This window comes from Neltuma alba, unplaced genomic scaffold, assembly GCF_004799145.2.
Source record: "Neltuma alba isolate B1F8T4 unplaced genomic scaffold, ASM479914v2 tig00005298_pilon, whole genome shotgun sequence".
NCBI classification, from domain to species: Eukaryota; Viridiplantae; Streptophyta; class Magnoliopsida; order Fabales; family Fabaceae; genus Neltuma; species Neltuma alba.
This window is the reverse complement of record NW_021634053.1, coordinates 1-64,661: the sequence shown is the minus strand read 5'-3', so window position 1 is coordinate 64,661 and position 64,661 is coordinate 1. Positions and strand designations below refer to the sequence as shown.

The 64,661-nt window shown below is 32.3% G+C and overlaps 7 protein-coding genes across 10 annotated transcripts; 3 read left to right on the top strand and 4 right to left on the bottom strand.

Annotated features, from left to right (window-relative positions):
* Nucleotides 1-918: 918 nt before the first annotated feature.
* LOC114747396 (zinc finger BED domain-containing protein RICESLEEPER 2-like) lies at nucleotides 919-2,531 on the top strand. 2 transcript variants are annotated; one of them, XM_028935717.1, is made up of 2 exons: nucleotides 919-1,803; nucleotides 2,092-2,531. In XM_028935717.1, exon 1 carries the CDS (start codon nucleotides 1,081-1,083, stop codon nucleotides 1,738-1,740), a length of 660 nt encoding a protein of 219 aa, XP_028791550.1. In that variant the 5' UTR covers nucleotides 919-1,080; the 3' UTR covers nucleotides 1,741-1,803; nucleotides 2,092-2,531. The 2 variants fall into 2 exon arrangements, with proteins under 2 accessions (XP_028791550.1, XP_028791551.1); XM_028935718.1 differs by having other exon boundaries at nucleotides 2,051-2,531.
* A 680-nt stretch (nucleotides 2,532-3,211) lies between these two features.
* Nucleotides 3,212-8,952, bottom strand: LOC114747402 (probable galacturonosyltransferase 15). 2 transcript variants are annotated; one of them, XM_028935725.1, is made up of 6 exons: nucleotides 8,348-8,952; nucleotides 7,418-7,461; nucleotides 6,436-6,585; nucleotides 5,499-6,080; nucleotides 4,749-5,057; nucleotides 3,212-3,992 (listed from the first exon to the last, which is right to left on the bottom strand). In XM_028935725.1, exons 1-6 carry the CDS (start codon nucleotides 8,571-8,573, stop codon nucleotides 3,702-3,704), a joined length of 1,602 nt encoding a protein of 533 aa, XP_028791558.1. In that variant the 5' UTR covers nucleotides 8,574-8,952; the 3' UTR covers nucleotides 3,212-3,701. The 2 variants fall into 2 exon arrangements, with proteins under 2 accessions (XP_028791558.1, XP_028791559.1); XM_028935726.1 differs by lacking the exon at nucleotides 8,348-8,952 and having other exon boundaries at nucleotides 6,436-6,577; nucleotides 7,418-7,445.
* An 18,304-nt stretch (nucleotides 8,953-27,256) lies between these two features.
* LOC114747397 (trifunctional UDP-glucose 4,6-dehydratase/UDP-4-keto-6-deoxy-D-glucose 3,5-epimerase/UDP-4-keto-L-rhamnose-reductase RHM1-like) lies at nucleotides 27,257-37,148 on the bottom strand. 2 transcript variants are annotated; one of them, XM_028935720.1, is made up of 3 exons: nucleotides 37,140-37,148; nucleotides 28,027-28,498; nucleotides 27,257-27,942 (listed from the first exon to the last, which is right to left on the bottom strand). In XM_028935720.1, exons 2-3 carry the CDS (start codon nucleotides 28,495-28,497, stop codon nucleotides 27,490-27,492), a joined length of 924 nt encoding a protein of 307 aa, XP_028791553.1. In that variant the 5' UTR covers nucleotide 28,498; nucleotides 37,140-37,148; the 3' UTR covers nucleotides 27,257-27,489. The 2 variants fall into 2 exon arrangements, with proteins under 2 accessions (XP_028791553.1, XP_028791552.1); XM_028935719.1 differs by lacking the exon at nucleotides 37,140-37,148 and adding an exon at nucleotides 30,097-30,180 and having other exon boundaries at nucleotides 28,027-29,530.
* A 2,724-nt stretch (nucleotides 37,149-39,872) lies between these two features.
* On the bottom strand, nucleotides 39,873-41,899 carry LOC114747401 (leucine-rich repeat extensin-like protein 5). Its single transcript, XM_028935724.1, has 3 exons — nucleotides 41,674-41,899; nucleotides 40,508-41,531; nucleotides 39,873-40,406 (listed from the first exon to the last, which is right to left on the bottom strand). Exons 1-3 carry the CDS (start codon nucleotides 41,846-41,848, stop codon nucleotides 40,076-40,078), a joined length of 1,530 nt encoding a protein of 509 aa, XP_028791557.1. The 5' UTR covers nucleotides 41,849-41,899; the 3' UTR covers nucleotides 39,873-40,075.
* A 7,053-nt stretch (nucleotides 41,900-48,952) lies between these two features.
* Nucleotides 48,953-51,453, top strand: LOC114747400 (taxadiene 5-alpha hydroxylase-like). The gene is made up of 3 exons (XM_028935723.1): nucleotides 48,953-49,886; nucleotides 49,991-50,178; nucleotides 51,124-51,453. Exons 1-3 carry the CDS (start codon nucleotides 48,953-48,955, stop codon nucleotides 51,451-51,453), a joined length of 1,452 nt encoding a protein of 483 aa, XP_028791556.1.
* A 462-nt stretch (nucleotides 51,454-51,915) lies between these two features.
* LOC114747399 (xyloglucan endotransglucosylase/hydrolase 2-like) lies at nucleotides 51,916-56,051 on the top strand. The gene is made up of 4 exons (XM_028935722.1): nucleotides 51,916-51,949; nucleotides 54,409-54,638; nucleotides 54,800-54,993; nucleotides 55,658-56,051. The coding sequence occupies exons 1-4, from the start codon at nucleotides 51,916-51,918 to the stop codon at nucleotides 56,049-56,051; spliced, it is 852 nt and encodes a 283-aa protein (XP_028791555.1).
* A 1,015-nt stretch (nucleotides 56,052-57,066) lies between these two features.
* LOC114747398 (putative receptor-like protein kinase At4g00960) lies at nucleotides 57,067-60,972 on the bottom strand. Its single transcript, XM_028935721.1, has 7 exons — nucleotides 60,156-60,972; nucleotides 59,250-59,375; nucleotides 58,615-58,733; nucleotides 58,169-58,379; nucleotides 57,744-57,984; nucleotides 57,502-57,652; nucleotides 57,067-57,396 (listed from the first exon to the last, which is right to left on the bottom strand). Exons 1-7 carry the CDS (start codon nucleotides 60,970-60,972, stop codon nucleotides 57,067-57,069), a joined length of 1,995 nt encoding a protein of 664 aa, XP_028791554.1.
* Between the last annotated feature and the right edge of the window lie 3,689 nt (nucleotides 60,973-64,661).

Below are 64,661 nucleotides of genomic sequence, written 5' to 3'. Positions count from 1 at the left end.
CTTGCAATATCAAATATCAGTTTTGATCAAGATCAGAAAAAGGATGATGACCTTAGCCTTGTGAACATTAAATTTGAGCAGAGCAGTTGTGAAAGATGACATTTTCAGCAATGGAAACAAGAACTTTGATCAAAGACGGAGTCAATTGGATCTTGCTCGCATGATTATCTTGCATGGATATCCATTGACTATGGTCGAGCATGTTGGTTTTAAAGTATTTGTGAAAAATCTTCAGCCACTGTTTGACCTTGTGACAGTGAATAGCATTGAGGCTGACTGCATTGAGCTCTATGAGAAAGAGAAACAGAAGATGAATGAAATGTTGGATAAATTACCTGGTAAAATCAGCCTTAGTGCTGATGTGTGGATGGCTATGGGTGATACTGAGTATCTGTGTTTGACAGCAAATTACATAGATGAATCATGGCAGTTGAGAAAGAGAATCCTAAATTTTATCATGATCGATCCTTCTCATACTGAAGACATGCTTTTGGAGGCTATTACGACGTGTCTGATGGACTGGGATATTGACCGTAAGTTATTTTCCATGACATTGGATACTTGTTCCACCAATGATAACATCGCCAAGAGAATTGGTGAGCGTCTTTCACAGAATAGGTTCCTTTATTGTAATGGTCAACTTATTTGATATACGCTGTGCTGCAAATGTTATTAATATAATGGTTCAGGATGCTCTGGGAGCAGTAAGTGACATAGTCAATAAGGTTCGAGAAAGTATTCGTTATATTAGAAGTTCACACTCTGTATTGGAAAAGTTCAATGACTTGGTTAAAGAAGTTGGGATCCAGAGTAAAAAATATTTATTTCTTGATAATCAAATGCAATGGAATTCCACCTATTCAATGCTTGAGACTGCCTTGGAATTCAGGGATGTACTTACTCTTCTACAAGAAATGACAATGCGTACAGAATCAGTCTTTCCAATGTAGAGTGGGAGAGAGCCACTGCAGTCACTAGTTACTTGAAATATTTTGCTGATGTTACAAATGTTCTCACAAGGAGCAAGTATCCAACGGCAAACATTACTTCCCTGAGCTTTGTGATGTAAAGTTGCAGTTGATGGAATGGTGCAAAACCTCAGATGAATGTATTAATGGTTTGACGTTAAAGATGAGAAGCAAGTTTGATGAATATTGGGAGAAATGCAGTTTAGGCTTGGCAGTTGCAGCAATGTTAGATCCTCGATTCAAGATGAAATTGGTAGAGTATTACTACCCACAAATCTATGGTAGCACTTCTGCTGGTCGCATTGATGAGGTCTTTGATGGTGTGAAGGCCCTGTATAATGAGCTCTCAATCTGCTCCCCATTAGCTTCTTCTCATGATCAGGGATTAGCCTGGCAGGTTGGGAATGGGACGCTTTGTTTACCTGGTAAGGATTCGAGGGATAGATTGATGGGGTTTGACAAATTCCTCCATGAAACTTCTCAGGGTGAAGATGTGAAATCGGATTTAGAAAAATACTTAGAAGAACCTCTCTTTCCACGAAATGTTGATTTCAGCATATTAAACTGGTGGAAAGTACACACTCCGAGGTATCCTGTCTTGTCCATGATGGCAAGAAACGTATTAGGGGTTCCAATGTCAAAGGTTTCACCAGAGTTGGCCTATAGTAATAATGGAAGAGAACTTGATCGTGATTGGAGTTCACTTAACCCTGCCACTGTTCAAGCCTTGGTGTGTTCACAAGATTGGATACAGGGTGAACTGGAAAGTTAAAGAACTGCTTTTCTCCTGCCTTTTGACTTGCATATGTTGATTCTTCTCTTAAGAAATTCCTTTGTAAGTTATATCTCCTAACGTTACAAGTCAGTTATCCTTAAAATTATGTCATATTCTAGTTTTATCCATCCTTGTGCATTTAAACAAGTTGATTTCTTAAGTCTTATTTTTGGCATCTGTTGTTCTTTTTTCAATTGTTTTTGGCGATCACTTGCATCTTATGAAGTCTTCCCTTCACCTTTAGAAACAAAATCTGCGTTTGCCTAGGGATATCCTGGTGTTTATTTATCCCAATCACCCTGCACAGAAATATTAACTGAACCACACTGCTGGATTGCTTGCTTGAAGATCTCAGCATCCTTGGTCATCCACGATCCACTTAGCCTTGGAGCATCACTCTGGTCATTGGTGTGCCTATGCCCTTGGAACTCCCTGGGGTTTTTGAGCTTCATAGATGTTTGAAGATCAGAAAAAAGACCTCCTTCCATATGGATTCAAAATTTGAGCATGGATCTCCATCTGGTGACAACTGCAATTACTTTTCCTTGTTGAGACCCCCCATAACAAAATCAGGATTTTGTCTCCCCTGCATATCTATATAATAGATGCACTGCATCCCCTTTGCTTCACGAGCCTACGAAGACATTGTCGTGAACATCCGGTCTCGGCCAAGAAAATGGTGTTTGGTTAGGTGGCCTTTAGTCAGCTGCTCAAGTCATAAAATTATCGAGGGGCAGCTTAGGCCCAAAGCCTTGGTATTTTTCACGAGAAAATGATTCCCCTTAACCCCCCCCCCCAAAAAAAAGTGTCTTCTGTTTGTCTATCGTTGTAATTATGCTTAACAGTTTTTTTTTTTAGACATTTTCAGTGCTTTTCAAAAAATATGAGCATGTTCATCGGTAAAGTTTTTTTTTTAAATTATTTTTATTCAATTCATTTATATTTTTTGCGCATCAAAACAGTTTGTAGTTGTCTACAGTGTCTGATGCAGATATTTTCCGGCTAGTTTTGAATATCTTCAACTATGCGGAAAGCAGGAAATAACTTCCTCTTTCATGTGATCTTCAGCCCTATTCTTTTGTGGTTCCCACCGGCCTTAATTGTGCTCTTGTCCCAATTGTGTTGATTGTTGATATCACATCATCAGGTTTCTTTTTTGGGACAGAACTTACTCGGATTCCAAACTAATCAAAATGAGCCAAACTTGGGACGCTTCTCAGTGTAGAGACCAACCCATTAGTTGCATTCCTTTTCTCCCCTTTTTGTTGGTCATCCCGATCAGTTGCATTCGACAACAATACTTTTTCTTGCACATTGGAATACAAAGCCATTTGTCTGCAAATTTGCTGAGTTAATGATAAATAATTGTATATTTGTTAAATTTGAGATCTAATTCCAGATGAATTTATCGCGTTCGAAATGGGAATCAGCATAACCCCAAAAACCCTCTCTAGAAAAAAATATCAGATGAACTATGAAGATATATGGTGAATATTAATCCAGGGTTTCTCAAAGATTCGTCTAAGATCTGTACAACAATTAAAATTTTCAATCAAGAAAGTAAGCCAGAATGCTATACAAGTAAAATGTAGATAAGCATATCCAATGATGTAACTTACAGTAATGAGAAACCTCATATCTGTCTCATTATCGTGCCTCTAATTTCAGCGACTGCATATTGTGGCTTATCCAAATTGCTATATATGAACACGGAGTAACTTGCATCATTAGGTGTTGGACGTATAAGTCAGAGACTGAAGGACCAAACCTTCTTCCCTCTGATATATATCTTGCTCAGTCTTAAATGACCATGTTCACATCTCGGTCCTTGCAAAAGTATCGCCAATTTGAGTTTTGCCGCTGAAAATCGATGACGAAACTCAAATAGGCGATTTCTTTTCTGAACCAAAGCGAACTTAGGGTAAAATGAATATTGATAGTATAAGAACTTAGTGCCTTCACCAAGTGATTCTACATCTGCGAATAAACTTATCTGACGAATTTACGTATCTATTCCAGAAACTCCGAAATTGTGGGAATCCAATTTCAAGCCATGGCTTCGCAGGGCCATTAAAATGTATAACAGCAGCAGATTGCAGTCTCTCTATGTTGATTTCTTCTGATTGATGGCGATAGCCTAAATCTGTCACAAGCCATGCTGAATCTATGGGATGAACATGACCCTGGAAGGCAATCAAGGCCGGTGGAAGCACTCCTGGGTTCCATAATGCTAACCCAGACTTGAGGTTCTGAGAAAATAGATAACATACAGATTACGGTGTCACGAGACAACAGAACGGAGCAGCAAAAACACAAAACAGTTCTCTGTAAGAAAAGATGTGCAAACAAAGTGTAATTTATTGGTTCGCTTCATCAGTTAATTTGTTTCTAATAGTTCTGGTCATCTGGGTTTTCAAAAGATGACCTTAGTATTATTTTGTTTCTTGAATTTTTTTTTTTTTTTATATCCCTCCAGTTTTCAAAAGTCCTATTCTGATAAAATTCATCCTTTCTGAGACCCCCAAAAAAAAAAAATTACGGAAGTTTTGTAAATGGAGAATATAATGTTAGGAACAGTTTCGCCTCCTTTAATGGATTTAATTTGCTGGGTAGGACTTAGATTAGTCTGGTTTGGACGGTGCTTTTAGAGAGACTTATTATTTCAAAAACTAATGTGTGTAATGTGCCTTGTATGGTGTCTAAGAATTAAGTTATGCATCGTCGATGGCTTATAAAAGGTATTGTAGGAGCTTTTTCTTTATTTTATATATATATATATATATATAGAGAGAGAGAGAGAGAGAGAGATTTTTTAAAAAAGCAACAATATTATAAATGTTTTTACGTCGGAAGGCTTTATATCTGTTTTCAACATCTGCTGCGCATGGTTCGAAATGAGGCACCTTTTGGAGAAGAAATGCAAAGTTGACCTTTTATGTCTATGGTTCCGTCTTCAAGTATGAAAATCTCACTGGAAAAAAGAAAGTGCTATCAAGTATACTCACAAGTTTCAACCATTGAAGGTAGGTCTGAGTGATATTTGTTCTCCTCCAAGCTTGAAGATCAAATACATTGACGCCATAGAGCCAAGCACATTGATGAGGGTTAAAGTAGGATGATATAAAGGGATGAGAAAAGTTGAAGTAGTTTGTATATTTACTGTCAGGGCAACAGGTGTCTCCATCTCCACACCACGACTTGAATACTGAACCACTGACTTTGCCACTAAGATCAAGATCCCACAAAGAAGAGATGTCGTGTTGTACTACAACATCGTCATCCAACAACACTATCTTGCTGAGATCTGGAAACAACTGTGCCAAATAAAACATAATTTAGAATATGAAACCACCATCATCTAGCATTCGGACTTTGCTATTAGTGAAACAGATGCATACAAATGTGTGTATTTAATTTGATGTCTGAAAAATACGACTGCTTATAATTTATTACACCTGAGGTCACGTTGGTATAATCCTCGGGTCAATAAAATGAAAAATCATAGAGAATGGATTTACGAAAAACAAAATATAAATAATTTATAAAATATCTGCCCATTTTATCTTTATTATCGCTACTCAGTAGTAGCGTACATACAATTAACAAGCTAAGCCTATTGACTTGTAACCTGTTATAAATTTGAGAGACCAATTCGTACCGAAAAATAAATTAAAAAATTAAGATTAAAGCATAATTAAACAATAGACATCTTTCAATGACGAAATCGTGTGTTTACTAAAAAGATGATTAATTACCTGAGGGATATACATTCGAAGATGATTCATCAAGGAAAAGCTGCTTGGCCCTAAAGCTGCCACGAATTTGCTTTGCTGTCCAGTATGACCAATCTCGTTTTCTTTAAACTTCTTGTGGAATTGCTTCCCAATGTGGTGATTAACTTGCATCATCTCTTTAATACCTGCATTCACTTCTTCGGACCAATCATATTGGTGCAATCCCCTAACTTCCAAAACTGCTGGTTCAACAGTATTGGTGGCAAACCAAGCATGCATTGGAGTGTAAGTTTTCTTGTCAGTAACTATGTGGAAGACTAGTTTTTCAGGGTTGGCTACATTTTCAACTGCGGAGGCCACAACAACAGAAGCGGCAAGGACATTATCAGTTATGAGAACTAGATGGTGAAAACTTTCACTGACAAGGCGAGACACGTATTCAGGAGGAGGGAGACGAGATCGTGCCATGGCATTTACAGCATATTCTTCAGCTAACTTGAGAGAGAGACAGTGTAGGGTTTTGGGGACACCAAGTGAAGCTAAGTGCCAGAAAACGGATTCTTGCTGTCTGGCTGATTGAACCTTGTGTTCCATCTGTGATAGCTGCATATAATGAAGAGAAAGAAAGTGTGAAGTTAATGACGATATCCAATTAATATATACAATTCTAAGAAAACTTGAAAGAAATTTAGGTACTCTTTCACTTATTTATAAAATGAAATAACCTGCATATGACGTGATTTTTGTCACGTTATCGTCACTTTACTTGAAGTTTAACTTGAAATAATCACGAACTCGTAATTTATACAATATATCTACGTATCTCAAAAATTCAACTCAACCATCATTCAAAAACTAGAACAAAATGAGAGATACTAATAGAAACAAACAAGGAACGAAATTTCCGATAAAGGGGAAGTGGTTAAAAAAGCAGAATGAATCAGTAATTTTTATTTACCATGGCTTTGGTTTTGAATGCAAATGCCCTAAGGTCTTGTCCTTTTGACACCATCTCATTCACAAGCTCGTTGAATGAGTCGGCTTCCCCTTCATTAACCTTATCACCCTTTGCCTCTAGAAGCGCTCTAGTCAGCTCATCTCTGAGTTTCTTCACACATACAAGACAAGACATCACCACAGTAAAAACAAAAACTAATGGAATCACTTAAAATACTATTCATATAGTATTTATTATTTATATGGTCCTATTTATAAAACACTTTAATGTATTTTATACAGACTAAAAAAAACCTTTAATTGCATTAATTTTTTATTAAAATATAATACTTAACTTTACCCTTATTTAATATATACACCTTTAAAAAAAATATTCACACTATAATAAATAAAAGATAAAATAGTAAATTTATACTAAAATTTTAATAAAGTGATTTTTAAATAAAACTAAAAAAACTTTTTTTGTTTTTATAGGACTAGAAAGTACTATTGAGCAATATCATTTTGTTTACATAGTTATCTTCATTTTCATCTCTTGAGATTTACGTAATAAATGTTTTTAAAAAGAGTCCACAACGGCTTTTATACGTCATCTGAGAGTGACAGATGGGGCACCAATCGTAATTTTGAATTTGATGCTTTTAGGGATAAGAATAAAAGAATAAGATCCCCAAGGGTAAGGAGCGGATATATGAGTAACAGGGTGCGGGGAGACGCGTGGAAGCAGCCAAAATTGTAGTGGAGAAAGTCGTTATGCCCCCAATTATTACTAATGGCTGCGTTATTTGCCACTGCTTTCACAAAAAGGCTAATAGGATAAACATGATTGCGGTCCAACTGGACACGTGTGTTGGGAAAACCGCTAGTATCACTCAGTGCCGACACCAAAAACTTGCGCCAGTTCACAATTTCACCAAAAAGTATTCTTAAAATATTGAGGAAGGGTAATTGTGTAATTGACTAATTGGAGTCCGAACACTCACCATAGGTGCGTCACTTCCGCTGAAATATCTCCATCCTACGCAATCTGCAACGGACATTACATTATATACATTACATTTCATGCTCGCCCATGTTTTCTGAATGATATACAGCCAATCATATTTCTTGACACCAAACTTAAAAAATATTTTAAGAAATTACATACTCTATTCTAGTATTGCGTTTTCTCACACATAAATTTTCGACGGAAGGCAAGCTAAAAATTATAATTTAAATTTTAAATTAAAATATTAGATCATTACTAAAAATAATTTTAAAAAGTAAAATAAATTAATTATCTACAATAAAGTAATTATTTAAGGAATAAAAAAATTCACGTCTCGTGATTGTTATGAATTGTAATAAAATTTCTTGTATAAAGTTGAAAGTAACCTTGCGTCGTGATTTGACTTGATAGTACGTCTTGCACCGAGTACATGGTAGTTTGTAAACACTGAAGTTTGGTATATTACCTCATGCCCAATAATTGACGACCCAGGACCCCACAAGCCAACCTTGAAAACACCTCACTTCTCGCAAATTTCAGCTTATTCTTAAAATCTTTATATATCGAAACACAATATTCGAAAACAGAGCAATTTGCACTTTACGCTATCACTATGAATATGCTCATGTAATATATCTATAAGAAAATAACATTTATATGAATCGCTATATGAAATAACCAAATACTCTCCCTATTTCAGTTGAAAAATAACAATCATAATAACAAGAAAAATTTTATCAGTGCTAATTAACTTTCCAATATGACAATTAAGAATAGGTTTTAGAACTTGCAAAAAGTTCATTTCTAATCTTTTGAATAAAAAACAATCGGTTGGCAAAGGAAATAAAAAACAACTGCAAAAAGATTGAACAGACAAATACGGAAACAATTAGGACAAAGAGTGTAGCAGAAAAAGCAGAATCACCTAAAGAGGAGCATACAGAAGTGGATTCCAGGACCAAAATGGCGAATCTCAGGAAGAGGAACGGCAGTACGATCGCCAGAAGCAGCACCACAGGCAGCAATGTCCTAGCGGAAATCCGACGACCAGAGGCGCTGGCGGTGGCGGCCGTCTTGGTCGAGCCTTTACCGGCGGCGCTGTTCGATATAGTCACTCTCTTGATCCCGCTCGCCGATATATAGAACTTCATCTTCTGAATTCCATCAATCCAATCCTTCTCCAATCCTTCTTCTCCCTCGTACGTGTTGTTCGGATCGTATCAGCCAGAGATCTGAAGCTTCATTAGCTCAGCGACAAGTAATGAGTGAGTGATTCAGTGAGAGAAGTACAGAAAGCGCGCGAGCGACCGGAGAGAGAGAAACAGAGAAAAGGAGAGTAAGTTTGTTGCATCTGCAGAGCACCAATGAGTTCACGGGTTTCGAATTTTTCTTTCACAACAATATTCTTGGAAGGATCAGAGCGAAAATGAATTTTCTTTTCTTTTCCTTTTAATTTTCCGGGAGGAAAGAAATTTTCCCAGAGGGGAGAAGGAAAACGCCAAACGAAGCCGCGTTAAAGTCCGCGGGAAATTATCAGAATGGCTAAAGCTTGGAGACAGCACTTGCTATATATACACACACAACGCGATGCGTTTTATAGAGAGATTTGCGTGCTTGTCTGTTTGCCACTACTTTCGACTTTAATTACGAAAGTGACCCTTGTTCCTTCCCCTCCCTCACCGACACCTCCTTCGGGGATTTATTTTGGGTGGTGTCGGTTGCAGGCTTGCAGCATAGCCTGGCCCTGCCTGCTAGATTAACGTGTTGATTACGTTTGAAAAACGCCAAATAGGTCTTGTTAACTTTTTGGCCAAAAGATTTTTTCAAGGAATGTTTGGATATGATTAAAAGTATTTTTTAAAAATATGTTTTTATAAATTGATATAAACCCCGGAAAAAAGACAGAAAAATGCAATTTTAACTTCAAAATCCCCAAAACGTCCGTCTAATTCAAGAAATCCCATTTTGGTACCATGAGACCAAATTGAGATTATTATGAGAAAAGAAAAGACCAAATTGCCCTTCATTTTAAATATTATTTTTAAAATATCACAGCCCCTATTGGCTGGCCGGTCACAGGACCTCCGGCGGCAGCGGTCACCGGACCTCCGGCGACTGGCCAACAATTGGTCATCGGAGCTCCGCCGGTCGGAAATTTCTTTTTTGAAAATTTTTATAATTTCAATATAACGGTTAACAACTTTTGTAATGCTATTAACAACTTCAGTATAGCAATTAACAACAGCTTTTCTAGGAAATTCAACAAACTCCGGTGACCGGAAACAATTTTTTAAAAAATTTTACAACTTCAATATAACGGTAATAACTTTTGTAACGCCATTAACAACTTCAGTATAGCAATTAATAACAGCTTTTCTGGAAAATTCAACAAACTCCGGCGACCGCAAACAATTTTTTTGAAAATTTTTACAACTTTAATATAACGGTTAACAACTTTTGTAATGCTATTAACAACTTCAGTATAGTAATTAACAACAGCTTTTCTGGGAAATTCAACAAACTCTGGCGACCGGAAACAATTTTTTTGAAAATTTTTATAACTTCAATATAACGGTTAACAACTTTTGTAATGCTATTAACAATTTCAGTATAGCAATTAACAACAGCTTTTCTGGGAAATTCAACAAATTTCGGCGACCGCAAACAATTTTTTTGAAAATTTTTACAACTTCAGTATAACGGTTAACAACTTTTGTAACCCTATTAACAACTTCAGTATAGCGGTTAACAACAGGTTTTTGAGTTATATAATTTTTCAAAAAAATCTGTTGTTAACTGATATACTAAAATTGTTAATAGCGTTACAAAAGTTGTTAACCGTTATATTGAAGTTGTAAAAATTTTCAAAAAAAATTATTTCCAGTCACCGGAGCTTGTTGAATTTCCCAGAAAACTTATTGTTAATTGCTATATTGAAATTGTTAATAAAATTATAAAAGTTGTTAACCGTTATACTGAAGTTGTAAAAATTTTCAACTTTAGTATAACGTTAACAATTACGTTTTTTCGAAAAAATTTTACAACTTCAATATAACGGTTAACAACTTTGATATAGCAGTTAACAACAAGTTTTTAAATTCAAAAAGTGGCATTTTTATAACTTCAGTAATGCCTCTAACAAACTCAAAAACCTGTTGTTAACCGCTATACTGAAGTTGTTAATAGGGTTACAAAAGTTGTTAACCGTTATATTGAAGTTGTAAAAATTTTAAAAAAAATTGTTTCCGATCGCCGAAATTTGTTGAATTTCCCAGAAAACTTGTTGTTAATTGCTATATTGAAGTTGTTAATAGCATTATAAAAGTTGTTAACTGTTATAATGAAGTTGTAAAAATTTTCAACTTCAGTATAATGTTAACAATTACGTTTTTTTTTTAATTTTTACAACTCCAATATAATAGTTAACAACTTTGATATAACAGTTAACAACAAGTTTTTTGAAAAATTGAAAAAGTGGCATTTTTATAACTTCAGTAATGCCTTTAACAAACTCAAAAATCTATTGTTAACCGCTATACTGAAGTTGTTAATAGGATTACAAAAGTTGTTAACCGTTATATTGAAGTTGTAAAAATTTTTTAAAAAATTATTTCCGGTTGCCGGAGTTTGTTGAATTTCCCAGAAAAGCTGTTGTTAATTGCTATACTGAAGTTGTTAATAGCATTACAAAAGTTGTTAACCGTTATATTGAAGTTGTAAAAATTTTCAAAAAAAAAATTCCGACCGACGGAGCTCCGGTGACCAATTGTCGGCTAGTCGTCGGAGGTCCGGTGACCGGCCGGCCAGTAGGGGCTGTGATATTTTAAAAATAATATTTAAAATGAAGGGCAATTTGGTCTTTTCCTTTCACATATTTATTTTCTACTACCTCCATTTCTAATTATAAGAATTAATTGACTAATTTGAAAAGATTAAAGAAATAAGTTAAGTTCGTTATGTGTAATAAATATGTATTATTATTCCTAAAATATCCTTACTAATCAAGTGTGTTGGCTATAACTCTGGACTACCTTAAAAAAATGTATAAATATTAAAGACAAAGTGAATTAAAATCTTATATTAAAAATTGGAAATAGTATATCATAAAATCAGTTTTAAAATTGTGATTTAATTTTTATCCAGATAATACACACACATATGTATGGCGGTCTGCTAATTGGGTTTAGTACATGCACTATAATAAAGGATTTATTATATTTATGCCCGTACTTCTCGAGATGCCGGAATTGCTTTGTTCCATTTTCGTGGGTTTATATGTCTGCCTAGCTAGTTAAATAATTATTAATATTTAGTTTTTTTTTCATTTTATTATTATTTGGGTCTCAAAACCAAGTGAGGAGAGAGTCAGGATAAATTTTAGAGCTTATTAAACACATATATTTAATATATTACTCCTCCAATCCTTAATATAAAACTTATTTAACTAATTTAACTAGATTAAAAAAGTTATGTAAATTAGTTAATTATAAGAGATATGATATTTCTTCTAAAACACCATAATCATCTTCTTTAATATCCTCTTTCCCTTTTCTATGTGATTATAGTTGAGAAAATATTTATAGAAGTAATTTAGAAAAAATTGATAAATATGATAAATAGGTCTTATATTTAGGATCAAAATCAACTCAACAATTATGTCATATATTAAGAATCGGAGGAGTATTTACTAATTGGTCATATCACGTCTTCAAATACATCATTATTACATCATTTTTATTTTAAACATTTATATAAATACTTATACGTGCATATGCAATTTTTTTTTTAAAAAAAGTCATATTATCATTATTTATTAATATCCATCAAATGTGAAACTCAGTAGATAGCCAGTGGTCTCAATAGCAACGTGACCTCTTTGTTTAGTGTCAGGTTGATGATTCTGGCCCTACATTGATCAAGTGCAGCAATAACAAATCTAATTAAGCAGGGTCAACTATGTAAATCACGTCCATCATTGTATTTTACAAACTCCAGATTTCTGAATAAATTATTAATTAAAAGGTGTCATTATATTTAAGCTTTTTAAGTAGTGCTAGTTCAATAAGAGAAAGGAAAAAAAAAAAACCGGAAGTAAGTATGTCAAATTGATAAAGCAAACAAAATGATAATCTTATAATATTTCTGTGTGCCTTTTTTTCCCTTATAAATCAAAATATTCTCAAATCTTTTTGAGTTTGAGATTAATCCTAGACAGACTAAAAATGTTAAGGTAAAAACCTCTTAATAAATACTTCTTTGATTTTAAATATAAAACCCTTATATACACTAGTATAAAGGCTTTATATTTAGAATCAGAGGAGTATATTTTTTAGAATCTGAACTTATGTTCTTCTCTTATAAGATGAAATTGCTTACCATTCATCTACCTGCATTATTGAATGCAAATGGCAGTCAATTTCTGTTACCATTATTACGCAAGCCTGGAGTCTGTACTGTATGTGTAAATCTTCACCAAATCACTGTACCATCCCAGTTCCATTATGGTCAAAGTCACGGCTGCTTTTGTTAGGTTGAAGAAAAATATTCTTCGTAATGGTATGAAAATGAAATATATAATGTTTATTATAATTAACATTATACTTTTGTTACTATTAGTTTATATTAAGCATGTATGTGGAGAAAAATAATAAGTATTGAAAGTTTAAATTTTAATATAAAATGTACAATTTTAACAGAAGAAATATTATTGAATAAAAAATATTACTAATCTATATTGAAGGCCAACAACAATCTACTGCTTTTAACAAGCGGCATATGGTTAAATAATTTTAAATTCACTGAAAGTGCAAGCTGTACTTTTGGGATGAAAGAATGGGGGGAAACGCTATTGGGATGAAAGAAATATTAATGAGAAATGTCACTCTTCTTTAACGTTGAAATTATTTTGATGTCCATAGAACTAAATTAAGATAATCCACCAAATTACCTTGAGATCAATATTATTGTCGACGAAACTTGGACTTTATAAATAGAGTTTGAAAGCGAGTTATTTTGTTTATATACTACCTCCGGTCTTTAATATTAGACCTTGTTTGATTTTTATTTTGATCATAAATATAAAACCCCAGTTCATTTTGTCTCTTATATTTATACTTTTTTTCTAAGATAATTTTTTTAATAATGATAGTTCTAATAAATAAACTTGATTAGCAAGGATATCTAAGGAAAGACTACATCTATTTATTACAAATAACTAACTTAATTTTTTCCTTTAATTTTCTTAAATTAGTCAATTAGTTTTTATAATTTGGATGGTGGGTAGTATATTTTATGATTATGATGGTTATAATGAGTTAATTCACATGCATCGTTGAGGTTCACAAGCCGTAAGTGTGCTAAGAATTATTTACAACATTTTGATGCTTTTGTAGTTATTATTACTATTTCCGCCCCCCCGGGGTCTGTTTTCTTATTTCCAGTTTCAACTGTAATTTTTTGCTTTCATTGCAATCTTCGAATCTCCTTTTGTTATAACCATCATAACTTCCTGAAACGGAAATTGAGAGAGCTCTTCAACAACTGTAATTGTCCCTAACCTAATTACTAATTACTCCTGTCTTTATTATAAAAATATGTTAACTGTTACCTAGAATTGGTTGAAGTGTTGAAAACTTCTGCAAATATTTATGATTAACCTTAATATGCAATTTAATAAGGTAAAATTCTTTTCTTATCATATTTTCGCTTAAGTGAAAGGGGTGTGTTGAATAAAGTCATAAATATTTCATTAAATTTTATAAAAAAATTGATTTAAGTCATTTTTAATTATATAATTAATTGATAAGTAATTTTATATATGTGGTTTCTTCATGGTTTTTCCTCTTAATCTTCCTCCATTCTATAGTATCTAATTTATAACTCTCAAATTGAGACTGTTCAAAAATCCAAGTATTCTTATCGTTTGAATCAAAATTCCACTCTAGCTTGACTCTATCCTACTTTGTGATTCACTCATGATACAGGTCATCTGTTCAGTTCTTTAACAAAATATGATCCGGTTACTACTCTTTTATTTTTCAGCTGCTAAATTTTGACAGGTTTTCCTAGTTGCCAAGCAGTTTGCCATTAAAGATTCCAGCATGCAAGAATCATTGTTTGGTGCCGATATTTATACTATTAGCAATGCAAACTTAGCATACTAGCATGCATTATTCTTGTTGATTCTAGCATTGCTTCATATGTGTGAGACGTGGAATACTTGTATCTGAAGATTAGAAATCCAGAAACGCAAAGTTCTAAATAAAGTTGAAAAATTTGTTTGCTCTTATGTGTTCATGCATAGTACACCTCAATAGAATCCAATTGCCATAAACAGGCTGCTCGATAATATGATAAGAACTTTAATAATTTTGATCACGCGTTTACCAAGTCTATGCATAGAGACTTGTTTCTTATAACTGATGATTTAGAGCAGAGTTGTCTTGCGATGGTGTTGAAACTTGAAAACTTATTCCCCTTTATCTGCTTTAGAAGATTATTCTTGATAATAAATGCATATGGTTTCATGATAGTTTAACCAGGTTTCTTTGGTGGGGGGGGGGATGTGCTCCTTGTTGGGAGAAAACGAACCCTAGAAGTGACAGAGTTTTAGGTTGAGTCCAACATTGAGCATTACATTGTGTGCACACATGAAGAATCCTTATTTTATCATGATCTTTCAAATTTTATTTGGGATTTTTATCAATTAAATTGTGCTTAATTGCATTTATTATGATTAATTTGAATTAAAAATGGTTGCATGAAAATAGAGCTAAAAAGGCAAAAATATCATATTTTTATGATTTATTTTAATTGATTTGATTTTTTAGAATATATGGTATTATATTATCTTGAATGAAATTAACGCTAAAAGTGAAAAAGTCAATTGAGGACTAGCAAAATTGCAAAAGAGGACCAGTAATATTGCAGTTCATAACCTCTCCTTTTTTCTTCAATTCCCACTCACTTTCCTTCTCTTTCTTTTTTAACCATTGGGTTAATATTTTAATAGTTCAGATTTAAATCTTTTAAAACTATTATTAATATATTAAATTATAAACATAAATAAATAATAAATTGCAAACTATATTAAAACTTAATTCTAATAGTTTGCAAATGCGCTAAAAAATTTTAAATTTTTTTATAAATAGTTTATAAAAAATTAAAATATAAACCGTTGAAATATATTAATTTAATGACTACAAAAAGAAGACGAGGGAAGAGAATGAGAAAGAAAGATGAGAGATTCCAACTTGACACTGAAGGACTTCACAGAGTGCACTGTTTTTTTTTTTGGGGGGGGGGGGGGGGGAAGCATTAGCGTAGTTTGATATTACACCAGGGAGACCGCAAGGAGTAGAGTGGACACCCAAAGAGGAAAACCATTGACCTCCACCCTTCATCTCCTCTTCCATTCATGATCACCATTGCCACATCTCTTCCATCCTCCATCGCTGGCGACCTACTCTTTCCCCTCCGTCAATCACGATCTCCGTCCACATCCATAATCGTCAATCGTGACTCTGTACCCCCACCATCATTTTCAATCTATCACAGCCAAAGAAAGGAGGCGACCTCCGCCATTACTTTCACCAACTCTAGCGACCTTCCCCGTTCACACCATCACTGACGATGCTTTCCTGTATTCTTGCAGATATAGAGCCTCCCGACACACACAAACAAATAGCCACAAGTTTGACAAGTTGAAGAATGTGGAAGAGAAGAACTCTTACTGCAGTGATGGTTGAAGTGTTCAATCTTGGTGGAGTAATAAATCTGGCCATGAGTAGCTGAACCTGAAATCCCCTATGGGCAAAGACTGTGTCAGAGGTTGGAGCACCAATTAGGGAATTTTTAATTATATTTTATATCTCCAATTTCAGTCTTATGTTTTGATTATCTTAGTTAGATGATTAGATTGTGATTCTGGAGTTGATACATTATAGTTGTAGTGTAGATTGAGATTCGAATGTTGAGTTTGATAGTCATTATGCACTTGGACTACATTGTTTAATTCTTGACCTGCTTGTTTGACATTTGATTAAGTTAATTTAATGTTAATCTTTTGGGTTAAGTTGTTGGTTCAATCTTACCGTGTTAAGATTATTGAATTCTGATTGTGCTTAGTTATTAATCTCTTCCAATGGAGCATAATGAGGATTGTTAATTCTGTTCTGGACTCTTTTAGTTAAAGGGCTTTTGTACAGGTTAATTAATCTAAGTTTAAGTAGTTGCTTAAGCTAACTGATTGATTGGAAATTAGAATTCTATAAATCTTTTGAAGAAAGGAAGGCATGGTTTAAAGCTCTAAAAGGGAATTCATCTAAATTGTTTTAGTTTAATCTTTTTACTCCTCTTCATAAAAGAAAATCCAAAAACAAGTATTTAGAAATCTTTTCAATTTAATTGCAAAGTAGTTTTTATATTTAAAAAATCAACAAAACCCCCCATTTTAAATAGTAATTTTGATTTTAGTTCGCCTAGGATCTAACTAATTTTTTGAGAATGACTATGGTTTGCATCACTATATTGCATTCTAAATTTATTTTAATTTGACTCCCAGGGCGACATAAGGATCAAATTCGATGAATTGGTTTTCAAGTTTAATATTGTTCTAATTATGTTTTTTATTTTTTTAGTTTGGGCATTTGATACAAAGACAGAATATTGGTTACTCATGGAACCAAAGGGAGACATACCAATAGGATTTTTTGGTAGATAAACGTGCAAATGTCCTTGTGATAGAAGTTGCTTAAGCAATATTTGTTTTTTATATTATTTCTATGACTCTTTCAGTTGCATTATCAAACTCATTTATGAGAGGTTTTATAATTCTATCTGAGGCATTGCCATGTATTTGGATTCGATGCCAAGACTAATCATTACAAGGTAGTTATGATCTGAAAAACTTTATATCTTGCTTACCTTTTAGCTTAATTAACATGGTATCAGAGGCATGTTTATTCTTAAAAATGTAAGCTTCGAAAAGAGCTATTAAACCAAAGATATTATAGGTGTAAGCACACATATCTCTAATACCATGCTAATTAATCAAAAGGAAGTAAGATATAAATTATTCATAAGATCATGTTAAACTATCATTACTACAAAATTATAAATATTTGATGTAAAATATTTGATGGTTATAATAGAAATTGTAAAAAATGATGAGCCAGAAAATGGGAAAACAAAACTTGATGGTTTTTATCCAAAACTGTCAAGTATTACCGTCAAGTATTGTTAAATAATACTTGACGGTTTTGAACAAAAACCATTGAGTATTGTCATAAAAAGGAGTAATTGACAGGCTTTTCAGAAAGCCATCAGGTATTGGAAATAATCACATCAACCCGCTAATTTTAATAACAGGGTATGCGCAATAAATAAACAAAAGGAACAGTACACAAACATTAGGAAATTATAAGAATTCTGAATATATCTTGAGAAACATGCAATTGGGGCCATATCAGAACATGGTGATTCCTTAATGATTCCGCTAGACTTTAAACAAGAGATCTATAGTAGACGCTTATGTGAATACATCACAAATGAAGTATTGAAGGAAATTGCAACCCATAGATTAGCCAGCACAAATGCCTGTAACTTTTATACAAGGTCTTACCTGAAATATTGATTAAATACATAACTAATTAAACATTTATCATATTGACATGTTTGTTTAGGCATTTAGGTACTTTTAGAAGAACTTCATAATCCTGACAGCCTTAATGACAAGTTCAAGATTATCAGTCCCCACCCTTTTGCCAGCCACGACTCTGATATGAAGAGAGATTTATTGAGAGATTTGGAGGATATCAACTTGCTTAATTTTTTTATTTTCAAATATTTTCTAATTGTTCTAATTCTCTTTATTATACTTAGAAGATATTGGATATTGATTGAGGTCAATCCCTTCAAGCCAAGAATTTGGTATCTTGATTCTCTTAATGGGAATCCAAGTAATCGACTGTTTATGGTTTCATTGTTTAATAGGTAACATAAATATGTTTTATTCATATTTAATTTCACTTCTTGTTTCTACATAATTTTTCACAATTATTAATATTCAATTTTATTGTTTTCTTAGAACTTTGTGACTGTAATGCATAGATCAAGTTTTATCCTGCCCCCAGTCAAAGGCAGCCAATTTGACTCAGTGTTTATTTAAAAGAAAGTAAAGGTATTTATTACTATTATTTACTATTAAACTAAATAAAGATTATCTATATCATTGAGTAATATATTTTCTTTTCCCATTCCGCATCAGTCAGACGAAAGCTCAGGTATTGCGTGATGAAATTTGTAGTGCCCACCGTTTCTATTTTTGACTAGTTTAAAACATAGGCAGCAGGATAATTTATTAATTTACATTTACCAAAATACTACGACCTCCACATTCTATATATTCTCCTTCTTAACTGATATGAAATGCAGGCGTTGAAAATGTTTTTTATGCAGATCTGTTAAGGAAAAAACATGAAGATTAAATCTAAGTTGGCTAAAGTGAAAGGAATATAAGGATATGGTACCTGTAAGTCTCATTTACTAAATTACCTCTTCTTCCTTGTGATTTCGTATTTATCAGTTGTCACCTACAATATAATCAATGGACTTGTTGTCATTTAGCAGCTAACGAATATATGGAACAAACGTAACTTATTAATAACTCTTTTTGCATATTAATAAATAATTTGTCTTATATATTGTGTAATGTCGGTCTGCATTGTTATATTATATTTTTCTCTTACACACATACGTGAATTAAAAATTAACAATTATACTATTATAATATTATAATTATAGTCATCAATATAAATACATATATCCTCCACAGAAGGCAAATCATATATACAGGCATTGAATGCATAAGTTCAGAATGTCAAAGAATATATATCCAAAGAAGTAGAGATGTGCAATAGGGGTGGTCCTTAGTTGCGGATGCAATTCAGTTCATCTCCATCAAGCACATATCCTTATAATTATAAGGACACCATGAAAGACGTGGGTCCAAATAGGTATAGTGGCAATCAATAATGAATTACGAATCTTTATCTTTAATTATCCATCTCTTTCTATCCCCCTCATGAGTCATGACTATACGTGTCTGCCATGTTTACAAGACTTTGACTTTAACATCTCTTCGAATTAATATATCAATGCCTCCTCTATTTTTTTATAAAAAATAATTATAATTTGTAACTTTTGCTACACAACAGACATTTAGAGAATGGCTCAATTTTTTTAATTAATTTCACACTTTTTTATTTAATTACTCATTTTGACATTAATATATTCATGATCACATGGCTCCCGAATGCATTCTCTTTTTTCCATAATATTTTTTGTTAACAATTTTTTATTCCCTCCCTACATAAATAATGGTATTTTTGAGGAAAAAAGTTATAATTTTTTTTATATTTAATATTTCTAACTAATTTTAACAAAATTTTTTTATCAACATCATTAGTTTAATTTTTTTAATAAAAAAGAACCGACGAGTAATATCCTAACCAAAATTTCATAATATTACATATTTATGATTTAATTATACATTTCAAGTGGTGGTCCCTTATAAATTTTTATCGAAACTATACAGATGCTCTTTGTTTTCAAACGTACTCAATTATTCTGAAATCATGTTAATTTTTTTAGCAAAAGCATAATTTGTCTTTACCATTATTGTCAAGTTAAGTTAAGATCTCTATAGGTTTTTTTAATTAAAGAATCAATTTTTAGAATTATGGTAAACTTTGATTAAAAAAATGTTTTAAAATGTGGTGTTGATGATGTTGATATTGTACTGAAGATCTTGATAATGGTATTTGATGACAATAAAGATTGTGATCAAAGCTCACCTTACATAATTCTTAAAAACTTTTTTTAATAAAATACTGAAAATCATGTGATTTTCCTGTTCAATATCTTCAAAACATTAAATTTCTTTATTAAATATTGATGATTTTTATCCACAAGTAACAGAGTATGTGGCAAAGTTAAATGAGTGCCCTCAAAATCAGGCACGCTTGTTCGTGTTGCAGACGACAATGTATTAAATTTATTTATATGTTTCGACTGCATATATTTTTTTTAAAAGAATTTTTAATGTCCATGCATTTACTCGAATGAATTAACTTGTATAATTTTTATTAAATTTATGGAAACCATATAAATTATTTTTATTTCAAAATTCAATACAAATGTCTTATAAATTTTATTAAACTTATGTAAGTGCTTAAGAGAATTTAAGTTTTCTTTTATTTCAAAGTGGTGGTTGTGTATGCAAATTTCAAGCTACAAACGATGTATTCCAAATTTTATAGCAACTCGTATAAATTTTGATATATTTTATTTTGTGTATGTTATAATGTCTACATAAATTTTTAAAAATAAAAAATGTGTTCATATAATTTCAAAAAAAAAAAAATCTAAAACACCATATGATTTAGGTGTTCAGTATTTTTAAAACATTCAACATGTTCTGTTAAAAATCCAATATTTTATTCTCAAATAATATTGCTTATTCTATATATTTTCAATTTTTTAAAAAAACGATAAGGTATATCCTGCATATATATGTTTGTATTGTAGCCGACAATTTACGAAATTTGTCATCTCCCTCTATATCAATCTATTTTTAATATTTTGAATTCGACTTATCAATTCATATGACACTCGTTGAATTGATGGATTTCTGTTGCTGATCATGTATGTGTGTGTTTTTTTAATAAAATTTCAAAAATAGGAAAAACTAAACCCATGAAGTATAACCATGGGATCCCTTGCATCCTTTTCAGATGCGGAAAATTAAAAAAAAAAAATGTGGCACTCACTTTTTAATTTAGTGGTATGAATATTTTCTTACAACTGAGGGTTTATGATATGAGCATGTATTAATTTTGAATGTAGAGATACTGTGATATATTGGAAATAATTTTATTCGAGACATTATCCGTAAATTTAACTTACCTTTCATGGTGGAATTGAATATAGTGATATAATAGTAACATGCATTAATTTTGATTGTAGAGATATTGTGGTATATTGTCTATAGGAAATCCAATTGAAATGAAAACTATTTTTCCCTTTGTAATAATAACTTGTAATATATATATATGATAATATTAATTAATTTAAATACTAGCATCATTAGAAATAAATCTTTTAATATTTTTTGACACACGCACGGACGCACAAAACTCAAACTTTTGATATTATTTAAAAGGATTTTGAGTCCTTTATATTTGACTGTATTACTGCTGATAAATACATAATATTTTGGAAGGAAAAGAAAAAAGTATCTAGTAAAACCTAAATAACTTGTAAATGTATAATAAATTCTTTATTATCCTAGAGTTATATTATAAAAATTGATTTGATTGTGGTTTAACTGTATGAGAGTTTTGTTTCGTTTTGTTTTACTAAGTAGGAGGCTATGGATTTAAGTATACTAATTGTCAGTTGAGCAAAACGATTGGGACCTTCTTATCTGCTCTCTTCTTTTTCATTTTATTCGCATCACACAAACACTAATCAACTATTGGTTACCACAAATTTAGTGAGAAGATTTCAATAATGAGTGTCAGTTGGATATGCTTTTCTTCGTAATCCTATTCATGACGTTACATTCAATTTGATGGTTCATAAGAATGGAATAATCTAAAGAATATCTAAACTTGTTGACATAAATTAAATGGGCCTAATCTTCGAGCGATAATATAAGATTCTTATTTAAACCTTTTTCTCCAGCATCAGCTAGATACACACAAATTTTATGCTGTATTTGTTTATTGACAAATTATTCGATGACAATAGTATATATGACTAAGGTACGCTGAGCATTCTGAAATATTTTCTCAACTGCATCTAATATTCTAAAGTATTTTGTGATGCATCTAGCATCTTGAAGAATTTTTTGCACATCTTAAAGTATTTTTTTAATCTTGGTGTTAAGTGCATCAAAAAATATTTTAAGGTGTTGGACGCATTTAAAAAAAATACTTTTTGGTGTTAAATACATCAAAAAATATTTCACGATGTTGGATGCACCTAAAAAAATATTTGAGGGTATTGGATGTATTATAAAATACTTCAGGGTGCTGGATGCACATAAGAAAATACTTTGGAGTGCTGGATCCACCTAGTATATACCTATTATTATTATATAATAATATTTGTGTTTATATTTATTAATTAAGATTATGAAAAATATTGTATTTTTTTTAATCTTTTGTCTGCATTTTTTTTCGTTTTTATGTAATTAATCATATACTGAATGTGAAGAAAAATAAAAGAAATATATGGAAAATTGGTGTGGTTTGACTATCTTATCCAAGGCTTAATGGAAATGTACCTTTTCCACTCAATTTACCGACAATGCATGTGTCGTAATCAAGCAAAGTAAACCAATTATCAGTTTTTAAATTTAAATTTTGTGAATGTTCTTTATTATTAGTCCGCGTTAGTGTGATTTTTTTGAGTGACCCTATTAGTGTGATTTTAAATGTAAGAACTAATAAATAAAATTATTCTGATTGTAAATATAGGAACTTTTTGTTTGTCTTCTATGTTTATAATTTTTCTTGTAAATTATCTATATAGATGATTGCACAAGATTTCAAAAGAAAGGTATTTTAACTTTTAAGAAAACTAACGTGCATGTTTTACACGATAATAAAATGTAATCAAGTGTGAAGTAGTTACGTAGACCTTATATTTAGAAGAAAAACAATACTACCTTTGATCCTTAATATAAGACATTGTTTGACTTTTATTTTGGTCTTAAATATAAGACCCCAATTCATTTTGTCTCTCATATTTATGCATTTTTTCCCAAGATAGTCTTTCTAACAATAATAGTTCTAGTTAATACACTTGATTATTAATGATATTTTAGGAAAGATAATATCTATTTATTACAAATAACTAACTTAACTTCTTTCCTTAATCTCCTCAAATTAGTCAACTAGCTCTTATAAATAGGACCGTAGATAGTTTTATATATTAAAATAGTGGATTTTTTTTTGCCAAAAGAAATAATGGATTATTTTTACACATTGCAAAAGTTTTTTCTTTGACCTTATGCATTGAGCTCCATAAAAAGTTATCAACAGAGGAGTAACAGTTAACAAAACAATTATCATGAAAAATTTTATAGCTTCACACTCTGTTTCGTAAATATTCAAGTGTGATTTGATAATCATGGGGAAAAAAAAAGAAGCTTAATAAGAGATCAGAGAATACACACATACTTTTAAGGTATTTGATCTCAGTAAATTTTGGACAATGCTCTCTTTATTCTTAAATATAAGATTTTAATACATTTTATCTCTTAAAATCATAATTTTTTCTAAAATGTTTGCATTGATTACACATATTAAGAATTTTCTATCAAAAGAGTAGTCCCCAATGCAAATAATTAAAATGGATACTTTCAAAAAACTAATATACTTTCATTGCAAATAAATAAATAACTTAATTAATTTTTTACCTTTATAAATTAATTACATAATTTTTATATTTATTATTTAAGATCAGAGTGAGTCGTACCCCTCCAATTCCTTTTATAAGTTTCAAATAATTAAGTTACGTAAATAAAAAAACAGTTAAAACGGATTAAAAACAATAAATATATAAAAAAAGTAATTTTTTTTCTTTAAATCCTTGTTTATAGAGAGGACGCATTAGAAAAAAAAGATATGGAAGACAATAAGTGGAAAAGGAGAAGAAGAGAAAAACACATAACCAATTAGAGATAAAAATGAAAAAAAAAACACGTTAAATATTTAGTATATGCTCGTTAAAACCAATATTGATTGCCACAACTGACCGGGCAAATGGCATCATCATAGAGTTTCCTTGAAAAGCAAATGTGGCATATGCCTTTTTGGTAAATTAAAAAAAAGTAACTGCATTATTAAGGAGCGATTTTGTTTGGGCCGTATATTAAAGAGCAAATTAAAGCACGGCAAAAGGGAGAACGTGAACAAGAGAGTGTAGTCAAAAAGTTGCATTAATGAAGCAACAGAGAGGAGAGACGATGTTGCCTTGTGGAGAAAAACACTTGCACATGTCCCATAACAACCTCCACATGCCTCAGGTTGTACCTTTGCTTTGTCTTTTTTCAAGACTTGTTTAGATTGATTTATAAGTAATTTTTCAAACGTGATTTATGGAATGCGAGGTAAGTATGCAAAAAGAATTTTATTTCGGTTTATATGAATTTGCTTAAAAGTCTGTTTTACACGAAGCTCCAAACAAGCCAAACACCATCAACGTGAAAAAACCTTTATTAGGTGACTCCATTCCTATTTATAAATTAGTTGTATCATAAGCCAACAAATTCAAAAGTGTATTAAATTGATAATATTTTTTTCATATCTACCCTTAATAAAAAATATTAAAAAATGTTTATATTTTCTCTCACTTATTTACGTTATTTCTCTCTGTATTTATTAAATTAATAGGGGTAAAATTGTAAAGAAAACTCAGTTATTATCCTAAAAGCGACCTATATTTAAGAACAATTTTTTTTTCCTAACAAGTTATCTATAAATGAGAGTAGAGTGGTACCATGTGTTAAGAACAAGTTGGCTCAATGCCACCCACCACATTGAAATGATGTCTTGGCTCTTAAGCTGAAGTTTAGTGTTGGCATGTTTAAATTTTCCAATTATAAATTTAAGTCTCTTAAAATAATATTTCGTTAGGATATCATGTCAGTATATATATTTTTCAATATAAATATTCTTAACTTGAAATTATAAATTGTAGACTTTTCACCCCAGCACAAGCCCCATCCGAAGTGAGCCTTATCTTGGCCCACTATAATCAAATAGAGAGTATTTTGTTGGCCCAAAATAAGGCTAGAAACCAGAAGGGTGGGGCCCAAGAAGGCTTAGTCGAACTCGTAACCTCATGTTTAAAAAATCTTAAAGAAGTGTGTTTGGTGTCAATTGAGTTACAGGATCCTAATAAAAAATTAAGTTAATTTGATACTGAACTTCCCAAATTTCCCATCAATTTCTGCCTTTTAAAATTTGTAAAGGGCCTGATTTCATTTCAGAATGTACCATTTGTGAGCAAATTTGCAGGAAAATCAACTTTGTGACGATTGAGGAATTTGAAGATCATTCAAAGTTTTCAAGTCGATTTCATATTAAAAAAACTCAGAAAATATGGGCTTTCCCTTGTTATTCACCCAAAAAAAAAAAATTATGCAAGTATTTTTGCTTATTTGTGAAAAAATATTATCTTCTTTAAGAATCATTTAATTTAACGTTTTATGTACTATCCTGGCAAGGTTTGGATATTAAGTAACTTTTCCTTTCATGAGAAAGCCGACAAGCAGCACATGAACGCAAGCCAAAAACCATGTGAAATGTTGACGAAAGCAGTCATTTCAGCCATTTATCACACACAGCAAAAACAGAAAGAAAACCATCTTTATATTCAGAAAAATAGGTGGCAAGTTACTTTCATATGAGTATTATATATTATTTATAAATTCTGGTTATTACTTCTGGACTTTATTCTCGAACATGAACCTTAGCTTTCTTAATGAGTGCAATTATTTTTTTTATCATACTCCCTCCGTTCCTTATTATAAGAGACGAATAACCGAATTACGTTGATCAAAAAAGCAGTTAAAATTAGTTAAGAACAATCAATGTATAAAAAGTATAATTTCTTTTCCAAAAATACCCTTATTAATAAGGAGAGAGAACATGAGAGAGAACAATAGTAAATTATTAAAAGAAAGAGAAGTGGGAAGGGGAGAGAGAGTGAGTTGGAGACAATAAATATGGGTAAAATAGGAAATCAACACAAAAAAGTAGAGACAACTTTTAAATGTCTCTTATATATAGGAACATGCCATAAGCATCAAATGTCTCTTATAATAAGGAACGGAGGGAGTATCACTGTATTTTAATGGTACCAAATTAAACAAAATTAAGTGGCTGAAAATATATGACTTCCAATCATTTTTAAATAATGACTCCCTGGGAACAGAGTCTGATACACCATCTTCCTAAATAAGCAAATATAAGTAATCAAAATTAAGACTAAAATTATGATAAGTTATGGCAAAAACAACTTATTATCCTGATAGGACTATGGTCTTAATAAACACTCATTCAAATTGCTGATCTCTTTAGCAAATTTCCTTTTTGATATGGTCCATGTTAGCAGTGTTCCCTTATTATTAACCTTTATAGCAAAGTTAGTCCCTAAAATTTGGCTGGTGACATGGAATTAATAAAATGAGTTAGCATATCTAAAAAAACTAATTAAGGCTAAGAAACCATGAACGAGTACGACGATTCAGGGGAAAAAATCGATAATTGTAAATTTTTCTTGCATGTGTTAGTACAAATAATATTTTACTCTCTCTCACTCATTAAATTAATCTAACAAACTAAATATATAAATAAACAAGAGGAAAAATTATGGATAATATAAATTCCCTGTTGAAAAATTAATTAGCAAATGATTCATAGGATGGTAGATTGCATAAGGAGAGATAAGTAGTATAGAAGGAAAGTGAAGTTGCATAAAAGAAAAATGATTTGTGCAAAAAATTATTTGGACATAAGAGACTAATTTGTACATTTGGATTATGAATCGTACATAAAGAAAGTTTAGTTGCACAAAAAAAAGATATTACATAAAGGAATTAGATGGATTGCATATAAAAGAAGTCAAATTGCACATAAGGGAAGTTAAACTGTACAAATTTCTTAGTGAACATTTGCCTATTAATTACGAGGAATTTATTTATATTTTTGATAAATAAAAACCAAGCATAATTAATCCATAAACAAATAAATTTTACTAATAGTACAAATTAGATGCTCTGAAGTCATCCAGAGTTATCTTTTCATTATTTTCATAAACTCCAAAATAACACCGCATTTGGTATACTGGATTACATAACTCACAAGACATATTACAATAATGAAATTATAATTCTTCAAAGAATGAAATTCAAAACAAAAGGCTAAATTGAAATAAAAGCATAATCAACGCGATTTCACATCACGTCTCTTCAATTCAATAATATTCACTTAATTAGTGAGCAGCTTTTTTTCCTTTGGGTTCAAACACATACTTAACCAATGACTCCTTCACGGGCAAAACCTCAGGAAACTCCATTTTGAACTTGGAAACATCAATTTCAGTGCTGCTTTGAGATGGGAAATGAGCCTTGGCTTGTTCTTCTGGTGTGAAATTTACCCACTTGAAGTCAGGGTCAATATAGTCTTTGTACATCTCCAGGATCTCATTGAGAGTCACCATTCCAGGATTTGTGAAGTTCCACAAACCCTTGAGGTTTCTCTTGGCCATCTCTATGGAGATTGGAAGAAGTTCATCCAACACAGTGATGTTCTTTGCAATGTTTGCCACTTTCCCAGAATTCGCAATCTTAGTGATGAAGTTGTTTGGATTCTCCAGATCAGATGATACTGGTAGTCGCAGTTTCAGAGTGCACACATTCTCATAGTCCTTCAACAGCTCTTCAACCTAGTACCATGTTTACAAATGTCAGAGATTATGATTCAAAGATTCATAGATGAAGCAAACTCTAAGATTTAGAAAGATACGTACCATGGATTCAGTTTTGGAATAGAAAGTCTTAGGATTCGTTTTGTCTTCAAAGTTACTGGCAATAACATAATTGCTCAACATGAGGCCATGTTCCTTGCACACATCTGCCAATGTCAACACACCAACAACGTTGTTACGAGTTGTCTCTGGTTTATGAGCTTCAAGCCATTTCGCATTTATGGCACCAACAACACCAGAAGCATTAAAAACATGAGTTGGCTTAATTCTTTGAATATCCGTAGTAACTTGTGATCTCTCTTCCAAATTCCCTCTTCCAAACTCAAAGTCTATCCCTTGCTTCTCACATATCTTCCCCACAAGACCACCAATCCATCCTGATCCACCATATATCAGAAACTTGAGATCTGACGTCTTTTTATCAGATGACAGCGATGATGAATTGTTCACTGAAGAAGCATTATTATTATTATTATCGAACTTGTTCTCAACAACACCAGGCATTGTGAGCATTCTCGGATGGGGAAGCAATGCTCCAGAAACATCACCCCACCAATTAGGGTTCTTAACGTACCATTCCATAGTTCTTTGAAGCCCTTCTTCCCAACTTGTACGTTCGAACCATCCCAAACTCTTCAGCTTCTGATCGGCTAGGTAATACCTCTGATCATTGAACGGCCTGTTCTCCACAAACCTGATGTGTGTTTCTGGGTCCAAAGAGAAAAGCCTGCAGATATCTCTAGCAACATCAAGCACTCTCCTCTCCTTCTTCGTCCCAATGTTGTACACATGTCCTACTTCACCTCTGTGCAGAACAACCTCAAACGCCTCAGCAACATCTTCACAGAAGAGATAGCTTCTAACGTTTGATCCATCACCATGAATCGGAAGAATCTCTCCTTTCATGGCCAAAAGCATGAACTTTGGAATCAACTTCTCAGGAAACTGGTTGGGCCCATACACGTTGTTCCCTCTTGTGGTTATAATGGGAAGACCATAAGATCTGCCATATGCCATAACAAGCATTTCTGCAGCAGCTTTTGTTGCAGAATAAGGGTTAGTAGGAAGAAGCTGAGAAGCTTCATGGTTTCCCACCACTGCATTTTCATCTGTCTCACCGTAAACTTCATCTGTACTGACATGGATGAATCTTTTGATCTGCGGACTGGCTTGTTTACAGGCTTCGAGAAGAACGTGGGTTCCATAGATGTTGTTCTTGGTGAACTCGAAGCTGTTGCCGAAGGAGTTATCGACATGGGTTTGAGCTGCGAAGTGCATGATCGTGTCGATTGATTCAGAGAGGAGGATGAAGTTGACTAGGTCGGCACTGCTAATGTCGCCTTTAATGAACTTGAAGTTTGGAGAAGAACGACAAGGAAGCAGGTTCTTGAGGTTGGAGCAGTAATCGAGCTTGTCGAGGACTACGATGTTGTAGTCTGGGTGGTTTCGAATAAGGCGGTTACAAACATGGGACGCAATGAAGCCTGCTGCTCCAGTGATGAGAATGTTCTTTGGCTTGTAGCTTGTAGCCATGTCTACACAAATTCTAGTCAACACAAAGAAAATTTTGTGATGACAATATAATTGATGAGTATCTATAGCACTGAAACTGGTTTCAGGATTATATATGAGTACAGGCAATTAAAGCGGAAGAGAAGCTATAAATTGGGCTTCACGGTAATATAATTTGTTGAATGCGAGGGGTACAGAAGAAAAATTACATCCAAGGAATTCAATATTCTTGTAAATTTTATAACAAAAAGTGTTGATGATACATATAGGTAAATTAGTTTGAAAAAAATGGTAAATATGAAAAATAATGTGGATTGAGCTATTATATTTAGGATCAAATTTAAGACACAAGGTAGTGTTTTATATAATGTGGGGGGTTATAACTTCTTAATGTTCCGATCATTTTTGAAAGATTTCTGTAATTCATGAGAGCCTACATTGTAATTTAGAGACTATCACTGAATCAACCTACATCGCACTGATCGAAACAGAGAACTAAAAATATGAAATCAGGGAATAAACAAAGACTAGAAACTCTAAAACAATAAATGGAAACCTTAAAAAATAGAAAGAAATTAAAAGAGAGAAATAGAAACTTACTTGGAGGTGCTTTGTAGTTGCATGAAAAAGAATCAAAACTGAAAGCAAATGATGTGGAAGAGAGAGAGAGAGAGGGAACCAATATGAGAGAGAAACTGTAAGGAATGGTTTGAGTACCATGGACAACCGCTATTTATAAACAAGTATCACATCACCAAATCATTTTCGTTATTATTATTTTTGCTTATTTAATGTCTTCACATTTAATTTTTTGTTTTGTCGAATTAATAAATATATATACATAAATTATTGGAAAGTTAAGGAGGAAACGAATGTACAAGGGTCCCAATGTACATGAAGCAGGAGGAAGGGTTATAAATGAGAGATGGAGAGATGAAGTTCCACAATAGGCCTTGGTCACTCTTCAAACCTACCCCGTGGTTCTCATTCAGTGCTTATTATAGCTTATTATAATAAAGAGCACTATGTACTTATCGTTGTAGTAAAATTTGGGCAATTCAAACTCTGATCTAAGTAATGTAGATCTTAAATTTTTAATAATAAATTTATTGTTTTAAAAAAGTAATTATGAGATTGTCTTTATTTTAAATTTTATATTGATTAAAATAAATATATTATTTAAAACATCAAAAAAATTGAAATAGAATCTGAATCAACTAAAATTAATTTGAATAGACGAAACTAAAATGAGCACTTCATTCTGATTTTTTTTTATTAATGATCACGAAATATGCTCAGCTTACTTAATAAGTATGCTTGATACGTGTTTATTCTCTCACCCTTCGGTCTATATGTCCTTTTCTTTTCATCTCATCATTTATTATTCATTGAAATGTTTCCTTCCACGAATTCTGTTTTCAGCTCTTTGATCATAACATTGTTAATTACAATGTTTTCATTTACCCATCCTTTTTTACAACCATGATCTCATATCTGATATTCCTTGCTGCGTTGATCGATTCATGCATGTTTGAACTTTGTTATATGTATAAAAAATAGTTTTCTTAGGATGGTTTTGCTTCATTTGAATCCTCAACTTTGTTTAAAGGATATATTGAAGAGTTCTTTTATCCATTCCAATTACCACTGTTGTTCCCCATCTGCACATTCTATATATCTAAGGTATAATACAGCTAATTGGATTAGTTTAAATACGATTTATGTGATTAATTAGCAGCCCACATATTAACATTTTAATGCCAATTAAAATAGTCAAAATACTATTCTAAGTATAGGTGATCAACCTCATACACTTCCTTCTCTCCTCATTAGACAATATCTACTAATTAATTGAGAGTAATCTCATTCTAAATATAGGACCCTTTTAATAACTAATTCGAAGGGTGAAAAAAGGTAGTCAATATTGTTATTTGTACTTATTATGTAGAAAATTGGTTATTATGTAGAAAATTGGTGATAGCTTTCCAAACAATAGTCTTTCTAATTAATTATTATATATATTAGAATTTAATGTGCAGGATAAAAAAATGATATCCAATAAATAGGGGTATTATGGAAAATAAACAATCAATAATACAAGAGATAGGAAAGAATTGGATCCTATATTTAAGACTAAATCAAGACTTTTGAACGGATCTTATATTTAAGCTTAGAGGGAATAGTTAAGAATATAAAGAAAGGGTTGCGAATGAGAGAGGAAGCACATGGTTCAAATATTAATTAGGGAAAATAACTCCAATATAATAGGTCCCACACAATACCCTAAAATACCATAAAGGGCATGCATCTGTGCAATAATTGAATAATTTTAAGGGATTTTATGGTATTTTATGATGTTGCGGGAGGATTTTTGGAATAATTTTTCCCATTAATTAATTATGAGATTATTGTGAAATGCAATTTCAATTTCCACCACAGGCCTTGCCCTTGAAACCAACCACCTCTGCTACGTATGTCTCTCATGCACCCTTCTTTCTATATCTTTCTTTTCACATTCTCACATTCATAACATTAATATTATTGATTGTGATGATGTTTTCATTCATTTACACATTGTCTTTTCTTTTTGTAAATTTTACACATTCTCTTTTACAATCATTTGCGTCTGCTATATATCTATTATGATCTGATTGATTCATATTTGAGCATTGTTATATAAAGATGTAATGTTCTCAGCATGATTTTTCTTGTGTTTAAATGATACTGTGTTCTTATCCAACTCAATAACTACTAAAGATTCCATTTACTCCATTGAATCAAATCAGTAAACTCACCGTGACAAACCATTTTACTATACTAGATATGACTAATTTAAAATATTAAGAAAATTAGTTAAATTAGTTCTTTGTAATCCATGAGTGTTAGTTTTTCTAAAGTATTCTTAGTAATCATCTACATTGGAACTATCTTTAAATTGAATCTGTTAACACGCGCAATTAATAGGAATACCTTGAAGAAAAATTATAAATTAGGAAGACTCTTAGTAAATTAAAATCTTATATTTAGAATAAATCCTCATCTAACTCTTATATTAAGAATTAAAGGTAGTATTTAATATTGAAGTGATTGCCATTTCTTGTTCAACATTAATGTGATGTTAGAAACATTAAATTTTATATGTAAATGTACGAGAATGTGGAAAAAAGAAAAAATGAGCCCGGAGGCGTGACATATTCGTGTAGTCCTTTTTGGGTCTGTGGAGCTATCGCCTATCATTTATTCATTTACATATGACAGTGTAACTTTCATTTTTAAAACTTATAATTATCATTTGATTCATTTGATTTTAAGATTGAATATTGCCTTAAACTCAAAGCATTGACAATCTCAATAATAATACTCCCTCCGTTCCTTATTATAAGAGACGAATAACCGAATTATGTTGATAAAAAACGTAGTTAAAATTAGTTAAAAGCAATCAATGTGTAAAAAGTATAATTTTTTCCCCAAAAATACACTCATTAATAAAGAGAGAGAACAATTAAATTATTAAAAGAAAGAGAAGTGGGAGGGAGAGAGAGTGTGAATTGGAGACAAAATAAATATGGGTAAAATAGGAAATCAACATAAAAATGTACAGACAACTTTTAAGTGTCTCTTATATATAGGAACATGCCATAAGTATCAAATGTCTCTTATAATAAGTAACAGAGGGAGACTGTTCACTTCTTTCACACAAAAAGGATCCCGAAAGAACGCATAGATGAAATTTGATATTACATCAAGAACTTAAAACCTTAAAACATTAGTTGTATGAGGTTTTTCACTTATGAACTTAAAACCAGAAAATCTTAATTCGCTCTTCTTCCTTCGTTCAGGCGGGTCTCAGGAGGAAGGAGGGGCTTTGATAGCCTTACATAACTTTAAAACACGAATCCTGTTAGTATCCTTTGTTGATCCAAAATCTCACTATAAATTTCTATTGTCTCTTGGATTTTTTTCCCCAGTCAGTTCTCCTCCTTGTTGCTTATCTGATCATCTGGATTTAGCAGTAGAGCACAGGTCCATTTTGGTTTCAGTTCTCAAGGCCATGTTTCTGACCATTCCTTTATGAAGTTTAGCTACCGCTATTATTGTTCTCAACCACACGATAGCCTTCTACTTTACATTTTAACCCCTCTTACACTAGACAATAACTGCTGTTGCTGGCAAAAGGAAGTAAAAAAGGGGTTTTTTTTTTAGAAAATTACACTCAGGTCTCACACAAGACAATTAATTCACAACAAGTCCCTCAAAATCCCAAAATAATTCTCAAGTCCCCAGGGACCTGTGTGTAATAAATTATAATTGTGTAATTACCTATTTACCCCATTCATTTACAACTTTAACAGTGGCTGTTGACAACCTGAGGAGAAGTGGTTAACAACCTCAGCAGTGCTCCTGGTATCCCACAGAGTGAGTTGTTAGGAGCACTACCGAGGTTGTTAACCACTTCTCCTCGGGTTGTCAACAGTCAGTATTGAGGTTGTAAATAAATTACTGCAATAAAATTAATGGGGATAAATAGGTAATTTCATAATTTCAATTTATTACACACAAGTCCCTGGGGACTTAGGAATCATTTTGGAATTTTCAGAGACTTTTTATGAATTAATTGTTTTGTGTGGGACCTATATGTAATTTTCCCTTTTTTTTTACCAAAATACTATAAATAGTAAAAATTATATACTCAAATGCCGTATGTAACATCCTGATTCCTTTTGGGGTTAGAGTGAAATTTGGGTCTTTAAGAAGAATAGGTGCGTAATTAGTAGGTCCAAATGACTAGGAGGGCCAGGGAATGACAGGAAATTAAAGTACTCTTTTTTTTTTCTTCAAATATAAAAATATATAAAAATTAATTTAGTAGATAACGGGAATCACAAAAGACTATATAATCAAGAAAAGATAATGCAAAATATACACACACCCAAATATCTAGAAATAAATTAAGAGATATTGAAGTATAAAATATGTATGTATATAACATTTAGAAAAGTCCATATAAAATTTTTGAGATATCCTGACTCTTTTGTTATCATAAAATTCATCTACAAGTTTTTTTTTTAAAATAAAATAAAAATAATAAAAAGATAAGGTAAGATGCGTTAGTTTGAATTTTAAAAATTTATCTTAGTAAGTTATATATATATATATATGTTAGTTTGAATTTTAAAAAGTTATATTAGTGACCTAAACCTAGGCTTCCAACCTCTGCTTTCATTTAGTATTTTTCTTCTGGAGCTGCCGTCAGGTACCTGAGTCTTCCCTCTTCACTTTCTTTTTTTTTTTTCTTCCTCTACAGTGATGGTCCCTTCCTCTGCCTCTTCTCTCTCTTTCTCTGTATTTTTCTCCTCTTCCTCCTCCTTTGTACGTAACTTGCTCTCCTCATTATAACTAGCTTTGACGCAGTGAGAGACTATATATATATTTATTGTGAAGAGGTATTATGTTAAATCTATTTATATGTAGACGCTGTTGTGGGACGTGAATCAGAAGGATTAACCTTCCTTACACTTTTATGTGCTTTCCTCTCTGTTATGTTCTTTTATACCTAAAGAGCAAAATCCATCTATCACAAATATGACAGTATTTTAATCCTAGTTTCAAAAGGAGAAATATATATATATATATATATATATCTTCCTTGCCAAGTGCCCAAAATTTTCCGTCAAATTTGTATGGTGTGTGTGTATACTCTATTCATTTATCATAAAAACAGTACCGTACCTTCATAATGAGACACATATATATAGATATATACATTCGGCTAGCAAAAACAATTGTTTCGTTTATATATATATATATATTAATTTTTGCTTTAGAAAATTTATATATTTTTCCTACGTAACTCCACCATTCAAGTAATGGATATAAATTATCATGAAGGAGATTTCTTTTAGTTATCGAAAACAGTGATACCAAGTTAAGTCTAAATGTTTTCATTTTTATTTATAAGATGACAAACTTTTCACAACATCTGTTTAGAAAGAAAATGAGAAGTATTGAATTCCAAATATGAGAATTTGACAATATTTACTTAGGTTCCTTAGAGTATCCTCAAGTCTTAGAGTAGCTTTAGAGTGGTTTTGAGTGGTATAGTAATAAATATTGTGTTGTGATTTTGTAGACTGCGATTAAGGATCTTAGAGTGACTTTTGCTAGAGCACCAGGTAACTCTCTTCTTATTTGCTTCACTTATCAAGACTATCAGTGAGCTTTATGAAAATCTGAGAATGAAAACTTAGTTATTGGCTAATATATTGGACTTTTGCTTTTATGAAACTGCTCGGTGGAACGGTTATTTCTTCAAGATACTGGATGAAAGAAACTAAGTTATTTAGCCTTGATTATCTTAACTGTTTGTTCTATGATTTATTTGAGATCCATCATGCTGAGAAGCAGTTGTTAAGACTAACTGAATGGTAATTAAGATGGATTGATTAATCGTTATTAAAGGAGGAGGTCGTGAGGGAGACATGATATTTGTGACCACGTGGCACGGCCACCACATGGCGCTCAGTGGTTGGCCACTTCCTATGCCGGGGCAGCATCCCCCAAGCTTGCGACACTCTAGTGGTTCATACCCAGGCAGCATCCCTGAGGGCAGCATCCCCTACTAGAGGAACCTATGGCCTTGTGTGCTCTGTCGACTTTGGCCAGTCCGCATCACACCAGTGGGTAGCAATTAGCCCATGGGTTCACGTCGGCGGGAATAAGGAGGAGATAAGGTTGGAACTAGTAATAAAATAGAATGCAAACTTCCATGTGTGGTATACTTTATTGTCTTGCTATACTTTTAATTGTTATAGTTATAGCTCTATTGTTGTCATAAACACCTTTATGATATGCTTGAACTGTTGATTTAATCACCTGGTTATCTGCTTAAATTACGAGTTCCATTGGGCATCTCACGGGTAGTGTTGCTGGGTAAGGTAGATAGGAATTGAGTTACTGAGACGTTTTGTCTCATCCCATTACTTTTATCACTTTTCAGGTGAGGGGAGCAGAGGAGATGCAGCAGGGAAAACATCGGAGGCGTGAGGCTACTTTGTGGAGTAGCCAGGCTTCCATAATTGTCATGCTTGATTTACTGTTAATTGCCACCTAGGACAATTAGACTAGCTTCCATTCATTTAGTTAATTTGGGAAATATTGCATTTATTATGATCTTATTGCTGCGGAATTGGACTGCACTTGATTATTAGGTTCAGAACCGTTGGATTTGCTTCTTTTTATTTTGTTTATTTGTGGATCCACAAGAAGGTGAACAAGTTCATTTAAATAAGTGGAATTTCTCTTTAAGGTAGTGGCTTGAGGCCTTTTTTTTAGGAATAGTGATTAGGGATAATTATGCCTATCAGATGATTATGATTCTTTTTACAATCATGTTGGTTTGCTGCTTTTATTATTGCCATATCAATTTCTGTGATGATATGTGGGACTAAGTTGAGTGTCTCAAAGGTAGGATGTTTCACCGTACTTTTAAAAGTATTTACCAATATACTGTACTTAAAATCGTTCTTGGCAAGAACGATTTTCAAATTATACACAAGTTGTTCTTGGCAAGAATGATTTATATTTTAACTGATAGAAAATAAAATCGTTCTTGGCGTGAATGATTTCACTTTTTTCTTATTTACTCCCCATGCGAGAATCTATGCCAATTTTGTGTGCAAGAATCTCTGACACTATGCACGCGAGAATCTCATTCCCTTCCAGTGAGGCTATAGCATCATATATGGTTTTATATATTACATGTTTTCTTACTTGATCTCCTGCTCTCTCTTCTTCTTCTTCTCCTCTTACTTCATCTCTAAAATCTGAGCTTTCTCTTGCTCTGTTATTTTTTCACTCTCGCTTCTAAGCACTTGACAAGCTCTTTTTACTGTTGTTGTTGTTGTAGGTATGTTGTTTCTCTTCTATTTTTCCTTTTAAAAAATTTGCAGCTATGATATAGAATTTGATTTTTCATCCATACTACCCTTGATGAGTTAATATTTCATTATTCTAATTTTCAGGAGGTCAGTGGTGGGTTCAACAAGTTGGAATATTTGTACTTTTTCTAAATTAGGTGCCTCTTATTTTAACGGTAAAACTATCATCAGGTATATTGTTTTAAAATGTTAAAATTTTGATAGAAGCTCCCATTTTTTTTAAGTATATGATTATTATTTTTTCTTATGAAAGTATACTTCTTCAGAAGTTTAAATTTGGTAAGATAAAACTGAAAAATAATTATATATACACCCTAAATATCAAATGTACAGTATATATTAAGGTGGTAAATTAAAAAAAAAAAGGTGTTCTACCCACTTCTAATGAACTATTGCTTTCATATATTTTTTAGGTAAAAATAAGATGTAAGTAATGAAAAATTGAAATGAATGAAGGGCACTCATAATCCCTTTTTTTATTTTGCCTTTTCCATGCTCTTTGCTACGTTGCATTTTGAATTAAGAGTAAAATACTCTGACTATCCTTCTAGTTTGCATCAATTACATAGATCTTCCCTCTATTTTAAAAACATACAATTTAGTCTAATTAGTTAACATTGTTAGTAGGAGTATTTTAAAAAGATTCTAAAAAATATTATTTTTAACTGAAATTTATATTAAAATAAAATTTATTTACTATTTTACTTCTAATTCTAATAAATTCCCAAATTATGTTTTTATAGTTACATTAATTTCATTCAGTTAAGGCAAATATAAAAGATTGGATTAAAACTTTAACTAATTTTTTAATAAATATATATTTAACTAAATATGTTTATAAATCTTTGTAATAAAGAAGTGTTTAAAAGTTTTGAATTATAAATTTAAATAGTTTATAAAATATTTTAAACTTATATCATTTAAATTGTATGATAAATAAAAACTATGAATTTTTTTTGGTCAAAAATAAAAACTATGAATATGAAATATGTTTTTACAATTTAAAAGAAATCAAAGTAAATATTTTTTAATGAATGTGATAAACTAGAGAAAAAATCTTTATTTTTGAACCCTTCATTTCTGATTTTGGCCTAAAAGATTTTAGCCCAATTAAATTTTTAGTTTCATGCAACGTTTTTTTAAATTTAAAAGAAACTAACGTAACATTTTACTTGCACTTAGAGAATACCGTTTTAATATGAACCTTTGGCCTACTCCACCAATAATTGAGTTGCATCGGCCACAAATTCCTTATGATAGACCAAGCAAGTGACGCGGCGGTTACTTGTTTACCCAACTTATAATTGAAAACGAAAATGTAAGGGAATAGGAACCTTTAATTTTTACTCAGGCTTGCAACATATCTCCGTCACCATCATCTCCTTTCAGCTCTGTTCATCCTACACAACTTGAGTCTCATTACATGACACCCTCATCATCATCTCCTTCCAACCCAGCTAATCCTTCTCAATTTCAATCGTTCATGACTTTATTAGATAATCCTGCACTATTTTTAGCAGAATACAATGCGTCTACTTTTGAACATGACGAACCATTAAATGAAGCATTTGTGTGTTGGTGTGTTCAAATCAAACCAAGGTGATTCTTACCAAATTTCAAATTCAATCAACATACGAAAATGGTTACTTCTAGCTTCTCTTCCTGGCAATTCAATTCAATTTTGGCGGGCGAGACTAGTCTATGGTCATATTCAAGACTTCTCAAAGGAAAATTTTTCTAGTATTTTGTATAATCTATGGTCAAATTGACTGATAAAACACTCATGACAATTGATTGTGAAATAACCAAAAAGTATTCCTCTTGGTCCTTTTTACTTGGCCTATATACTATATTTCAATTCAATTATAAATCAAACAGTGACTAAGTCTAAGAACGCTTTTTTTTTCCCGTCTGATGAAATAATTTGGGTATGGCGGACCCAGCCCACTGGGAGAGGGTGTCTGCTGGCCCCTCCCTCCTTCCCTATCATTTTCTCTTCCCAATTTTTTTTTTTGTTTCTTTTGATTAGTAGATTCCACATTCAATGAGTAAAATTTTGATATCTGGGCGAAAAAATGGAGTTTTTTTCAATTTTTTATGATTTTTCAAAGGATTTAAAAAAAAAAAACTCTAAGCAGCACAGATTTTTATGTAAATTTTTGAAAAATCATAAAAAAATTGAAAACAGCTCCATTTTTCACCCATCACCCATAAAATATCAAAATGTCACTCATTGAATCTAGAATCTAATAATGAAAAGAAACAAGAAAAAAAAAATCTCGGAAGGAAGGGAAAATGAGGGGGAAGTAAGGAGGGCAGCATGCACCCCTCTCCCCAACCCCCACCAAACCACAGATTGTGATATTGATTGGACATATGGGGCTTCCTAACCTTAAGGTGCTGATTGGAACTAACTTTAATACTTGAAGAACTGTATCCAAACTAAGAAACCATGAAGGTAGTATTAATAAATGGTAAGCTAACATAAAATAGCAAAGTAACATAATAATATCCATGTCTCATCAATCTAAAGTGACACATAATAATAACATAAATATATAGCCCACACATACACTAAAGCTGAATACTAAGATGTAATGACATCAACTGAATAAACTGACAGACAGATATCACTATCTCAATCAGACACGTGGCTTCATCCGTCCCTCGTTAGCCATTCTGAAAAGTTGAGCTTGTGCTGCGGCAGCCTTGTTTGAGCTAAGTGAAGCTGCAAATCTGTCCCTTACTTGTTTGGTTGTGTAAGGGAACTTGTTGTTCACCAAGGAGTTAAGGAAAGAAGCTGTGCCTTCTCTGTAAAGAGCTCCAAACCCATCATTTCTTGTGTTGGAAAGTGATTCTGGCAAACTCAGACTGGTTCCCAACCCTGGAACGTTAGTAACTCCGAACGCACTTCCTAAGGTTCCCCACCATCCTAGCAATCCCCATATGATTCCTGGGTGGTTCCTCCAGTAGCTGTAAATTGGCGAAAATCAGGCATTTTCAGTAACATTACTTGTTTTTTGACAGTCTACTTGCATGCATTCTTATATATGGTGGAGTGAAACATGACTTACTTGCAGGTGCCAGTGAAGGGAGAAGGCGAGGGAAGATAAGGTGGTGTGCCTGGATCAATTGGGGTGGTTGGTGGGCTCACACTGATCGGAGTTGGAGGGCTGTTTCCTCCGTAAGATGGTGTTGTTGGTGGTGAGTTATAGTAACCACCGCCTCCTGACGGTGTTGGGGGGCTATTACCGTCGTAGGATGGTGTTGGGGGGCTATTGCCATCGTTGGATGGTGTTGGGGGGCTATTACCGTCGTAAGTTGGGGATGGTGGTGGTGAGTTATAGTAACCACCGCCTCCTGATGGTGTCGGGGGGCTATTACCGTCGCAAGATGGCGATGGGGGACTACTACCGTCGGAAGATGGTGTTGGGGGGCTATTGCCGTCGTTGGATGGTGTTGGGGGGCTATTGCCGTCGTAAGTTGGGGATGGTGGTGGTGAGTTATAGTAACCACCGCCTCCTGATGGTGTTGGGGGGCTATTACCATCGTAGGGTGGTGTTGAGGGGCTATTGCCGTCGTAGGATGGTGTTGGGGGGCTATTACCATCGTAGGATGGCGTTGGGGGGCTATTGCCGTCGTAAGTTGGGGATGGTGGTGGTGAGTTATAGTAACCCCCGCCTCCTGATGGTGTTGGGGGGCTATTACCGTCGCAAGATGGCGATGGGGGACTACTACCGTCGGAAGATGGTGTTGGGGGGCTATTGCCGTCATAAGATGGCGTTGGGGGACTATTGCCGTCATAAGATGGTGTTGGTGGTGGTGAGTTATAGTAACCACCGCCTCCTGATGGTGGGTTTGATGGTGTGGTTGGGGTTGACGGGGTTGACGGAGTTGACGGTGTTGACGGCGTTGTTGGGGTCGTCGGAGAAGGTTCATATGGGGGTGATCCACCGTCACAGTTCCCGCTGGAGGGTGGCGAAGGGCTTGGGTTACAACTTCCACCTCCGCCGTGTGATGGGGTTCCATGATGAGAAGGTGACGAGCCTCCATGATGGCCACCTCCAGAACCATGACATGGTGACCTCCTGTGTGAGCCTGTATTATCCATCAAGATTATAACTTCGTGATGAGCATATTGTAAATGCATGAGACTCTAAACTAATAAAAAGGCGATACAGAGAGACATTGCGTGCGTGTGTGTGTGTGTGTATCAGAGATGCTTCAGTTAGAGCATTACACAGAGAACTAGAGAGACTTGCGGGAGGACTTCCTGAATGAGGGTGTGGAAAGTAGTGGTTTTTCTGGCCTTCAATGGTGGTGGATATCACAGGGATTATAAGGTTCTGAGAAATCAAGCAAGTGAGAAGTGTGTACACTAAAAGAGAAGCATGGCTACTTCTCTTCTTCTCCATCTCTCTCTGATCTGCTGCAAGTCGCTTAGAGAGATTAGAACAACCTTGTAGAACAAGCGAGAGAAAGATGAATGGAGTTTGAGGATTTTGAAGTGGTTTAGAGGGAATATAAAATGGTTTCAGAGAGTGTAGTAAATATTAGCAGGTGAAGGAGTGTGTGGTTAGTTGATGTGTTGCAGGCTGCATTTACTCTCACCATTTATTTCTCCTTTCTCTCCAATAATGCTTCAATTTTGCGTTTACCTTTAATGCAGTGAACTTGCATTACCCTAGCTCTAGTTTCACGGCATGGAGAATTTTCACCTCCTCACTTTCTTTACCATTAGATTTTGACAAGTTAAAGCAGGAAGCTCAAAACTAACCGTGTCTGGTTTTCCAAAAGATCGAACCTATCAATATAATTGACCCTATTAAATATCTGTCTTAATAAAGCAGGTCTTGTTTCCTGTTGATCATAAGCTTAATTTTTGTGTGCAAATTAATCTTCTTCTATTCCACAGAAGCTCAGGAGTTCAAAATTTCTGTTGGTCTTGCGAGTATCTGACACATCAGTGAAATCTGCAACATCATCGATCCTACACTAAAGGAGGCTGATGGATGCGATGTGGATTGCCTAAACAAAGATTTGTCAATATTCATAATATGGTATATATTCTGAATACAGCTAAAGTTGATCTACAGATAGTAAATAAAGTGTAATTATGAGATATAGACTCTTCATATTCTTGTTTTACTCTTCCTCCAAAAATATAAATACACATGAATGAAGATATATATATATATATATATATAATTTGTGTTGTTTTCTTTGCATGATAACCTGGGCGTGACTAAAACACCCAGAAAATCAAACTCCTTTGGTTTCTTTCTTCCCTCTGTGAATGAATGTTATTACTGCAAGAGAAATCTATTACTACAAGTCTCAACAGAGAAGAAGCTGTGAGAAAGGAAATCTTCGTTGCTTGTCCTCCATGAACTGCCCATTTCTCACAGATAGGCTCTGACTATAATAATAGCTGACCACAGAGTTGTTAATAATGTTATATATCTACCATAATATTTTGTGTGGCCCAGATAATCAATCCAGACCTTGTTCCCCAGCTTGGACATAAATATCTAGAGAAGTCTATCATCCTCATCATAACGTTATTTAGATATCGGGAAAAACAAGGTCATGAAATATGAGATTTTTTTAATTACATGTTTGAAAATGTTAGCACCGACCCAGGTCCCAGGTATTATGAAGATGTTGGAAGATGATTCATGCTGCTATAAAGGAAGGTCACAAAGAAAATCAAAGGGAGAGAGATTGAAGAAGAGGAGAGAGTGACATATGGCAAGGCGAAGGAGAGTGAGTAATGAGTGGAATTGAATTGAGATAACAGAGAGTTGGTGAGAATGCACAGTAATGTTGGGAAAGCAGTAAATAGGGATAGCAATTTGTTGTCCTTCTTTGGGGAATACTAATTAATCTCTCAACTCTTCCATTGACTTGGTTTGTTTCCTTTGAAAACAAAAAAGAGCAAGCTTGTTTTTTTAATTACAAATTTCACTTCAAGTAAAAAGAAAGGAACTTACGTGAATGCAAAGTTGTTGTCTGTAATGTTGAGTTCTCATTCTCGTGATAACATTTCTAGTACCTCTAACTTCAAATTCCGAAAGACTTTAAGGATTAACAGGTCACGCTGTGTTCTAAATATATATGAGCCTGGATATGAGTTTATTTTAATCCTAAATATAAATATAAGATCTTAATCCAATTTGTTTTTCAAATTTATAATTTTTTTCCTTCAAAAGTATCCCTATTGATTGCATATAGTAAGAGAATTCTCACTAAGGAGTAAAAACAACGTATATGATTAGAAAAAGATATTCTAGAGAAGCCAATACATATTTGTTACAAATGATTAACTCAACTAATTTATTTAGATACTGTTTGGTATGAGGGAAATAGAAGGAAAAGAAAAATTTTAATGAGGTCTATTTAAAAAATTAGAAAAGTGGGGTTTGAAATTTTAATAAAAAGAATAAGTAATATAAAGAAGTAATAAAAATTAATTAAAAGCTTTTAACCTTATTTTTAAAATTTTTTAAATCGAGTTCATTAAAATTTTTTCTCATACCAAACGGATTTTTAATATTAATAAATTAGTTATCTAACTTTTTATAATAAGAATAAGAAGAGTACTAAATAATAGTTGTGATTCGTGAATATGTACCTATCATTCACGAGTAGGCGCATGCACTTGTCATGTCCGAAGACAAAAGTTTCTATCCTTATTTTGAAATTTGGTTATTATTCTTATACAATGTTGTGTTATACTGCTAATAAGCATTAGTGATTAAATAGTTAAAAACACTTTTTGAGGAATCAAATCCCACCCCAATAACCCTTTTTTTTAAAATAATTTTCCGATCGCCGGTTTCAGAGCTCCGGCCGGCCTCCAGCAAGGGCAATGACATTGGAAGAGGAGTCTTTCCCCTCAAAAAAGGTGAAGGGGTATTTATGTAAATGTGCTCAATTTTTAATTACATTTAAATCTCTTGACATTTACGGGGATTAGCTTAGACAATTTTGTGACTATTTTTTTGTTAATGACCTATTTCAACAGTACTTATATGTCATTCTCCCTAGACTTCATTGGGAAAAAAAGAAGTCATATAGACATATACTGTTCAGATTACTAATTAAAATAGAGTCACCATGACATGTAAAAAGAGGGTAGGCTCGATATCTTAAAAATACTTTAATAAATTAAGATATTTTTTGTGATATATAATAAATGTTACATTGTGATTTGAAATAGGCCCTATATTTATAGGACATATTAAATTGAGACTTAAAGGGAGTAATTGATAGAGTTTCTAAGAAAAGATGTAAATAATAAAGTGTATAAGTATTGTGCTTATAATGTTATTATATAACTTTTTGAGAAAAAAAAAAGGTTACAACTTTTATTTTTTGAGGTCTTTGTATAGAGGTGATCTAGACTCCGGAGCGGAGAACTATCCCATATTTCTGTTACAATATTTTTGTGTTAATCAATTATATTAACAGAGTATTAATTGTATCATTTCTATTTCTATATACGATGAATAACTTTCTAATTAAATGTGAAGAAAGCATTGTTGAAAAAGGAAAATGTCAGGATACAGAATTAAATGACATGTGAGGATCAATCAACTACAATTTTTCACTTTGTCTGAATCTATAAAATGGAAAAGAATTAAATTATTACTACGTTGTTGGTGACACGATTAATTGTGTAATTTATAGGTATTCAAGGAATATGATTGCGTCAAACAATAGATAGATATGGAAGAAAAAGGAGTAAGGGGAAAAAAGTTGGTTGAACAATTTAATGAAATATAGAAAGGCAGCAATTAATTGGATTTTGGAATAAACAACACTTCCTCCATTTCTTTTTATAAAACAACTATTAAAAAAGTTTTTTTGGGTAACTAATATTAAAAATGTTTTACATATAAAATATTTTGCAAAATCTAGATGGTACTCCCTTCGGTAGTTAGGTGCCACCGTTTGATTATTTACCAGCTCTGTTTATTTCTTTGGGAAGATGACTCAGTGATTCGGAAAACGGAAAGTATTAGATTTCTCGCTGGAATTTCGACCGTAAATGTTTTTATACACATTTAGAATTGTGTTATATTTTTTTGGCCAAATAGAATTGTGTCATATTAAAATTATAATTTTGATGAATAATATATCTCATGATTAATACATCTTATGTTATAAATTTTATTTGTTAAAAACATATTAATATAACAATTTAGATTGCATAATTCGGTTATTTTAATACTATCAGTTCCTAATATAAGAGTTAGATTTAGATAACTAATTTGTAAATATTAAGAAAATTAGTTAAGGTAATTATTTGTAATAAATGAATATTGTCTTTTTTAAAATATCTTTATTAATCATATGTATTAGAATAAAAACCCTTTTAACATGCACTGCCTCCGTTCCATATATAATATAAAAAATTAGTTAAGTTTTCTCACAAACTAAGGAATTGTAGTTAAATTATTAAATTTGTTTCAAATTGATAGAAGTTACTTATTTTATTTTTATTAAAGAATGTGACAGAGAAATTCTCTCTTACCTCTCATCCTTATAACAAGGGTCAAGGATGGAAAACTATCATTCATTACCATGTCAAAACATCTTATATTTTGGACCAAAATTTTTTCTAACCAATTTCTCATGGATTGGAGGGATTACAATTATTATGGGAACTATTTTGAAAATGAAAAAAAATAAATAAATATTAAAAAAAGTGGATTGAAATATTATATTTAGAATCAAATTGAATCATTAACTAGCTTTTATATTTAGAAAGCAGATGAAGTGGATACATATACATATACATATATGCATATAATAATGCCAACTCTTAATATATATGTGCCGACAAATAATAAACAGCTTCAAACTACTAGTTGGAGGGTTATTTATATGAATGTATAAGTTTAAGAGATTTATTGTGAAATTTTAAAAATTGAAAATATTATCTGTGCATAATATATGTAATATAAAATCAAGGGCCGGGGAGTTATATATAATTTTAAAAAATATTATAAAAAAAAAAAGAAGTCTCTTACACGCTTCCATTCTTTATATCACGTTCCCTTTGAAGTCTTGGACAAATTTTACAATAAAAATTTATTGAGATTGTGAGATAAGTATGCACTTGTAGTTGTAATTAATTAATAATTAGAGTAATGATGTCTGTTCAAACAAAATTAATGACCCATTGGTTCTTCATAATCTTCTCGCATTATCAACACAGTTAATCCAACCTTCATGAGAGCTGGAAGAGTGAGACCACCGGATTTCTTGGGATTTTGCGGCAGATGAAAATCTTTTATTTTTCTTGGGATTTTGAAAATTTTTTAACTGGATCTTTTGCCATAAGTATTTTTTTTGGTAAAAGTTTGATAATCAAATTACGCAGTTTTGAAAAATGGTTAAAATTAATTAAAAATAATAAATAAGTAAAAAATAGAATAGCAAGGACTGGTGAAAGAAAGTATAAAAGAGAATGTAGTATTTCAAGTTGCAATATTTTGATTAATACAATGTATCAAAATAATTTTTGGCCTAAAATGTATAAAAGTAATTAAGGACAAAAATGAAAAAAATATATCAAATGATCAGACAACTCCAATTAAGATCGTATAAAAAGGATAAAGACAATTCAAATTTCAAATGCTTATAAAAAGACTGGAGGAGGGAGTATATATAAATATGTAATAATAAACTTTTGCTTATTTATCTCATTTTTATAATCAAATTGATTTTCTCCTTTGTCTGTAACTTTTTATTAGGGCCAATTTACACATGAATTTTGTTTTGCTCGTTTTATTTTATTTTTGCATATTTTCTTCTTAAAATCATTCAGCCATAATGTTTGTTAATTAATTAGCCGACCTGATCCATTAACAAACACAAAGCTACTCTCTTTAATTAAATCTCTTAATTGACTAAGAAAGATCTGCATAACTTTTGTAAGCAAACCTTTTTTTTTTTTCCAAATTAATGAACTTAAAGTTTAATTATTAAGGTAAACATGCGTCACAATTAATAAATCAAAATACTACTACATTACCGCTATGTTAGACATCATTAGTCAATTAATTAATTAAAGTAGAATACTATTACAATAGGGCCGTCAGAATCTGCATGCACCGTCTTTTTTTCTGGGGAACATTTGAGGAACATTATGATAATATTACTTTTGATTCTCTTGGAACGTGAACCTGCCAGCTATTTGCCAAGACAGTAATTCATGCGAGGCAACGAACTTGTTAAATTTTTATTATAAGACACCCCTAATAATCTTGTTAGAATAATAAATAACTAATAAATTATTAAGTTTAGTTAATAAAAAAATTTCAAATTTATCTATACCTCTTCAATGTATATATATAATAGAATTTTTTTTAAAGGAAAGCATGTTCCTATTTATAAGAAAGCCTAATAAAATGTCTGAAATTTTTAAGATCATTTTTATTTCTCCCAATTAATTATTGATTAGTCTCGTTTTTTCGGCCGGGATACTGATTAGTCTCGTTGCATTAATTATTCACACTTCTATTCATTCAATTACTCTTTATAAATGCTCTTCATAAATAAGACTTCTTTTTAAAAAAATAAGTTGTATTTTTTAACATATTTATTACTTTAATTAACTTCATCAAATTTTTATCTACATAATTTGATTATTTGTATCTTATAAAAAAGACTAGAGTGAGTATTTTTTTATGGATGAGCGGATTGTATCACATGAATCACGTCCAAAAAGCTATAGAATGTGCATTGATGAAATTTTAAATAGAGTTAATCTTGAAAAAATTGTAATGAATACGCAATTTGTGGCTTATAATAAACATATTTATGTCTTCTAAAATGTGTTTTATAATAAGGATAGAAGGAAGAAATATTTATAAAAATAATTTCGAAATATTTAAATATATTAATTAATTTTAGATCCAAAATTTACTATATATTTATTATTTGCATTTAGAAATATATTAATAAATTTTTATATCAATAAATTTCTGAGAAATTATTGCCAAAATATTCGAAGCTGCTAGCTATTGTCTTCTGAATTAAATACAAAGAACTAGTTCCTCTACAATTTGATCGTCAAGTTTATTATTTTAAAAATAACAATTTTAGATTTATGTATTTCAATCCCTACATTCTTATTTTTTTCCTAAGGCCCTGTTTGTCTTCTGTTTCTTTCTTGCATTCCACATATATACACAATGGGGCCTAAGATATTCCTTATAGACAACTCCACCGTCTCATTCGAATTTTATATTACTTAATCATTAGGACGGTTTGTGACTTCAAGAAACGGTTGACCTTGTGATAAGAATCAACTTGGTTTGACAATTTGTTCTTCTTCTTCTTACACAATAATTAAATAAACCAATTGATTTTCCCTATAAATATGTGAAGCCGCACATATATCCCTCAAGACAATCAAAAGGAAATAAATGAGTTCAACATTTTCGAAATCCTTGATACTCACAAGTTCACCACCCACTTCTATAGATTTTATATATTCTGATCTCATGTGGGGCTTCTTCTTCCTCCTCTTAATTGCATTTGCTTCTTTCGGTTTCTTGATGCGCAAGCAAAGCCATGCCAGAAAGAAACAGACGCTGCCACCAGGTGAAATGGGGCTCCCATGGATCGGAGAAACCATGGAGTTTTTCAATGCACAGAAAAGAAACAAGTTGTTCGAGGACTTCGTGCAGCCTCGGATTCTGAAACATGGAAAGATCTTCAAAACAAGGCTCATGGGATCACCAACTGTGATAGTGAATGGATCAGAAGCCAACAAGTTCTTCCTGTCGAATGAGTTCAAGCTTGTGAAAAGCTCTTGGCCTTCGTCTTCGGTTCAGCTCATGGGGAAGGACTCAATCATGGAGAAAGACGGCGAAAGGCACCGATTCCTTCGTGGGGTTATAGTCTCAAGCTTTGCCCATTCTGGTCTTGAAACGCTGGTTTCAAAGATCTGCAGCTCAGTTCAGCTTCATATTTCCAGAAACTGGCATGGCCGAGAAACGGTTCACCTGTACAGATCAGCCAAAGTTCTTACTTTCAACGTAGTGTTCGAGTGTTTAATGGGGATGAGGGTGGATTCAGAGATGCTGAACGCGTTCGATAGGGTTTTAGGGGGAGTGTTCTCACCAGCAGTTAAAGTTCCTGGTTCTAGGTTTTGGAGAGCGAAGAAGGCGAGGGAGGAGATCGAGAAGATGATGGGCAATGTGGTGAGGGAGAAGAAGAAGGAGATAATAGAAGGAAGGTTGAAGAAAGAGGAAGAAGGGATGCTTCTGAGTAAACTTGTGTGTGGGATCATTAAAGGAGAGATCACTGAACAAGAAGCTGTGGACAACGTGGTTCTGCTAGTTTTTGCAGCTCACGATACAACTTCTTTCGCCGTTGCTATGACCTTCAAGATGCTTGCCCACCATCCTGACTGCTACACCAAGCTCCTTCAAGGTATTTTAATTACATTGTTTAGTTACGTGATATATATATCTTGATTTTCAATGAATGTATCAAATATATTTAGATCAGATATGTATATATATCTTAATTTGCAGAACATGAAGATATAAGGAAGAAGAAAACGAGGGGTGAGAAGTTGACAGTGGAAGACGTAAAGCAGATGAAATATTCATGGCAAGTTGCGAGAGAAAGCATGAGATTGCACCCTCCTATCTTCGGCTCCTTCAGGAAGACAATTGCTGACATTGATTATGAAGGCTTCACAATACCCAAAGGATGGAAGGTCAACAACTTCTTTATTTACTTCTCTCTTATGTGTGTGTGTGTGTGTGTGTGTGTGTATTGCACAAAATCTCATATATGATACTCCCTCCACTGATATATATATATATATATATATAATATAAATAACCAAATTATATAAATAAAAAATTAGTTAAAAATAATAAATATAGGTCATTTTTTCTCAAATGAGTGGCGGAAAAAATGAAAGAGACATAAAATTAATTAGAGGTAAAAATGGAATTGTAATTCACAATATTGAAATTCATTATCATTATAATAATAATAATAAATATTCCATTGGAAATGAAATAGAAAAATGAAATTTATAAATCCATTAAAATAGTATAAAAAATATTAAACTTTAGACAAACACAAAGTATTGCTTCTACTTACCTCATATGTCGTAAACTTACTTTTAGAAAGCTAATCCAAACACTTATTTAATCACATTTCTTAATTCTTATGATTGAAAAGTTAAAAGCGTCTTGTACTTCATCCGATCCTTATTATGAGTTTCAAATAACTAATTTACGGATGACAAAATATTAGTTAAAATTATTTAAAAACAATAAGTTAAAAATATTGCTTTATTTCCAAATATGCCTTTATAATAAATAAGAGAAAGGATGAAAGAGAATGTGTGGGAAAATGTAATAAGAAAGATAAAGGAGAAACAATAAATAATTAAGGACAAAATCAGAAAAATGCATTAAATGTTAAGACAAATCTCAAATTTTTTTTTTTTTTTTTTGACCGGAAGACAAATCTCAAATTGAAGCTTATAAAATGGACCACACTCCATTATAAATTTGAAGCTTATAAACAAGACTGGAGGAAGCGTATGACAAGACTGAAGAGAGCATATTATATATCGATAGATTAATTGCATTTGTAGCTAAGTGGTATGGTTATTAATATTGAATAGTGATTTTGCGAATTACAGGTGCTATGGACAGCATATGGGACACACTACAATGAAGAGTATTTTAAGGATGCAACAAGGTTCAAGCCAAGTAGGTTTGAGGAGGATGAGGCAACCAAAATACCACCGTATGCATTTGTTCCATTTGGAGGAGGACCAAGACTTTGTGCTGGTTACCAGCTGGCTAAGCTCAATATTCTGATCTTTCTCCATTATGTAGTCACTCAATTTGATTGGTCCTTACTTCATCCTCATGAGCCTATCACTTTAGATCCCTTGCCCTTCCCTTCTCTTGGATTGCCCATCAAAATCTCTCCCAGGATCTCCCTCACTACTCCTTCACAACTTTGAATTATACGTATTTCTTAGATTTACGAAACTGTTCAGATCAAATTTTAGTCGTTAACTTTATAGGTCGGTCTAGACTATTTATTTATGACAAGTGGCAAGAATAAGATGAGTGTGATGTGTCCATTGTAGTTGGTTCGAATTGATCTATATTTGTAGTCCACATTAAAAACAGAGACATGAGGATTTAGTCAACATTATTTTTTTGGTAAAGTCGATGATAAATAAATGTGCAAGTCTAGGAATGTTTATTGGATCATGTTTTTTTCCTCTTGCGTGGAAATGATAATTTAGTTTAGATATATAAGACCAAGTTTGGCTAGAGATTTTAATATTAAGAGAAATTAATTCTGGCAAAACGAACCTCCTTAAATACAAAGACAAGTAGACATATATTATCGTTGAAAAACTAAGTCAATTATCTTCCCTTACTGGGTAACGTAACACTATAAATAACATAACGTAATGACGGCTCAACTGTTGGCCGACGTAAAGGATTGTTCTCATATTTTTTGTTGCTTATAAAGATTATATTTAAATCTTTGTTTCCTTAATTTTCGTAAGTAGGGAATAACTGAGTTATGTTAGTAAGATCCAATTTTAATATGTTATTTTAATTTATAACAAGTTATACCATTCATAAATCACAGATTATTCATTTAGCATAATATGTGACCCGGCCAAAATATCAGGGCTTCATCACCATTTCAAGCTGTTTCCATTTACATAACAGAAAAAAAATGTATCGTTTAGAGTGAAAAGGAGAGCAAGCCACGGAAACAGCTAACGTGCGTAATTAATGAGCTCACATGATAGATAATGAATACTGGTATTAAAATAAAACCAAATCTTGAAGACAAGAGTAAAACATGCTTAAGATTTATATACTACCTCTGGCCCTAATTATAAGATCTCATTTATAGACTAAAAATGAATTCTTATAATTAGGACTAGAGGTAGTATAATTCATAATATTAATACCTAAAATGTTAAGAGTCAAATACTATAAAAAATTATTGATACTAATACTAATACTGATATCTTTTTTTTTCCTTATTATTAGTGCCTATTTTTCTAATAAGAAAAGAGTACTGTTTTTATTCTAAGGTAATAATTAAAACAGAACACACTTATCACATTTGAAGTAAAATTATAACTTTAACAGATATAGTAAACGTTGGTTTAAATATTACAACAGTACTCTTATCTTTGGCCAACAAAGAAACTCCTATCAATTTCTTTTTATTAAGTATCAATTGCCTGCCATAAGAGGTATAGATTATGCGAGCTAATTTCAGGCAACAATATCATGTGAAATAAGGATTGGAACCGCTTACTTTACTGCTCTCATTTAACTCTCAATTAAAGGACATTAACTATTAGATTGCCCTCTAACAGTGTTGAGATAAAGACCTTTAATTATTTTTTTTAAAAAATGAATTTGTAATTCTCTTCAAAGTTATCAAACTCAGCGAGTTTAAACACGCTTGTGATAGACGTGTAAACTTGGATTATAAACTTGAATCTTGAATTTGCAAGAGTTTACTTTTATTAATAAATTAGTATTAAAAGTATATAATTAAATAATTAAAATATAAAAATGACAATAATTTCATTTAAATATATTTTAAATCCAAATAATTGAAATTAAATTTATTAATGTTCATAATATGCCATACTTAACAAAATTTTTTTTGCCAAATTCATATATAAAGTCATTAAATATAACCAAATTAAAAATTTTAGTATGAGTTTAAGAGTAAGTTAACACGATTTTACAAGCTGAAAACAACAAAAACGGTGAACTCGGTGACTAAACCTATCATTAAATGTTAAGCTTGGAGATTCAACTCTTGAGTTTAATAGCAATGATCCCTCCTCAACACTATTAGATCATGATATGACCGTTAATATCTATCAATTAATTGTTTCACTTGCGAAAGCCTCAATTCGGGGATCCAAATTCGTGAAATCAAATAACATTTATACGGTTTAAAAAGATTCCTCCACATGATCTGACACATGCTACGTGGGGTTAACTCAAGTGGTCAGAGTGAGGTGAGGTGTGATATAAATATACAATGGTCAAAAGTTCAAACCTCTGAATATTTTTATAAAAAAATTATCTCATACGTCTTAAAGTAGCACCAAATATGTTTATAAAATAGCCAATAAAAATTAATCTAATCGATAAAAGTATGATTAATATAGCTTAGAAGAGTATATCTGGCACACAAAAAGCTCAAAAAGGAGTACAAGTTTAAATTTCATCCGAATATCAGAATGTCACTGATAGCTAGGTATCCTGCAATTACTGCTCCGAACATCATTTGAGTTTTGAATTTGCGTTTATACAAGGCACCTGAATTTTCATCCTGTTAGAAAAAAGAAAAAGACAATATCCTTTCAATATGGAGAGGTTAAGTTTCTGGTCCAGTCTTGCGTGTTCTAAGTCCCACATCTTCGCATATTTTTAGGATTCCTATTATTAGAATAAAACAATCCCAAATTCAGCTATTTGACTATTGTTCAACCTCAAATTCCAAAAACACATCCGTATCCATTGACCTGACTTCCTAAACCATTATTCTTCTCATCATCCATGGATCAAAACTGATTCTCCTTTTCGTCCTTCTGTCTCCAATTAATTTTCCCAGAAAAGTAAAAGTCTAAGGCCTGGATGATATTCAGTTTGTGACAGCAAATATTATCATCATCATAATGATCCCAATCAATCACCCTAAGCCATGTGGCCGTTGTCTTCACAACAGCTTCTGATAACAAAATTACATCCCCATGGATCTATAACATTCACATCATTAATCTCACCCAACAAGAACGTTGTTGTTGTTATGTTCCTGCGAAGCAATCTGAAACCTTCCTTTCATCTAAAGGACAAGAGATTTATCTTCATCCATGTCTTGTAGTTCCAATCTTGTTTTGTTTGTGTGTTTCTAGCGTTTGTTGGTACGAGTATTGGCGTGGATGGGAATTTCATAGAATATTTTGACACTCTTTTCGGAGAGAACAGAGCCAGAATCGAAGATGAAGGCCAAAGCTTATTCCTAACGTTGGATCAATATTCTGGGTCTGGTGTCGTTTCCAAGAGTGAGTTTTTGTTCGGAAGATTTGATATGCAAATCAAACTCGTCCCAGGAAACTCAGCAGGAACCGTCACTGCTTTTTATGTACGTATAATTATAATGATAAGATGTTTTACTTCGTACCATGAAGGTGTTTATATATGTATGTATATGTATGTGCCCACATGTTTTATGGATTGGGATTGGTTTTGGAGGTTAATTTATTTTGGTGTGATTAATGTTGTGTGCATGTGTAATGTACGAAGTTAAGCTCGGAGGGGCCACACCACGACGAGATAGACATAGAGTTCCTAGGAAACTTGTCGGGAGATCCTTATCTGATGTCCACTAATATTTTTGCATATGGCGAAGGTGGTCGAGAAATGCAATTCTACCTTTGGTTTGATCCCACTGAGGACTTCCACACTTACTCTATTGATTGGAACTCTCAACGTATCATGTAAGTTACATTATTACTGCTCCCATATCCATCACAATAGGTTCAAACATTGCATAGAGTTTTATGTCATACGTAAATAACATTCTTAATCTTTGAAATTTACAATAAACTTTTCTGAACATTTACATATATTTATGCAAATAACTTCATATTGTTTAATTATTTGCAAATGAGTTGAAATTTAAGGGGTATTGCGTATAATTCATAGTTTGCGTGGATTGTATATGCATACAAAAATAAAGTTTAAGAAGTGTAAAATTGATTAGTTTGAGATTAATGATCAAGTTGTAAAGGATAAAGAAGTTATTTGTACATGGTTTTAAATTTAGGGAAGTTTTATGTTTTAGCCATATTATTAATGACTTGTTAATAATAGGAGTCAATTCTCTAATCATTTTGTATTAATAACCACCCAATTAATGAAAGCCTTGCTCTTTACATGTGTGGTTATTAAGATTATTTGCAAAAAATTATAAATTTGAGAAATCATAAAGATTGAGATTTTATATTTAGAACCAAAACAAACACCATGATCAATTCTTATATCTAAAACTGGAGGAAGTATACCAATCATTCTTTCTTCCTTCCATTCTAAGTATCGAATTCGGGTGTGTCTGGATTTTCATGTGCAAGTGTATAATTTTTGAATTGAATTTGAATGCAGAATACTAGTGGATAATACTCCCATAAGAGTGATGCGAAACAGGCATGAGATTGGAGTGCATTTCCCTACAAGGCAACCCATGAGGGTTTTCGCAACTCTTTGGAATGGAGACTCGTGGGCTACAAGGTGGGGGCAGGTGAAGATCGACATGTCCAATGCTCCGTTCATTGCGTCGTTCCGAAACTTCACCGCCCGGGCCTGCACGGTGAGCCCGGAGCCGTCATGCCGGGGATTCAGTGTAGCCAAACAGACCAAAGACATAGATCCAGAGAACAAGATGAAGATGCAACAAGTGCAGCAAAAATGGGTGGTTTATGATTATTGCCATGACTTTAGACGTTATGCTCATGGGCTTCCCTGGGAATGCCGCAAAGCCAATCTAATACCTCAATAAACACATACCTTATTGCAAACTATTCATCCGATCTTAAATATAAAACCCACCTTATATTATAATGTACATTAAAAATTAGATTTTATATTTAGGACCAGAGGAGTATTTGTTAATTGTTACTCAAGAAGTGTATATTTAGTTGTTTAATTTTACATAAAAAATTTCTTATTTTAATTCTTTTATTTTATACGTATTTTTAGTTATTTTAATCTTAATAATGTTAATAAAAAAAACGGACATCAAAATTTAAAATATATATTGAGAAAAAAAATCTCAAATACAGATATGTTAAATTTAATTTTTAAAATAATAATGAATGTACCAAAAGATTATTATTTAAAATTAACTGTGCTAAAGTTCAATGACTATAAAAGTATTCTTTTTTTTAATATTAAAGAATCAAATTAAAATTTTATATAAAATTAGAGAACCAAAAGTTCACTTTGCTGTATTTTACATACATTTTTTAAATACTGAGATCCGTGTGTGTGTGTGTGTGTGTGTGTATGTGATCAATTTTTTAAACTGTTTCTTACTAAATTATTCCTGAGGGATCGCAGCCTTGCATGAAAGAAAAGATGAGCGTTGGTTCAGGAATTTTTTTAATTATAAAAGATTATTTCTTAATTAAATTAAGTAGAAAATGGGCGAAATGTACACAGTTTTTATCCGAAGCTTCGCTTTAGAATGATAGAGTTTGACCCCCTTTTTTGGGGGAAAAATTATCAATGAAAGTCTTCTTAGAGTCCTTCTAACCACAATAAAAATTTTAAACATAAATTTTCACCATTTTTTAAATTAATTGTCACTGCCATATTTTGGGCAGAACAATCTTGCTTTAAGTAGCATGCTCAAGATTTCCACCCGCATTTTGAAACCACTTTACAACTAATTTATCTCCTACACATTTTCTTCTCTAACACAAAGCTTTAAAAAGCTGGTTGTATATTTATGAGTAGTATAACGAAAATTCTCAAGTCCCTTGGCCCCTATATATACTTGGAAGTGATCCTGGCTAGCGAGGAAATTGCTCGCTAAAAGTAAGTTCATTTCTTGATTCTTCAACAGATTGATCTCCAGATAATGATGATGGAATATCAATGCTTGGCATGCTTGTCCAATTATAAAAGGATGGTTCTGAAGGAACTGGGATGGGACAGGAAGAGCTACTTAGCAACGTAACAATGGAAGCCATTGATGGCCTATGAGCTGTGTTTACTTGAAGGCACAGTAACCCTATTTGGATGCATCTCATCATTTTATTTCTTGAAGAGTCTCCTTCTTCAATCAATAATGTTGGATCTACAATATTTGCCAATATTCCTTTTCTCCAACTCTTCCAAGCCTGCAAGAATGATCTTTTTAGTTGTCGAGTTGTGGAACCCGAAAAAAAAAAAAAAAGAATGATTCTTCAAAGATGATTCAAGTATTGATAGAGGGAAATACTTACAACAGTTCCTATATGCTCTATGGTCTCCTCATTGTGGAATTCACCATTCTTTTGGCCACTTATAATTTCTAAAACCAATACTCCAAAACTAAAAACATCTGATTTTGTTGAAAAGATTCCATGTTTTACATATTCTGGTGCCATGTATCCACTGCATGTGCGTGTCAAAAGAGAATTAGTATTTAAACTTAATTAATCTAATTATAGCTCTAGTGATAGTATATAATCTAGAACATATAAACTTACTAAGTCCCAGCAATTTACTTGTGTTGCTTTGAGTTTGATCGATTGCAAATAACCTTGCCATACCAAAATCTGAGATCTTAGCATCCATGTCTTCATCTAAAAGTATATTGTTTGGCTTCAAATCACGGTGAATGATCCGTACTCGAGAATCTTGATGGAGATAAAGAAGACCTCGAGAAATGCCTTCTATGATTTTGACACGTTTTTGCCAATTTAAATATGATCTCTTGATTGGGTCTGCATTAAGTCATGGACAACAAATTCCAGGATTTAAAGTAATAATCTATTGAAGCAAACTCACTTACATGAGAACGGTGATACGAATATTTTAGAAATTTAACCTCTCAGAATATATATCGATTATTATGATCTAGAAATTAAAAGAAAGGAAGACATGGAAGATTAGCATTAATTAACATACCAAAAATGAAGTAATCAAGGCTTTTGTTAGGAAGGAACTCATAAACAAGAAGCCTTTCTTCTTTCTTATGACAAAAACCAAGTAGCTTGACTAAATTCCGATGCTGTAGCTTGGCCATTAGCAACACTTCATTCTTAAACTCCACATCACCTTGCCCAGAATTCCTGCTCAACCTTTTTACAGCAATCTCTTGTCCATTACACAGCCTACCCTGGAATTATATATTAAAACAAAAAAGCGCACACACGAAACTAGACCATTGAGTTTGAGTAATGCAATGAATGGGAGGAATCTGACTTGATTGTTATTTCTTATAAAGCATTTTAATCATATACTCCACCGCTCCTAAATAAGACCAATTTTGTAATGTAATTTATATTATAAAATGGGTTTATATTTAAGACCGGAGTAATCTCACTTAATACACACCCAATTTAGTATCTTACCAAGTAAACAGCTCCAAATCCACCTTGTCCAAGTTTATTTGCATCAGCAAAATCATTTGTTGCCATTCTGATGGTTTCAAAGTCCATTTGCAATGAGTCGGCAGCATCCTTAGCTTCAGCTATATAAACATGGATGGTAGTATAGCACAGGGAGTTATGATTAATTATTAATAACTATATATCCACTACATATGAAAATACGTTCCTCTAATAACTAATTTGAAAAATGAATAATGATTTTTCGACCTTGAACTTGGACAATAATTATCATTCAATCTTAAAATTCAACGTAAAAAAATAAATTATGTATTTTGAATTATTTCTGCACAATATACATACATTTTTATTTACTTTCAAAGCATATATTTTAATCTAAATTTAAATTTTTGAAAAAAATAGCATTAATAAAAAAATTGGTGATTTGACTTTTCAATAAAATATAAATAATTAATATATATAATTTAATCAAATTGTTGGCAGCTGTGTATTAGTTAAAGCGATATATACTTGTATAGGAACATTTTCATATGTTTCATGTAACTCCTACGGTCCTAAATATAAGACCCCTTTTACAAAAAGAGTGGATATTTAGGACCAGAAGAGTATAATATTATAAACATGAGACGTTGACTTACTTCCAATTTTATTGGGTCTCCTTCTTGGTTTTAAATATATTACAACGATGAAGATGAGTAAGGTGAGTCCTGCGGTGAAGGCAACAACCGCGGCAGTAACAATCCTTGATGACTTGTTTCTCTTTCCTGCACAAAGCAAAATTTGCACTTATATTTGTGACAAGTGGATCCTGATAAGTTAAAGTCAATAAATTTTCCAAAAGGAAAAAAAAAGCTTTGATATATGCCTTTAAAAGGGTTAAGATATTTTGAAATGTAAGACCCCGTGAATTATAAGGGGTAACAACCGTGAATTATGACGGGTAACAAACGCCACTGCACAGGCATATTCTCATTCTCGTCGGAAACCTGTTTGAGATACTATTTAGTATTAGTTGTGAACTTTTTTAAAATGAGAATTCTAATATTGATTCACTATATTATACAAGATTAAACTCTTCTGCTAAACTCAACCCTCTTTAATGAGACAAAATTCTTCTCACACACTTTTTCTCATTCATAATATAAGAAGTCTTCTAGAAGAAAATTTTAATCCAAAATATAAGATGCTGACAAAGAAATTAATAATAGCTTTTCATTTTTACCTCTTATTACATAGAGGGGAGAGTTTTAAATGCAAGAGAAAGAGGGAAGAATTTCCAATCACATTCTTTAATAAAGATAAAATAAGTAACTTTTATCAATTTAAAACATATTTAATGACTTTCCTAACTCTTTTGTTTTGTGAGAAAACTTAACCAACATTTTATATTATAGACCGGAGGGAGTATATACGGCCCAAAATTATTTCTCCACAACTAATCCAAACACAAACCATAGGCAGTAATTTTCAATTTTAGAATTATATTTTCTTGATCTAGTTTAATTTTTTTTTTTAACAAAAAAGCCTTGATCATATAAGTTTACCTTGTTTGGAGGCGGGATGAGGCAACGGTGACTGCACGAATGGTTGTGTATTATTGTACGCAGAAGCGTCAAAGACGCTATTGGGTCCGACGCTATCAGGTCCGAATCTAATGTTGCAACTAGGTTGGACCACCCGACCACCTCTCTTTCCGTCACAACATTTAGAGATATCAGAGATTGCCCTCCTCAAGCAAATGTCACAATCTTTGTTTGACAAGTCTGGCGTGCACTGTGCAAGACCGTATATGGTTTGATTGCCCGGACCACTAGCATTCGCCACCGCAAACTTTCGAAGCGAGTCTCCGGAAGCAGCCTTTTCTCTCAGATAACTCATCATCTGCATCAACACATTCTTGAACTCGTCTTTCTCCAAAGCGTCAGAGCTGTCTAATAACGAATTGTAACCCGGCGATGTTTCCATCACACCAAATATCGATCGGTTTGAGTATCGCAAAAAGCACATGTCGTACCACCCGATTGCTTCCCTCGCATTAGGTGCACACACTTGGAGAATAATCACCCTTGAATCTTGGATGCAATTGCGGCAATCTTGTACAGTAATGTCTCCTCGGCATAGTCCGATGACGTAAACTTTGTCGGAGTTGTTGCCGGAGGAGAAGTTGTAGAAACCATAGTCGATTTGTGTGTTGAAAGACATGTTTAGTAAAAGGTTTCTGAGGTTGGATCGGAAGGAACTATTGCTGTCGGTGGGGCCTTCACCACAGAAACTTTTTACGAAGCCTATCTGGGCGATAGTGCCATGATGAGAAATTAGGGTTAGGTAAAGGAGAAAGAAGAGAAAGGAAACACTAGGCATGGTTATTGTACGTGTTTTCTCTATGCGTAGTAAAGGTAGGTTTGAGAATTGTCCAACTGAGGTCTGTAATCTTCTCTTTTCTTTGTATTTAGGTTAGAAGATGGTGCCAAGGGTAATTGGGGATTGAGAGTGACAATGCCCAAAACGACTTGTAGTCATCTCTTGAGTTTACATTTTTTAGGGTAAATAATTTATCATACGTTAGTTTTACGAGAAAGAGATAGGAAAACGTAGACGCCCCGCTAAATTAGAAATAGAAGACCATAATGATTTTCTGGACTTCTAAATTCTTGTTGAAACAAAGAAGGCATTGATTTATTTTTTTTTAAAAAAAAAACTTTAGTCAAAATCATAAATAGCCCTATACTCACCCTACTACATTGCCCAATTTGATAGCCTTGCAGCTATATATATGTATATATGTATATATAACTCTCAGACAATTTTATTCCGTTGCGGTGTGTGTATATTACTTTGATCCTACATATAAGTTATTGTCAAAAAATTTTGGTTCTAAATAAGTTACTTATAGTATATTTAATGCTTGTTTTCTAATTTAATCTTATTTAATTTTTATTAGAAAGAAAGTAAGAGATTTTAAAATGATTTGTAAATAGAGAAAAAATTTGATAAAAATAAAATTTAAAAAACTTTATCGATTTAATATATTTTCTAATAAAAAGGTATTTTAGTCGTTTAACTATATTTACAAAATACCATATTAAAAACCACTTCCGTCTTTATCATTTTTCAACTCTTAAATGCTTGAATTGGAAAATAATAATTTCAAGGCTCTTTTTCCGGGATTTTCTCTATTTTTTAGAGTGTCGTCCAGTTTTTCTTTTAACATCGTCAACAATTAAAAAAAAATCAAATATCACAATTATTTTTATTATTAACACAAAAATATATATTACATGTAGTTTAAAATCATATTTACACTAGAATTAGGCCTCCTATAATATTGCACAAAAAAATTCCAACAACATGGCTTGATTGTCCATAATTTTTATAGGAGTTAAAATACATCCAACATTGAAGTATCTTTTAAGTATAGAAAAATACACCCAACATTCTTAAGTATTTTCTAAGTAGTATTTATTATATTAAATTAATTTGTGATTTATCCATCACCCCAAAACATTTTTTACTACTTAAACAAGTATTTTCTAAGTAGTATTTAGTATACTAAATTAATCTGTGATTTATTCAACACCCTAAAACATTTTTCAGTACTTAAAAGATACTTCAAGATGTTGGGTGTATTTTAATCCATGTAAAAACTATGGACAATCAGACTATGCAGTGCGAATTTTTGCGTGATACATTGTACGAGGCCTAATTCTAGTTTAAATATGATTTTTAAATACATATACTCCTCTGGTCCTTAATATAAAACCTATTTAACTAATTCAATTAGATTAAACAAGTTAGGTAAATTAGTTAATTATAAGAAATATGACATGTTTTTCCTAAAATACTATAATCATCTTCCTCAATATTCTTCCTCCCTCACTTACTTGATTATGGTTAAGAAAGTATCCATAAGGGTAATTTGAAAAAAATTGATAAATATGAAAAATAGGTCTTATATTTAGGACCAAAATTAACTCAACAATTAGATCCTATATTGAGGACCGAAGGAGTAATATATACTTGTGTTAATTATAAAAAGCCTAAGAAAAAGTATGGCTAATAATGGCCTTAGAAAAAAGGAGAGATGGGGAAATGGACATCACGCGGGGTGGGGAAAAAATTCATTTAAAGTTGCGTCTTTCCTACATAAAAAGAGGCCATTTGGGCACTGAGCATGAGGTGATCATGCATGGGTTCGATGAGCACCTCATGCGGACTCTGTCATACGGAGCCATAGCGACAGAAGATCTTTGGGAAGTCTTGTTGGTTTTGGTGCCATGATAAGAAAGTAGGGTGAGCCAAAGAAAAAGAAAGTAAAAGAAAGGAACTAGGCTTGGCCGTGGTGATTTTCAAGGTCAAAGTACTGAAAACCAAATCGATTAATAAACTGATTAAAAAAAGTAATTTGAATTACGATGATTTACTCAGGATCAGACCAATCATAATTAAAATAATATTTATAGCAAAATCGTTAATCCACAAATATATAGAATATTCGTGTATAAACAACGCACGATCCAACAAATGTCATTTCAAGCTTAATAAAAGATATAAAATCTAACATGCATGATCTGGAAACTTAATTTTACTTATGATTTGTTTTGCTATGTCTTGTATGTATTGCTTACTGTTCTCTTTTTTTTTTTTGGGCCATTAATCTTGTACCGTTGACTGTCCTTGCTTCGTTTCTTTGAATGATATTTTCCTTTCCAGTCAAAGAAAGGGTAGTGGGATATGATGTTTGAGAATTGTCATTTAGCAAAATGATGACTTGTTGGTCAGAAGTAAACTAAAGAGTGTCGTTGGGGATGATGGCTAATTAAGTTCCAAATTTAATTAATGCGACTTTTACTAGTCATTTTGAGTTTAGATTCCTTTAGGGTAATTAAATAATTCATTCCTTCCACATTACTCTATAAGAATAAAACGGTAGGAAAAAATAGATGCCTCACTGTTGAAGTCTTCTTCACTATTGAAAGAGAGGCGCAAACATAGCAAGCACTTGGGGTAATTAATGACGTCTTCACTACTATTGAAAGAGACGCGCAAAGATGGTGCTTCTTGGCCAACCTTTGTATACGAGGGAAACGAAAATCTCATAGTACAATTTTTCTTCTTGTCATTGTACAACATAAGGTTAAAACTCGATCGATAATTCGTGATTAGGTTTAGAGACTTGACTTTTGAGTATTCTCGTAGAGACTATACAGTTGCCCATTGGGTGATTTAATTATTAATTAATGGGTGGAAGAAAAGAAGTCACCAATTAATAGTTAATGGGATATGACTACGTCCAAATGACCTAATCGGATGGACTTGTCACTTTTCACTAAGCTTTGACTTTTTTTTTTGACCAGCAAGCTTTGACTTATTGCAAAGGTTGTATTGGGGTCTTGTTTCCGCCGTAGAGAGACCGTGTCTCTTTGGCTTAATATAGAAAGGGTGCCACTAGAATTCTTTTTCATGTCTTGGCTCTTCCACGTATGTACTTCATCAGTTCAAATCATATACAATCTCTAAAAGGATTACATTTTGAACACTTCAATGGGTGCAAAAAAAAAAAAAAAGATGAATGGCTGGGGAGTTCGACAAATTAATTAAATTACTTATAGCGACCTTAATTCAATCATTTCAAGTTTAGTTTTTTATAATATAAATAATTTACTTATCCTGTTTTATTTATAAGTTAATTACTTCCAACCTGTTTCATCAAAACAGAAATAATAATAATAATAATAATAATAATAATAATAATAATAATAATAATAATAATAAAACCTCGTTAACTATGCCTTGAAAATAAATGAATCTAGTTATTTTTTTTTTTTGGCCTGCAAATGAATGTAGTTATAATGAACTAATATTTTATACCCCGTATGGTCCCAGTTATAAGCTTTAAATCTTAAAAAATATTTATTCTATTTTATAAGTTTCAATTTGGATTTGTCTCAACATGTAATGTATTTTTTTAGTTTTACATTTAATTATTTATTATCTCTCATTTGTCATACTTTCTCTCATTATCTCTATATACTCTCTCTCATCATTTTTCT

What these genes read in the sequence shown, in the direction of transcription:
- LOC114747396 (XM_028935717.1), top strand. Translation starts at nt 1,081, where the DNA reads ATGGAATGGTGCAAAACCTCAGATGAATGTATTAATGGTTTGACGTTA.
- LOC114747402 (XM_028935725.1), bottom strand. Translation starts at nt 8,573, where the DNA reads ATGAAGTTCTATATATCGGCGAGCGGGATCAAGAGAGTGACTATATCG. An exon ending in TTCTGTATGCTCCTCTTTAG is followed by an intron (nt 7,462 to 8,347) that starts GTGATTCTGCTT and finishes TGTCCGTTGCAG; the next exon opens with ATTGCGTAGGATGGAGATAT. An exon ending in TTCGAATGTATATCCCTCAG is followed by an intron (nt 5,058 to 5,498) that starts GTAATTAATCAT and finishes TATTTGGCACAG; the next exon opens with TTGTTTCCAGATCTCAGCAA.
- LOC114747397 (XM_028935719.1), bottom strand. Translation starts at nt 30,119, where the DNA reads ATGCAACTACAAAGCACCTCCAA. An exon ending in CAACTACAAAGCACCTCCAA is followed by an intron (nt 29,531 to 30,096) that starts GTAAGTTTCTAT and finishes TGTGTTGACTAG; the next exon opens with AATTTGTGTAGACATGGCTA. An exon ending in ATTCCAAAACTGAATCCATG is followed by an intron (nt 27,943 to 28,026) that starts GTACGTATCTTT and finishes ACATGGTACTAG; the next exon opens with GTTGAAGAGCTGTTGAAGGA.
- LOC114747401 (XM_028935724.1), bottom strand. Translation starts at nt 41,848, where the DNA reads ATGGAGAAGAAGAGAAGTAGCCATGCTTCTCTTTTAGTGTACACACTT. An exon ending in AAGTCTCTCTAGTTCTCTGT is followed by an intron (nt 41,532 to 41,673) that starts GTAATGCTCTAA and finishes TGGATAATACAG; the next exon opens with GCTCACACAGGAGGTCACCA. An exon ending in CCCTTCACTGGCACCTGCAA is followed by an intron (nt 40,407 to 40,507) that starts GTAAGTCATGTT and finishes GCCAATTTACAG; the next exon opens with CTACTGGAGGAACCACCCAG.
- LOC114747400 (XM_028935723.1), top strand. Translation starts at nt 48,953, where the DNA reads ATGTGGGGCTTCTTCTTCCTCCTCTTAATTGCATTTGCTTCTTTCGGT. An exon ending in CTACACCAAGCTCCTTCAAG is followed by an intron (nt 49,887 to 49,990) that starts GTATTTTAATTA and finishes CTTAATTTGCAG; the next exon opens with AACATGAAGATATAAGGAAG. An exon ending in CAATACCCAAAGGATGGAAG is followed by an intron (nt 50,179 to 51,123) that starts GTCAACAACTTC and finishes TGCGAATTACAG; the next exon opens with GTGCTATGGACAGCATATGG.
- LOC114747399 (XM_028935722.1), top strand. Translation starts at nt 51,916, where the DNA reads ATGACGGCTCAACTGTTGGCCGACGTAAAGGATT. An exon ending in GTTGGCCGACGTAAAGGATT is followed by an intron (nt 51,950 to 54,408) that starts GTTCTCATATTT and finishes GTGTGTTTCTAG; the next exon opens with CGTTTGTTGGTACGAGTATT. An exon ending in TGGAACTCTCAACGTATCAT is followed by an intron (nt 54,994 to 55,657) that starts GTAAGTTACATT and finishes ATTTGAATGCAG; the next exon opens with AATACTAGTGGATAATACTC.
- LOC114747398 (XM_028935721.1), bottom strand. Translation starts at nt 60,972, where the DNA reads ATGCCTAGTGTTTCCTTTCTCTTCTTTCTCCTTTACCTAACCCTAATT. An exon ending in TCATCCCGCCTCCAAACAAG is followed by an intron (nt 59,376 to 60,155) that starts GTAAACTTATAT and finishes TGCTTTGTGCAG; the next exon opens with GAAAGAGAAACAAGTCATCA. An exon ending in GAGACCCAATAAAATTGGAA is followed by an intron (nt 58,734 to 59,249) that starts GTAAGTCAACGT and finishes ATGTTTATATAG; the next exon opens with CTGAAGCTAAGGATGCTGCC.